The sequence below is a fragment of the Hydractinia symbiolongicarpus genome, chromosome 12 (assembly GCF_029227915.1).
Source record: "Hydractinia symbiolongicarpus strain clone_291-10 chromosome 12, HSymV2.1, whole genome shotgun sequence".
Lineage (NCBI taxonomy): Eukaryota > Metazoa > Cnidaria > Hydrozoa > Anthoathecata > Hydractiniidae > Hydractinia > Hydractinia symbiolongicarpus.
Window position 1 is genome coordinate 5,894,879 of NC_079886.1, and position 68,987 is coordinate 5,963,865.

The 68,987-nt window shown below is 34.2% G+C and overlaps 3 protein-coding genes and 1 long non-coding RNA gene across 9 annotated transcripts; 1 reads left to right on the top strand and 3 right to left on the bottom strand.

Annotated features, from left to right (window-relative positions):
* Nucleotides 1-9,787: 9,787 nt before the first annotated feature.
* On the bottom strand, nucleotides 9,788-14,663 carry LOC130622170 (uncharacterized). The gene is made up of 3 exons (XR_008981014.1): nucleotides 14,390-14,663; nucleotides 13,977-14,215; nucleotides 9,788-12,322 (listed from the first exon to the last, which is right to left on the bottom strand). It is a non-coding gene; the product is annotated as an uncharacterized LOC130622170 (long non-coding RNA).
* A 24,376-nt stretch (nucleotides 14,664-39,039) lies between these two features.
* Nucleotides 39,040-42,355, top strand: LOC130621185 (melanocortin receptor 5-like). The gene is made up of 4 exons (XM_057436503.1): nucleotides 39,040-40,005; nucleotides 40,128-40,160; nucleotides 42,060-42,128; nucleotides 42,335-42,355. Exons 1-4 carry the CDS (start codon nucleotides 39,040-39,042, stop codon nucleotides 42,353-42,355), a joined length of 1,089 nt encoding a protein of 362 aa, XP_057292486.1.
* Nucleotides 42,356-44,963: 2,608 nt separating this feature from the next.
* On the bottom strand, nucleotides 44,964-55,691 carry LOC130621949 (uncharacterized). Of its 6 annotated transcripts, XM_057437320.1 has the most exons (19): nucleotides 55,557-55,691; nucleotides 54,457-54,522; nucleotides 54,116-54,176; nucleotides 53,938-53,988; nucleotides 53,703-53,816; nucleotides 53,471-53,536; nucleotides 52,839-52,889; nucleotides 52,321-52,380; nucleotides 51,877-51,918; nucleotides 51,001-51,063; nucleotides 50,735-50,776; nucleotides 48,985-50,608; nucleotides 48,766-48,828; nucleotides 48,610-48,684; nucleotides 48,444-48,503; nucleotides 48,105-48,134; nucleotides 46,962-47,084; nucleotides 46,280-46,372; nucleotides 44,964-45,632 (listed from the first exon to the last, which is right to left on the bottom strand). In XM_057437320.1, the coding sequence occupies exons 4-19, from the start codon at nucleotides 53,947-53,949 to the stop codon at nucleotides 45,472-45,474; spliced, it is 2,679 nt and encodes an 892-aa protein (XP_057293303.1). In that variant the 5' UTR covers nucleotides 53,950-53,988; nucleotides 54,116-54,176; nucleotides 54,457-54,522; nucleotides 55,557-55,691; the 3' UTR covers nucleotides 44,964-45,471. The 6 variants fall into 6 exon arrangements, with proteins under 6 accessions (XP_057293303.1, XP_057293307.1, XP_057293306.1 ...); XM_057437324.1 differs by lacking the exon at nucleotides 52,321-52,380; XM_057437323.1 differs by lacking the exon at nucleotides 48,444-48,503.
* Nucleotides 55,692-55,729: 38 nt separating this feature from the next.
* LOC130621950 (N-lysine methyltransferase KMT5A-like) lies at nucleotides 55,730-59,609 on the bottom strand. Its single transcript, XM_057437326.1, has 6 exons — nucleotides 58,476-59,609; nucleotides 57,922-57,990; nucleotides 57,060-57,228; nucleotides 56,450-56,642; nucleotides 56,223-56,258; nucleotides 55,730-55,863 (listed from the first exon to the last, which is right to left on the bottom strand). The coding sequence occupies exons 1-6, from the start codon at nucleotides 58,624-58,626 to the stop codon at nucleotides 55,795-55,797; spliced, it is 687 nt and encodes a 228-aa protein (XP_057293309.1). The 5' UTR covers nucleotides 58,627-59,609; the 3' UTR covers nucleotides 55,730-55,794.
* Between the last annotated feature and the right edge of the window lie 9,378 nt (nucleotides 59,610-68,987).

The window sequence follows — 68,987 nt, forward strand, 5'->3', positions numbered from 1 at the left end:
TTTTAATCAGAGTGTGGGAGGGAGGGATTTCCCATGTTTTAATATTGATTCCATTTTATTTTATATATATTCGCTATAACATGCAGAGATGTAGGAGGATAATTACACGTGCATAGTTTATTATTGTATTCATGATTGGTTATTTAATAAAGTACTTTTTCATACTTTAACGTCATTTTATGTTTTCTCGTTTCCTTAACGTACTTCTTTCTCCCATGAAATTAGGTGCAACTTCAGAAAAGGGAAAGGAGAACCAATAAAAGTATTCTTTCCTGATCAACCGAGTGACGGAGGAATCTGTATGCGCTTTGTTAAAATTCTGGAACACATCTTCTTATAATGAATAATGCATAAAATTATATATGGAAGATCCTAAGAGAGGTCATTAACCACCTAAGAAGGGGGTTCTAAATCATGGCTGATACTATGGTATTAGGGATGTGATTCATTCCTGACAAAAATACCAAAACATGAAATTCTTCTAGAATGAATGATTTTTTAGGTGTTTTAAACGTTAACCTGATAAAATTATAACAAAAACACTGTCTGGTGGCGAACCACATGATCAAGCGATTAGTTTTTTGATAGTAGCTACCATTATATGTTTTGACATTTCGTTTCAAATGCTTTTAAACTTCCACGTTCAAATAAAAACGTCATTGACACATTTAAATGATGTATTTACTCTACGTCGAAGTGTTAATCTTCAAGTTAAGTTGTTCAAATAAAGAAACTTCCAAGTAAGTGAGTATTTCAGGAAAAAAGAAAAAATTTTCACCCAATAAGGACCAAAAATTCATTACTTGCGATCTCTAGGAAAAAAAATTATATACTTCTTTCACTTTCCTTAATTTATTTTCTGCGTGCCATTATCTATGATTAAAAATATATATGTTCATTAATTCTATATTTATGTAGTGACTTAAAAAGAAAGACTTATCCCGGAAGTTGATTTTTATGTCATCAAGCCACATATGGATATAGAGGATTATACTCTATGATACAGACAATGTGATTTGAGTTACGTACCAAGTCACTCACTTTGCAGGAAATCGCCTGAAAAATAATTTTTTGTTTGAAATAGTAATGTTTTGACACTCCTAAGCAACAACTAAATTTTCGAATTAAATACTTTGCAAAAATTATGAGTATTAAATGGAATTGAATCGATCTATTATTTTTGTATAGTAATGTGCCAAGATGTGTTTGAAAATAGATTGCAATTTCACCTTCGGGTGGCAATGAAAATTAGCCTAGACATGTGCTTAATAACAAAGGTTAACTAAGCGTGGCCTTTTCTACAATAGAATTTTTCAATTAAACAGCCCATCACGGGGAGGCACGGTTAACATGTTAGTATGTAAGAGTAGTTATATGGTGAGTGAATTACTAAATACAGTATCAGTTTTCAACAATATATTTTAATTGGTAGGTTTGGCCATATAGGTAATGTTAAAGAAAGTGTAGAGGATGTGTTTTTACCACATCCTAAAAGTTAAAATCTTAATACATCGATCGCCCCTCTATCTCACCAAGAAATTCGGTGTCAGCTTCTTCCCTAATTAAATACGATAAAACAGATGAAAATACATTTATTATTTGGAAATGAAGAGCCTTTAGTTTATGTTCACCAAATTAAGGGATATGATTTCTTTTTTCATTCTTATCTTAACTTACTTAAGGTACATTCTCTATCATTAGTCTGTCTATCCGCAAAGACGGGTGACTCCGTGGATTATTCCAGGGGTTAACGAGTAGTATACAATAACATTCACGAAGAAATCACAACTCTTCTATTCTCAATTTCTTAATAAAACCTCCAAGATTTTTTACTCTTATCCCTATATTTTAATATTTTTCTGTCAAATTAAACAACTTCTTTTATTAATTCTTCTTTTTATTATTATTGAGAATGTTCTTGCTTTAAAACATTTTGTTTCGCTTGATATTTGCTAAATGCACGGCAAGACAGATCAATCAATCAATGCACATGAAGCGATGGCTTCGATTGAAAACAAAGAAAAAAATTTGAGCTCAAAAAAATAAAAAATTGAACACGATAATTAGAAATAATGGGATAAAACAAGTACATGTTTTTGTATATAGCTAATACGATTTTCCTATGATCATTAAAAAAGTTAAACGCTAAAAAACACGAAATAAATTTTAATTGCGTCTATATTAAAAATCCTTTTTTAATTATAAATCTGTATCCAGAGGCGGGGAGAAAATAGACAACAAATAGAAAACCCACTTACAGAAGCTTCTTAAAATTAAATGTTCTTCTCATTTCATTAAAAAAGTACCAATAATTAAAACGTTTTAAACAAAATTGACAAGTGTATTATAACAGCTTCAATTTTCCGTACACACACACACACACAAGCAAAGCAGATGTATTGGTGGAATCATAAACAGAAACATAAAGTCCTCGACAGAGCAATTTGCTTACAGGTACCAAAATAAAAGTTAATAAACCTCCACTTTTAAATTAAAATTATCAAATTAAGTAAAAGCATACCTTAAGAGACTTTTGGCAATCAAGCAGTGACCACAAACTCGCTTAGAAAATGGTTCAAGTATTTCTAATAGAAGTAAATCTGGCAGTGATGGTCAGTGTTTAGCTTCTTTCAATGTTTTAAAGGCCATAAGACAAAATAAGAGTTAGCAACTTTTTGTACAACCATCTAGGTTGCAGAAACGGTTTTTAAAGGACTTTATTAAGTGGAATACCCACAAACAATATCATTTCCAGGACTCCTTTTATCTTTCTCGCAATCTCGGACGTCAAGTTGTCAGAAAGAGAGAAGGGCCCTGGGGATGAGGTTTGTTTGAGGGTTTGTTTTTCAGTTCCGAAAGTAAAATACAGGTAATAAATGCAAAATAACTGTCATAAGGCTCGTTTTCATTTAACTGCATTTTTTGCTACAGCGCAAAAAGATTACGTGCTTTTTTGTTAGCGCATGAGCACAATTTTAGAGGCTTTGTCCAACCGCGCACGCGATAACAAAAACACTTGTGAACTTTTTGCGCTTTAGTATATGCAGTCAATGGAAATCAGCTTTTATGCCAAAAGGCTTGAGAATATTAATTATTATTATTAAATTACAGTATGGTTACATACTAGAAAGAGATATTTTATCTGTGTTGGTTGAAACATCTGTATAAGGTTACACGTTTTATGCGACATGATTTCATGCTGGCATGATTTTATGCCTGAGACAGAAATCTTGTGGCGCCTTTGCGGTAACAGACTTGGATGTATTTCTAACTATATGTTTACATACATCCATGCCGGCAGATGTTTGTTATAGTATGTATAGAAGAGATTGTGTTGTAACATCAATGTAACTTTTGTTTGGATTTTTATACACTGAAAATAATTTCATATTCATATTTCATAACTTTATGCCAAACAGAATTTTTTAAAAGTTTACTTCCTGCGTCAAAGCATTTCGATTTCAAATGAAAGAGCTTGAAAATTTGTCTAAGAACCTTTAATTTTGTTTGTCTAGCTCAAAAGAGATTGTGAAAAATTTAACAGAAATCGAAAAAAAGTTTGAAATAGATTGTTATCCAGTCTTATTTCTCGATTGATGAAAAAAAAACAAGAAAAAAAGGAAGGTTTTCGAATTTTACGATTTATGAGTGTCAACACAATGTAATTAAACGTAATTTAAACAGGAAAAACGTGGGAGATAGATACTGTATGTGCGATAAGTTAGTATGTAAATGCTGTTCGACAATTGTAATCCTACCCTAATATAATAAGAATCCTGTTTTACTTATTTGAAGATTTTAAATGGTATAAAAAGATTAACAAAGTCTTAGATAGCGAAGTTACTAATACCAACGACTAACTTGTTAGCGACCATAACAAAAAGATGATAATGTGTAATCTTTAGATAAAGCGAAAATATTCTTAGTATTTTTGGCATGTTTATAAATAGTAGTTGCATCCTTATTCAAATTGGATTTTATGAACAGTTAATTAATATGTTGTTAAAGTTATTTTTTTTTGGATTGGTTTTCCTTAATTTTGTAAACAATAGGTATTTTTGTACCTGGTCTTTGATATATCTACCTTTATTTCTGTTCTTTTTATCATTATTTTTGCGTTACATAGAGTTACGTGTATGCATTAAAACATTGTTGAGAAAAAAATTATTATTCCTTGAAACCCCCCACCCCCCTCCCTTTGGAAACTGACCCTTTTAACGTTGTTATTTTTTTAATCTTATGCTACATATAGAAAAAAGAAACAGTACTTAAAGAGTTTCTTTCATTCAGTTCTCGTGACAACTGAGATTATAGGACAAGCGATTAGTTTGTCAAACAAATCGTTTTAATGATGTAACTCATTCTTATTCATGCATGTGTTTTGTCAGCAAACAAGAACTCCATTTAATAAATTTTGCCGATAAGTAAATGACAGTTCGTTTCTCTTAAAATTGGTTTTAGTTTTCTTTCATGGTGTACCAATTAAAAAAAGTCATTGAAATTTGATTTAATAGTTGTTGAATTTTACGCTGGTTAAATAGTTAATTGATAGAACAAACCAAAATCAAAACGGCTGTGTGACTATTGTTAAAAGTGAGGCTAGTGCCAACGTATTTCATAATTCATCAGAAATTAAAGTTTCTATTTATAGCTGCTATGAGTTTATGATAGCCACTTGTAGGTAAAATTTTAGCACATGCAAGATAGAATATATCTGTAAATAAATTAGACACTTGATTTTATACAGAATAGAGTGTGTACCGTTAGGTTAATGATAAATTAGTAATAGACGAAGAAGTGTTTTCCTTCGCGCACTCCTTGCCTTTGCATTTTTATTTAATTCTTTCTTTCTCCTCCTAAAAATTTTTCTTAAGCTTAACAGATTCAATCTTGTCCCCAGAGCTTTCTAAGATAAACAAATGAGGAATGTTTCGAATAAAGAAACTTGATATTTGAATAAACATGTGCATAACATGCAAATAATTTTTAGTTATCTAATAAGTAGGAGGGAGCGAAAAGGAAGACGAGATCTGCATAGTTTTTCTGCCTAGTCAGGCTAGCATTAGGACACAAATCCTAGCTAACTATTTGAAAATTATGCTAACACTAGAGAGAACCAATTCTCGTTCTTCGCAGGTGTATACATCTCAGGAGTATACTCTCAGGAGAAAAGCGTTAGACTTAAAAGAAGAGCGTAGTGTATCCACCGCCATGTTTGATTATGTTAAAATGCTAAATACAATCTTTTGCGAAAAAAAAATTATTAAAAAATAAACTAATTAGAAGTCATCGCGTGACCAAATGGGTCCAGCATTACTTTCTTGGAGAGAGTCTGGGAATGAGAATGTAACAGATTGTGAGTAATAATAACTGCATGATCTCAAATTGTTGTTAATCAAAATGAAATCAGTCTTTCAAATGTCATTTTAAGTTTACTAACTTCCTGTAATTAGTATCACTTCTGTTTCTTTAATTGAATTAATTTTATTCGTTAATTTTTTGCTTGAATTTGAAATGCTTAAGTATGGCTTTTTTGGCCATTCAAAAGATTGTTATTTTAAGAGAGTAGGAAAAGATGTTGTTTTGTTCATATGTCTATTCTACAAGGAAGTAAATAGCAGAATGTAAAAAAATATATGTAGAAATATAGAAATATGCACATAACAGTAATAAATTCCAGCCACACTCTTCAAACAAAAATATGCATCACGTTAAAAAAAAGATTGGAAAAGAAAAAGATTGGGGAAAAAATGCCATCAATTTTTGTCACATTTGAAATTCCCTGGGATAAAAAGTATAGAAAAGAAAAGATGTGATCTTATGTGAAGCATCTTAAAACATTTACGAATAACTACATATTGAAAGGAGATTTAAATTCCACAGATTTTTAGTTCTACCATCACTACAAAACAATTTTTTTTAATTGTATATTGTGTCGCAAGTTTGAGGTTGCTAAACTACTAAGCAATACATAACCTATGAACAAATTTGAAAATTGTAGAAAATTTTTTTCACTGTGAATCAAAGGGAATTTCTATTTTTTGTTTCATCTCTTTTTGTTTATAACCAATTGAAATTTTGTTTTAAATATATAGGTCAGAATATGTATTGGCTAAGACCTAGGACAGTTGGTATGCACCCTGGTTTGCTAGTCAATTCTTTCTCCTTTTTTACTTTTTTTTTTGGAACAATTAATACTTGTAATGTATTTCTATCTGTGTTTACATAACCAGCAGAGCAGATTACATCTTTGCATAGGTATAGAAAAATTCAATTTTAACAAGGATTCGTATCTTAGCCTTATGCTAGGTTATGCGTTATTACCTCGCATCAAAAAAATTTAGAACATCAAATGTCTGTCCTAACAGACCAATTATTAGAATAAATTGTGAAACAACGAAACACAAGCTTTGCACTCAACATTATTACTCATAATTCCAATAGAAACTTCACGTGATATGTTTTTACATGTTATATCTCACTTATAGTGAGTTTGTAAGGTAGTAGGAAAGATATAAGTTATCAGGAAGAATATAAAGAAGCATCAGTGATAGTAGGAAATAGAATTTGATGTCTCAAATTTTGTTACATTGACAAGAAAGTAATATATATAGTAGAAAGTCAAATTTAATTTGCATCCGCGTTTTAATTCCAAAAGGCAATTGATTGAATCACAATCCACGACTATCCTATTTATTGAAATTTCGCTGAATGTAACTAAATTTTTATTGTGTATTAATTTTTGAACCGCAAAAGTATCACTCTCAAATTAAAGATTCGCTGCAATAAAAACACGAAGAATTAAAGACGATATTATTTTTTCCGCGTTTTCAAAATTGGGCGGTTAGCTACCACCTACAAATAATTTGACTAATTTTGTGATTATAACAATTTAAGACGAATTATTTTCATCTTAACTATTCGCAAGCTTTTATACACACGAAATTTGAAAAGTGTTTCCCACATGTTTTTATTTTGATCGAATTAGTAAACTTGGGTAGCTATGTCATTGCTTCAATTTACCGTCTTTATTTCACTTTAAAACAAAATAAAGGAATTTTAGTTAAGTCTTGTTAGCATGAACAAATGTTTTCTGATTGCTTCTTTAATTTGCTTTTTTACTGATAACAATCTAACTTTAAATGACATCCATTTAACTCATAGTTCACATGTCAATGATATACCTCAATACCTCCGATAAAAGGCAACGATAGCAATTTGTAATTCGGAAGTGCACAATGACGCAAGCAAATAAGTACGACAAACAACTCACATAAATAAAACACATCCTGCATTGTTCAGCACACCAACTTGAGATGCAATTATAATTAAAAAAATTAATTCCCCCATACAGATTTCTAGTCAGCACAGTTTTAGTCAAACCCATTTACCTGACACAAAATTCCTTCAATCCGTTTACGCCATATCTAATTTTTATTCTTTTCTCCCTTTTTTTCTACCCTTCATTAAGGGCTTCTGATAAATTCACATGGGGAATTTGGTAATGTTATGGAATTTCGATAACGACTGACATCCATGGAAGAGTGTGGTATCTGATCATAGTTTCTTTGTACGTTTTTATGTAATGTGTGTGTTGTTCACAGGGTGCTCACCAAGGAATAACAAAGACCATATGAGAATTATAAGGATTAAAATACAGATTGATTTAGAGAAATAGCATTATTTATACTTTCAATTATATCAATATACTATTCTCTCTACATCTGTGTCATCTCTCGATTTAATACTCTATAATTCCATAAAGTTTAATAACATATGTGTAAATATTTCAGCTAAAAATGGTTCTTTAATTTTTAACGATAAAATAAGAAATAATTTTGCACGTCTTTGTTTATTCTAATGACGTCATTCTCCGGTTAAAACGTTTTTATGAATTCATAAATTCTGACAAGAACCAGCTATTGCGTACGAAGCACACGAGAAACTAGATATATAGTGACATGGATAAAATGGTCCTTTATTTCATATATTTCAATCTCAATGACGTCGTTAAATATAAGAAAATATACAAACGTTTTTTACGATATTCTACAATTGTGTGAAGGTTTATAACTTAAGTGCTTGTCTTTTCATGATTTCCGTGGCGGCGAAGAAAGTTAAAACATAAAAAACGAGGTTAATTTAGTTAACATTAAGGACGCCAAACTGTTTATTTCCTGTTTTGTCTTTAGTAATCGTGTTAATTTTATAATTTTCAACTGGCACATTGGAAGAATCGCAGTGAATATAAGTATACAGACAGGGGCGGATCTAGGATTTTTTTTGACTTGTGTAAAAAAGCCTCGAAGAGGCTTCACCGCCCGCCAGGGCGGTAATCTTACAACTGGGGGTTTGGGGGGCGTTGTGAGCCCCCCAAACTATAAGTCACTATCGTCTATAAAGTTTGAGACTTTATAGACGATAGTTAGCTACAAAGCTGTCTGCAAAAACACAATGTTAAAATAAAAATATGAAGCAAACAAATAAACTATAATAACTAAGTTTATATATATTATAGATTAGATGCATTTATCGAGAATAAAAGTTCAAATATAAACAAACCACACTGTTTATAAAAATTCTGCTGAAAATTTTACCTGCTGGTATTTGAACTTATCATGTGAGTAGCTAGGCAGCTAGTAACTATTTCTGTATTTAAAATTTATATTAAAAAATACACAAGTAAACAAATAAAATTTCTTACCTGCTTTATCATCAACAAATAGACTGTGTAGGAAATTTTGCCAAGTGTGCATTCAGTAGCTAATGTCTGTGACATTCAGTCCAACTTTCTTTCCAACCCTTGTATCCAAATCTGATACTTCCCCAATACATGTCAAAATATGGTGCTTTACCTCTCGCCCCAAATCTTCGATTAACTTCAGTTGTTTATCTGATATCGAATCCGCCACTTCAACACTCTTAAAGACATAAATCAAGTAAAAAAAACACTGACCTGTTTCACAGCGGTCGTAAAAGAGAAAGTTCGCAGATCACTCACCTGAATATGTGTCCTGGATCGTCATGCCGCATAATTTTCATTTCGCACCAGTTGGCTACACCAGAGAAATACACCAGGATATTTATTGCCCAGAAGAATGCGCAGCTTACACCAGTTGAACTGGTGTAAATAGTGAATCCGGTGCCGATCAGGATATCCAAAATTTCGCAGGATGAAACAGCCGCATGCGGCTAAATTGACACAAAAACAGGACCACAAAACCCAAACGGCGAGGGTGGTCGGGGCGTAAAAATCAAAGAGCAAAAGGCTCACAGAGATACACCTAAATTTTTTAGCTGAATTTTTGCTGGTGTATTTACACCAGTACACCATAGCTAAATCGTCCCTGACAGAGGCTATTTAGTAGTGGTAGTGTGACAAAAATATTTATTGATATGATGTGTGCATTTATGGCAAATGCAGCGCTGGCTAGCTGGCCCGTGCAAGCTTTTGTCCTATTTCTCAAAAAAACAAAACAAGCAAACTTTAAAATCAAGTACATGTGTTTCACTAAAACTATACTGGTTCATGGTGCTTAGTTTATAATTCTTGCTAAATAGTTAGTCAGTTTGTCATTATATATTATATGTTCAAGAAATATGTGCTGTTTTAAGTTTTGCATCGTTATTATTATCACACTCCCCTGCTATTTGTTTTTTTCTTCCTGTTTAGTTTATATTTATAAGCATTTTTGTAACTCAGTGCTTGGTAATCAAAATGGTTTTGGGGGCCACGCACTTACCAAACTTACCACGCGTATCAACTATATGTTGGCAGTATGTATGTTTGTTAATCTTCAAGCTGATTAGACGTACTTGTTTTATGAAAAAAGAAATTCAAATGTTACGATATTGCTCTTATTAATTATAATAATTATATTATATTTATAGAAATTTATAGAATTGACTTAAAAGTGCCGAGTTCATTGGAATAAAATTAGGTCTTTTACAATGCTATGTTGATATGGCAGTGGTAAACATGAATCTTTTTATAGGTGAATATTTGTCATAGCACATCCGTATTTCATTCTCATCAGAGAATGCTTCACCCCGATCAGACCTCTGATCATGACGGTCGAGTATAATGCGTGTAAGTCATAATGAAGAATAACTACTTGAATCTTTTTGTTTGGCTTGCCAGGTCAGAGAACATACAAATTTGTGTTTTTAGCTTGAATGACCAAAATGTTATTAGGCAGAAACAACATGTGGTTTTAAAAGTCATGTCAGATTCATATAGTTTCTCAAATAATCATTTGCCGAGAAACTGCCTTTTTGTTGATTGGTTAAATTTCACAATTTCCTTTAAATACCGCACTCATTTAGAATGCATAACTTCTAAAACTCATGAAGTAAGTTAAATACAAAAAAGTTTAATTTTACTTTTATCAGATTTTGTTTAAGAGCACGCCACAACAATTTTTATTGCTACGCACGCACCCAAATTGGACATCCATTAATTTAAAAACAATCTTAGTAGTCCTATATGAAGCGTGATTTAAAATGTAGCTAGCTAGCTAGCAGTAAATTACTTCAATTTTTTGATACATAATTACTTATAATACTTTTTACTAAAGTAAAAGGGGATTTTTACCCGAATTTAAAAGTATAGCCCACTACCTCGACCACCATACCCAAATCCAACAACATACTCAGGGCAGCCCAGTCATAATGTTATTTACAGATGTTCCAAAAAATGAAAATATCCAATAACACCAGATGCGGTATATATGTCAACAAATACAAAATTGTGTTTTAATAATGCCTCAACTAGCTAGCTAGGTAGAAGGCAATAATTCCAGTGTAAAATATGAAATCTAAAACAAATAACTATAGCTAGCTAAGCATTAGAAAAAAATGCAATCTAGCAAATTGAATAAGCCCAATGGGTAGGAAACAAATGCCATGTTTTATTTCTTTTACCAAACGTTAATGATTAGCTCATTTGAGTGCTTAGTTTGAGAAATAATAACGGTAAACAAACTACGAAGTGTGCATCACTTTCGGTGGAAAATTATTTCTCTAAACTAACCTTGTTTTCAGGTTAGTTGTATATTTCAGCTGGGTTTTTTTTGTAGAATGAGAATGGGTAATGAAATAATAAATTATATAATAATATATTAGCAACAACATGTTTGTGTGCTTGGAAAGGAATCCAATTTTAGGGCAATGTTGGCTTTTTTCAATAGGTTTACCCTATTTGGTCCGCGGTTTTTCGAACATAATATAACGGTGGGCGGAATCTACCCCCTTAATAACTTCTCATACGCTTGTCCAAATTGAATCAAAGTTAGCACACTTATAGTACGTCACAAAAGGAACAAAATGGCCACAATAAATTTTTGCTTGCGGCAGCACATTCTCTGTGACGTCATCAAAAGCTTTTGTTTAAAATGTCACTATCTGCTTAAAATTCAATGACTTTAGTTCTAGAGCGAATTTTTACATTCTTTTTGAAGTTTCTGGAAGCTAATTAAACATTGTTTAACATATTTTCCGATTTTTACATAGATTGCATGATAAATTGCCCAAAATTGCCCAAAAAACCGTTTAAGTACGACTTTCGGGTAAAATCTGCAAAAATCGGGAAATCAGATTAATCACGTGTCCAAAAGATGGGGATAGATTCTTCTTGATGAAACAAAGTTGTGTCTTAAGTTTCATGTTCTAAGGATAATCTTGATAAGAGTTATTGTACTTTCCTCATTATAAAGGTTTCATAGAGATTTTTAGGGGTAGTTTCGAGTAATAGCAAATATCAAAGCCTCTGAAGGGTAACATAGCATTAAGGAGTTATTATAAAAAAACGTTACTTGGGGGCGTCACAGGAAAAGTGCTGACATAAGCGATGTACGAATCTACCAAAATGTAATTAGAGAAGGATTTAATAAATCGGTTGACAAAAGGGCCCCTATATGCCCTGTTTTAAATATTGTACGAATATTTTCTCATGACATGTATACAGAAACATTGGCTTTGTCCTAATCAAAGCATAATCTGTATAACACAAAAGATAAGGACGTTGAAATGTTATTAAAAACAGTAATATTCTGTTATATTTCCATATGGTCTAGAGAAGGTTGGTTCTAACTTTCGATAGCGATCTGATGAGATTAAATCAAAAATTTTGCCTGGTGACAAAAACCACATATTCAGGCGATCAGTTAATTGATAGTAATTACCATTATCTTAACAAAAAATTCGGCTTTTAATTAACTGGTCTTTTTAATTACAAGTTTAAATGAAAATTAACCATTAGTAACCAATATTAAAAGATGTGAATCCAGCTGATTGCAGAGATGTCAACGTGAAAATTGTGTACCTAAAAACGAAAGGAATATGCCAGACAAATACACAATTGCGCACCCAATCAGCAGAATAGCTTATATGCAGTACGTACAATTTTAACTCTTTTACTCAAACGACCTTTCTCAGTTATTTATTATATGCATTTCATAGGATTTATTAATCAATTTTATAAAAGGGAAATACGAGAAATCAAAATTGAATATTAAATCCAACTGTTTTCTTTTCCTTTTTATAAACCATGGTCATGGAATAACAAGACCGAATCCAAGTGATCCAAGTCACGCAAGAAGAAGGTCGTGCGTAAAGTATACAGAATTTTCTAGCCAGAGAAAATTGCCTATAAAATAGGAAAAATTCCCTTTAGTTTTGCAATGTCATGTCTAACAACTCCTAAGCCACAACTAAAATTTTATAAATAAAACCTTCGTAGCAGCAGTTGTTACTACTTGATAATTCACTAAATTGATCTATTATCTCTGAGTAATTGTAAACATTTGTTTTTCGAAACTATATTGCTTTCATTCAAGATTATTTGTACCTCCACCTTCATGCGTGTTAACCCAATGATTAATTTTTGTATGACATGGATATCACTTAAGCCACTAGCACTTTAAGAATGAATTCAAACTTCACTAAACTAGTCAGTTACATGCATTTAAATGTATGAAAGCATAAAAATAAAATGTGCAGGTCATGACAGCCATGAGATTACAACTATTTAGAGGTATTAATATATGTTGTAACAAACTTTTAAAGATTTACTGACATCATATTGTGGTTTTTTATAAACAGTTTATTTTAATGCTTGATATCTTTAAACTGAATAATAAAAAAGTTTGGTTCTATTTTTTACATTGAACTCAAAAGGTATCAAATCTCTCATATAAAAGGTAAGAAATGGTCTATTAGCTGTGAACTCTCTATATTTTATTTGACCCTTATGGTTTAAGTAACGTGTGTTAATATATATTAATGTGGAAAAATTGAGAATAATTAGAAAAATCAGGATCCTTTAAATTGAAAGGAGCACCTGCGTTTCTGACCTTTGACAAGATGGCAAAAATGGATTAATGATGTTTACCTATTCTAGTTCAAAACCACTTTCGTTAAAAAACGTACAACATTTTACCTCCTTTATCTCCCAAAAAAACCGAAAACATTGTACTTGAAACTTTCATTTCAGTACTCTGAAATATTTTAATACATCTAAACAAAACATGTCGACGAAAGCCTTCAAGAAAACCCAAGAAGAAATAGAAGAATTCTTTTGAATTGTATTTCGCATTTAATTAGCAACACCGCTTAATTTATGCTTATCCAATCAATAAAATGAAATCTAAGCAAACCAAATTGAGAAGAAACACGATGGCAATACTCTGCGATGTTACTAATACCAACGACTAACTTGTTAGCGACCATAACAATAAGAGGATAATGTTTAATCTTCAGATAAAGCGAAAATATTCTTAGCATTTTTGGCTTGCTTATAAGTAGAAGTTGCATCCTCATGCAAATTGGATTTTATGAACAGTTGATTAATATGTTGTTAAAGTTATTTCTTTTTCAGATCGATTTTTCTTTAATTTCTAAAAAATAGGCATTTTTGTATCTACAATCCTATTAAATGGATTAAAGGACCCGTAAGATCTTTGATATAATTAACCTACCTATTTCAGTTCTTTCTATCATTCTTTTTGTGTTTGTTTTTTTCTAAAAAAAAATGGGATGCAGAAGCATAATTGCCTATTATTTGAAAAATATTTACAAAAATGGTTTTTTCATTACGTGAACATTTAACTTATGATATATATATTATCCAGAATAACTTTACGCCGTGATCTTGTCTTCATGGGCTTTAAGACTTCTTTTATTCTTCTCAGCAAACGCATGCTAAGCAAATCTTTATCTACAAATTAGAAAACTCACAATAAATAAAAATTACCATAGATATGCACCATGACACTCACAGCTTATCTCAAAAATTGTGTCACGACATGAAAGCAATTTTTGGTCCTTTCTACAAGAATTTTTACACCCATATTTTGAATCAAATATGATATTCTCCCATCCTCGTACTTACAATTTTCTAACTGTTTCACATCATATTCTATTTTCTTCAACACATGTCTGGCTTTTTTATTAACAACCCCAGAGCCTGAATCCCATCTTCTTCTTAGAACGCATCTCACAGGTACCCCATGCAGAGTTGGCACGGCAAACCGGTAGAATAACATAAAATATATCAGAATTTAATGCATTATGTTAGCCTACTTAGAGCAACTGTTTCACACGAAATAAAATGTCTCAGTTTTTTATACTCAATTCTATTGAAGGATTTAGCATTATTAGATCGGAACTTGAATGATAAGATCAAACTATTTATGTATTGTACTTGATGATACACGAGGTTTCTATTGACTACTATACTTGTAATTAGCTGCTTTTTAGACTTCCTTTTGCTGAATATATGATTTTTTTAAAGTTTAGCTTTTTAGTTTTTTTCATCGCTAAGCCCTCTACAATGTTTTATTATATATCATCAGTCACTTAAAAGCTTTAGAAATACTAGATATATTTGTGTTTAACACAATCCTTTTCTACCCCGCATCATTTTAAAAAATCATACGCATGACATATTTCACATATTATTCAGGGTTTATTAAAATTATAAAAATCGGTAAAAAACCGTCATCATTTGTAAAACTGAACTTCTCAAAACAAGATTTATTTACGTTGCTAATTTTTACCTTGTGATATCTACACACAGACCATAGAACAGTTACTCAACTTTATGACAACTAAGATTGCATAACAAAGTATGTAGCTTATCGGCAAAGGACTTAATATAAAAACTTTTTTCAATCAGAAATTATCCAAGTTCGATTTGGCAATAGCCGAAATTTACGCTGGTTAAATGGTTAATCGATAAAGAAAACTAAAAAAAGCGACTGTGTGACTATTGTTAAATGTTAGATTAGCGCCAACTGTTATCGTATTACTGACATTAAAGTGAACCTGAAATAAGTAGCAAAAAATTTTAACTGAGATTAATAAACCATTGAATTTTGTCTAGATAGCTAATGCTTTTTCTAATATTCCTCATGTTTTTGTCACCTGTAATTTATAAGACTTTGAAGCTTTTGTTTGAGAATTAGATTTGCCTACAAAACCTTTATAGCTGACCAGGTGACATTTTCGTAAGGGTTGGCTTAATCGGTTTTTTATTGACGTTTAACCACACTGCAATGTTTGATAGCCAATTTCTATATAATTAGCTGGATCTGTAATTTCCTCACCAGGTTTTGACTTTCCACCTAGCTAGCTTAATTTCAGTCTCGTCCTTTAATAGTTCCTCTAGCTAGTTATAGCAAAAAGTTAGCTTCATCATAAATGTAGCTTCAAGCTCCCTCTTGAAAAACAACATGAAGCAACGTCTTTGTTGACCTTTTTTGCATAAGTACCAAATTTTAGAAATACAATCTTTGCACGTACAGCGCACGTGCATGCAATCAAAGTACCCTCTGCATAAATTCCATAAAAAATTGTATCATTCGCTCAGTCCTCCCGAATGACACCACTAAGAAAGGAAACCACTGTTGATATATCCCGTAACCTATACCGAGATCTGGTTGTGATATACTGGAATTAATTGTACTAAGACTGTGATTTCAAGTGTAAATAGAATTTACATTTACATAAAATCTTTCGAAAACTATTTGTAAATATACCAGAGTTAGAGTAATTATAACAGTCTGACTCTCAGTTGCTGCTAACCAACAAACAAATCAGTTTTACAAAACGTTAAAGGGTATACCATAGGTTTTGTGAAAACTTTAATAACTTCTTGTAATTAGTATCACTTTTTTTTTCATGAGTTATGTGTCAAAACTTTTACAAAATATTTTCCTTTGATAAAATAGAGTTATATTGAAGTTTCAAAATCTGAACATAAAACTAACAGAAGTTATTATATTTTACCGATTACAAGGATTCTTAGAAATTTAAGGGATAATTTCGAACAACAGCCAATGTCTAGAACTCTGGAAAGTATGGGACCTATGGGTGCATTTAGGGTTAAAATTTATTAGAAAATATGTAGCATCAATTATTGTTACATTTGAAAGTTCCCTGTGATGGAAAATATAGAAAAGAAAAGATGTGATCCTATGTTAAGCATTTCAAAACACTTAGGAGTAACTAGTTATTGAAAGGAGATTTATATCTTAGTGATCCAAAACAAATTTTGACTGGTTTTAGGCCTTTTAAAAGAAGGATGGGCATTAAGCCGTCTGAGAATTCTATGGTAATTTACACCTCTTAACCCCGATGTACCATTTTGGCTCACAGACAGCGCGTATTATAATATAGCTAACAATTTAACAATTTAATATCTCATGTAATTCTAATTACAGTGTGGTTTGAAGGGAATTTCTGTTTTGTGTTCTATTTTCTTTGTTATAGCCAAGTTGATATTTTGTTTTCTATGTTTCAATTATATCATGATGAGACATATGACAGTTGCTATAGAAAGTTATATACGCATTACATACATGGAATATTTGTCTATAATATCTACGCCCTCTTCAAAAGACATGTCTACGCTTAGAATAATCTTTTTGGCTGTGCTTACAAATTTAACATAAAGTACATCTTAGAATTATAACAATCAGTAACATTCCATTGGTACAAGCATTCATATTCTCTCAGCTGATAAATGGGTCGTTGTCAGGTGGCGTCGGTCCTTGTACGCACTATTTGTCGTGCGTCTGCAAACGTATTTGCATGGATGGGCAGTTGAAATTTATCGTTTGCATCTTGCATCGTTAAAAACTCAGCGCTAGTTATAATCTACTAATAAATAATGTCAAATTAAATTGTTAAATAATCAAACACGAAACATTAAGGTAAATTTCAAAGAAAAATTTCACTTCATATCTTTATTGTGTTTATCTCCTTAACCGCGAGGTTAAATACAGTAGGAAAGATAAGAGATAAGGAAGAGTACAAGAAAGTATCGGTAATAGTAGGAAACAGAATTTAATGCCCTAAAAATTTGCTTTATTGACAAGGAAATACTGTATATTAGAATGATCAAAATTAATTCTCTCGCCATTCGATCTGTGTTTTAATTACATTCGTACAGCTTTCTATCAATGGAATTAACAACTGAAATTTTGCATGACTTTTCATGTATTCACTTAACGCATTGTCGACAACGTCAAACTCCTTTGGCAATTCTTCCAGCCTGTTATCGTCTATGGAAAATCCCATCTTTAGGAGTTGCGCACGTATTTTCCTATTTGGTTGGCCTCAACGTTTTTTCACTGAGTTCATACAGTCTATTCTTTTTAATGAGGCTCGATAACCTGACTGTACTATCTAGCTGTGTGTATGACTTTTTCTTTTTTTAACAATAACTGCTATAACGTAACATATAGTGGATTGCAGTTTGATAACTTTTTCTTATGTTATTAAAACATTAAGATTGTCAAATTATTTGGTATGAAAAAGTTTTTTAAGCTTTCGCGAACGTGTACACAGCTAAAAATTAGTAAGCTTAGGCATGACGATGCTTAGTCTCTACCGTCATCTCAAAATGCATTCAATGTTTGGACACATTGAAAAAACATTTTGTCATCTTAACATTAAAAAGAATGTTCTTAGTTTGCTTATTTAATTTCCTTGTCAACAGTTCAGTTTTAAATGATGTAAATTAACTAATTATGGATAGGTTAATGATATAGCTTATTCCTGGTAGACCATAATACAGAACGCGTGTACTAAAAGTTTGAGTTAACCATCTTCACTAACATGTATTAAATTTTTTTTTCAAAAACAGTAATATGTTTGAAAATTATTTGATGTAGTCGCAATTTGCTCCTGTCTCATCGTCACACTGTCACACCCTCATGCATCCACACCAATTACACTTACGTGCAAGTTGTAACCCGCTGTCAACCCATGAGGCATCAATTAAAGATATTATATTGTGCGGTTGCAAAACCACTTAAATTGGAGCTTGCTGCGGTTACTATCCAAGATGGAGGAAAAGCTTATAGTATATTTTACTTAGAAGTAAGAGCTTAAATACTAATAGAGGAGTAACTATTAATAGAGGAGAAGCGACGCATTTACGGCCTACAGCATGACATAACTAATTTTGGAAATTTTCTTTGGTGCTACAAATTTGCAACTTTTCTAACTTCTTTTGGAAGCTATAATGCGAAAATAAATATTTTTTAGATTTAGGTAGCTTTTTTTCATCCTCGCCCCCAGGGTTTTTTGCCTATGTCAAATCCGCTAAACTAGACCTAAACAAAACAGGCTGCTATTTATAACTAATATATTGATTTCTATAAATAATTCTCGCTGTTGCAACTTTTGCGGCTGGCAAACGCAACTTGATCGAGTCCTCGTTCCTAACTTGCGCATGACGAGGACGATTGATCTTGGTTTCTTACGTTTTAGAAAGTTTTTGTTTCAAACCAAGTTATTATTTGCTCACCCTGAGACTATATTTTTAGTGATTAAATTTTCTAAGAAGCATTTTTTATCAACAAAATGTGGTAACGTTTGATTAGATAAATAGGATTTTGTTGGGATATACTGACACAAGACAACCCAATTTACCTGGCTACACTTTAAATTTTGCAAGTCGAGTATATTTTTGGGAAAAAGTGTAAGTCTTTGATTGTGGCATCTAGTTAGTTATATGTTCAATAAGGAATGAAAACCGATTTTCAGCTTTGATAGCTGGCTAGCTAAGTATAAAATATGTTTTCAGTTTCTTTTCGGATTCTGCACTACAATGTAACCCGACTTCTTGGATTATGAGCATGCGCATCAGAATAGTGTTACAATGTGATACTTCATCAGACACTGTACATAACGTGAATGAAAGCTGTAAAATAGCACAGTAATGTAACAACAGGACGCTAATCGCTTGAACGAACTCGTTAGCATCATTCAGTATTTTGTAATTAGTATATGTTAGATTAGATTTAGTTTGATACAGAACGAGCTATAATGCGAACTGATAGTTCGAGCCCTCAGGCTCGGCCGATGTCAGCAGTGAGTCGTACGCTCTGGAGGCACTGCATAGTTATTTCGGAAAGAGCAAGGATTTGTCGCAATGAATATGGTGTTTTCCTGTATCTAAAATCATTTAACTACAAAATGCCGCCGTTAACAACAGTATAAATAATGAAGCGATAAATTATAACTTTGTCGACCTTCACTGATCGTTAAAAAACACGTTTTGGGTAATATTGAATAGTTAATACTTTTAGCCATCCCGAGGCAGATATTGGAGAACTAGCCGTCCCGAGGCAGAAATCGGAGAATTAACCGTTCCGAGGCAGATATCGGAGAATCAATTAACTATTCTATATTGCTCGGAAATTAATTATTTACTTGATGTTAAGTAATAATAATGACAAGAATCAAATATTGTAGAAACATTTTTTTGATATGAAGCTGGAAGTAAAAATCCTGATGACAGAAAAGCTGATGATAAACGACATTGAAACATTTTTGTTAAAAAGAAAAAAATGAATCCATGAGACATGAAGATATGAACTCGTAATGTGGTTAATGAAAAAAAAATTTTGTTTATAGACTTCAGATTTTGCGTCATGTAGATGTTTTCTATTGGAGTCTGGGGACAGACTCTTTTAACAGGGAGGGTAAGGATACAAAGCGGTGCTTCATCAGAAATTGTACATAACGTAAGTGAATGCTGTACAATGGCACAGTAATAAGAAACTGGACGCTAATTGCTTAACGGACTCGTAAGCATCATTTGGTATGCTGTAAATAGTATGTGATAGATTAGAAATAGTGAGATACAGAATGAGCTCTACCGCGAACTGCTTGGTCGAGCCTGCAGGCTTGGCTGGTCAGCAGTTATTTTGGAAAGAACAAGGATTTGTCGCAATGAATATGGTGTTTTTCCTGTATCTATAATCATTTAACTACAAAATGCCGCCGTTAACAACAGGATAAATGCACGTGTCGTATCCTGGGGCAAGCCTCGGTCTTTGGTCGCGTGGTAAGAATGGAGATAGGGAAATTTTCCTTCTGGCGCAGTCGCGCACGTGCACGCACACACGTCACAACCAACCACAACAAACCCATACCATGCCATGCTTAGCTATGGAATTCAGGGTAAGTCCCTATCATGCAGTGTTGAGTCATAGAATTCAAGGGTATGTCCCTATAGAGTGCTGACGTCATCAATGCTGCAAATGAGTCAAAAAAGTTCTAGCACACCTAGTAGGGGGAATTCCCTTATATAATGCTAATAATCAACGCATGCGCTGTCAAGACGTGAACTTGTTATAAAAATACTTCTAATAAATGTGCATTAGCTGTCAGGGAAAATTTAATATGTTTGGAAGTGCAGTAGTCATGACCTTCATAGCCGGCATCGGTCTCTACATACGACTAATGGCCCTGGCATTATTACAAGAATCAGAGAAGAATGAACGGATGGAACATTTGAGGCTTTTGAAGATTCAGGATCTAGAGGATCGTCTTAATGCCTTAGAATCATAATATAAATGGTGAAACAATGCAAGGACTGCGAACGTGTTTTGGATGTGTACGACAGATGTAGCTGTAGATGTAGGTTTTCGGTAAAGGGTAAATTGTTGTGTTAGTGCTGTTATCAGGAATATATCACATATAACGGGGGTAGTTGCGCATGTAAGACGAGCAGCAATCCTCGGAACCTGTTTGAATTACAATAAAACAAGATGCCACAATTTGAGGAAGAGATTGTCAACCCTAACTACTCATTTTCTGCTACCTGTACGGACATCAACGATTTCAACGTGGATTATCTGACAGTTTTAGATGCCATTCCTGCCAATGGAGGTAAGGATAATCGGTATATTATAGGCTACCATACAGGAGACCTTGTAGTAGGCCCCAGTGAAAAAACTCCAAAAATCTGTTCCCACATGGGGCCACCCGATACAACGCCAATGCAGTATCGGCAATGAGTCTTGATTTTGAAGAGTACCTTGACTGGGTTGTGAAGTATCGTCAAATCTGGTCCAAGATCGAAGAGTTGATATCCGAGCAATTGACGACAGAGCCTGTAAAAAAAGACCGTTACGTGAACTCTAAACTCAAATACTACAAGGATACAATCAGGACAAAATTCCACGGTATGCCAGTACCCTACGACGAACCCTGCCAAGCCAGTGCCTTCCTGGCTATTTCATCGGTGCATGTGCAAGGTATAAGGTACTACTTTACAAGGTACAAGGTACTACCCTCAGGTACATAATACGGAATGTCGGTATAAGGACTTTAAAAAAGAATGGTTGCTAAGTGAGGATTAAAAAACCATACATTTTATATGCTTTATATGGCATATAAAATATATAAAATTCAGGTTTATACTCAGGTGGGGACTCTAGGTACCGCTTACATACTGCACAGGTCGAACGTTTTTTAAAATCTCATTCTTCATCTCTTGCCTCCCCTCTTGTTTTTCCTTAGCAAATAGGTGAGCACGCTCCTGTGCATTGATGGAGTCAACAATACGGTTAAACCGTTGCCTCATCTGTTCTTTCAATAGCATATACTTTTCCTTCTCTCGAGAGACCAGGCTATACTCGTAGTCACTAATCATCCCATTTTCTACTGCCTTTGAGATGGGATCAACACCGGAATTCAATTATGATATAGCCTTATACATTCAGGTTTCTTGGATTTGAAACCAAGCCTTTTTGAAGCGTTTCTAAGGCCCGCCTACCCTATTCCGCCGGCAATCGTTAATCCCTCCATCGCTATAGCAAGGGGGACTCCTAGGCCAGAGGCCATGGCTCCTATACCAAGTCCAGACGTAATGACGCTCATGCCAAGCAGACCATGGTTGCAGAAGTGTACCCACGTATTATGCATTTCAAATTTCTTTGCAAGCCTGGTCCGCTCCTTGATTTCATTTCGCAGATATTGCTCTATTCCATCAATGTTTTTGAGTCTGTAGAACTGGCTCTCCTCCTGCATATTGGTGCTTTGTGCAGGTGCACTCGGCAAGTTCGGGTACAGCTTAGTCATATCGCTCATTTATTCTACCAACAAATGCATGGTTAATCCGGTGAACGAAACGTTCTTCTCATGATGGTACTCGTCTGTTAACATGAACTCGGGGCGGCCCGCAGAGCCCTTCAGGAAAAGGTATAGATTGGAGTATCAAAACTCCAGGTTAACATGTCTCCCAAGCGTTTAGCTCCCTGGTGGCAAGCAAGGCCGGAATTTTACACTTTTTACCGTCAAGTAGGCAGTCGTCCTCATCAAACTGAGGGCAAAAGAGTCTCAATCTATGGTAAAATCAGTCCTATAGTATGCGTCGTATTCACCCTTCTTATGGTACTTTTTTGCGGGATCATAGGGTAGCCCTAAGAGCTCTTGCAGTTGTCGATTCATCACCACCGTATAGCCGTCACTGACACGGAGCCTACAGAGTCCATTTTTCAGGACAAAAAGCTTAATCTTGACCCCTGCCTGGGAGTTGACGATAGTTGCCAGATCTTCGATTCTATACAGACCGTTCATGATTTCGATTCGGACTTCCACCTGCATGAACATTTCCTTACGTATGGCAAACTCGTTGTTACTGTACAGGTTCAGCCATACAGGCCTGATACTGATGGATTTCAAGGCTATCCTACTATCCTCTCCCAGATAGTCTTCAAATATCGTAGGCTTTTCTATATCGTTGATGTAGAGTTGCTTCATCTTTGTTTTAGAACAAAGATGAACATGTACTCATACAACCCCAAGGCAAAATACAAATCCAACAGAGGGGAATGACCACTTGGTGTAACCAACTTGAAGCATTAGGGCTTGTACGTGTCTACAGACTCGCATTTCCCGAGTTTACCAAGTATGCCATTAAGATACTAACCAATTTGCTCAATGACCCTGTTAGGGTGGGTTGGACGGGACAAGCCCTGGACTACTGGAACTTTCAGGTGAATTTTGCCACCTATTGCGCAACCACGGCATTAGGCATCTCTCCCAAGCACATGACGGGTTCTGTACCCCTTGTAAACTCAATCTTTAAATTCCTTGTCTATTACCAAATTCGTCGTATCCTGGCAAGAATGAAGGTCCCCATGCCTTATGACGATGGGTTTTCTCAGTACAAAAACCCTTATTCAACCTCCGGATACGCCCAAGTCTGTCGCGAATACGGTGCTAACCATAATGATTTGTACAAGTTCAAGGCTGTCATGTTGTCATTGACAAATGGTAGACGGTGGCCACAAGTTGGTGGGGATTGGGCCAAGTTCATCATCCCCAAAAGTCAGGTTCTGACATCAGAGGGTCTAACTCAGGATTAACGTGGTCTTGTTGTTTGGATCGCAGGCAGGTGCCAAGGCATCTCTAATTGGATCCGATGCTAACAACTACACAGCAAGGCAAATCCTATTGCAAAAATTTTAAGGCCATGGTACAACGCCAAGAGAATGTAGGGCATAATATTACGTAATTCCAGAAGGTGTTGCCATATGCCTGAACCGCGGTCAATTTTCCTATTATGCCCAGCGTGTATATGCTTCCCTCCGATATGAATGTGCGCATAGGCAAAATTGTGAGGTATAACAACAATATTCTCATAGCGCCTGCCAAGGTAAATGTTGGTGTCCACGTTGACGTCAATAACAAGGCTATTGTGAGGCGAGCGGCAGCCGAACCCTTAAGCATACTATCAAAATACCTATACACACCACACCTCCTAAGCACACCACGCGACCTCCCAAGCATACCATACCCCCCAAACATGCCATACCAGCCACACCTCCTATACATGCTCTAGATCACACCGTACAGGCTATACCATATACACCCCAAGCATGCCATACCACCTACACCTCCTGATCATAAAATACCTCCTAGGTCTACCACACCACCTAAACGGCCGACACAAAACAAGCAGAAGGATATCAAAACGGTGTTGATCACAACAGGGGTAGGCCTCATCATTGCCTATAAATGGCTTAAATAACCTACTTCCTCTTTCCAACATAGAGCACGACAAAACCAGCAACAGCTGCAATGGCCAGGTACAGATGTTTTGCTGCATACCCGACGATAGTTGCCGTTACCCTAAAAAAAGAACGAGACCACAAAACCAATAATACCTGGCAATGCAGCACCTGCTTTACCTGCCAAATATTTAAGGAAGTTTCCGAGCCTTTCAAGCTGATTTTCTACGAAGTCTTTTCCTCCATCTTCCACGAGACTTCCTCCTGCAGCACCTACCGCGGTAGAACTGTGACAGATATTACAATGGTGGAAAAAAAGCAGTCCAATGGCAGACGCTATACTCGATATAGTTATACCCTGCTCCCTGAAGAGGATTTTAAGCTTTTCAAGCAAGGGCATGTCATCTCCGGCGATTTTCATTAACTCATCCTTGATATTTTTCAGATGCTTAAAATCCCAGAGGAAAGTAGACCGTGCCTATCCAGTGCAACCTTTCTATTCTTTTTCAATTCATCAATATCTTTCCCAAGCTTGGCAATATCCTTATCCTTTGCTTCCCGGCTTTCTGTTTCTTGAGTTCTTTCACACTAGCCTCCGTTGTTTTGATTTCGGTATGATATGAAATAATCCTACCCTTCAATTCTTTAATGTTATTCCTTAAGGCTACAATTTTGAGCTTGATTCCCCCTATATTTATGTCTTCGACGTCATCGTTGTCAACAACTAAGTATCGACAAAAATGTGCAGATTGTACGTAAGATTCTATAAGGGCTCTATTGTTTCCATCTCGATGATCTCACCCCCTCCTTCTCTTTACCTGAAGCCTTCCCCTTGCCCTCCTTCTCCTCACCCTTGTTTAGCAAAAGGACACCAATCCTATTTATGAGGGGCTGGGCCGTTGCCCTACCACATCTATTGGGTGTTTGATATTTGTCAAAACATAGGGCATTATTACGCGTAGGACCTAGCAATATTTCTATAGTGCTAGGAGCCTTTAACTCACCATCATCATTCGTAAGCACTATCTATTTAAGGACTTTAGTTCCCTTTGTTACATTTCTAAAAATAAGCCGTTTGCTCTCACCTGCCCTAAAATAATCATAGTTTTTACCGGTTGGCGTCATATTCAAATGATTGCTAAGCTTATCGTAAAGGACGTCGACATCGTCCTTTAAATTATGTTCCCCCAACCCTACCCCCAATTGCTTACGCGCACTGTTGTCCTGGTGTTGAGGTCCCCGCTGTTCCAGGGAGTTGTTGCGTCTATGGCGTATCTTCATGTTCATTCCCGCCACCATCTTTATCCCCAATACCATCCTCATGTGTAAAAATTGGATTATAAGTGGTTTATTAAAAGATTTCCCATTATAAAAATAATATGAGTGAATTCGGAACGACTCTAGACCCATATGCAGAAACGAAGCAGCTTTTTGGTATCAAAGGCCGAAAACAGAGGGTCCAGGTAAGCCACATACCTTTGACAATTAATCAGAACGAAGACCGCTATGTTGATATCCCAAATATGTCCCAGAATGATGTCATTTTTCCAGGCAGTCTCAAGCTCTTATTTGACCTGATATTGACGGGAACCAATACGAAAAGTACCATTGTCAGCAACATTGGCAAATGTGTGGTGAAGAATCTACGTACCACCTTGAACGGCAACAAGGTATATAATATTAGGGACGACAATACTCTGTTGTACTGGGACTTGTGGTTACCCAAGTTCGATTCTGACAACAACCTTATCCTCGCAGGCATCAATCCCAATGATGGGACTATCAGAGCCTTACAAGTCAAGGCTAGTGACCATGTCGGGACTGATGAAGAAAAGGCGATCGCTACAGCATATGCTAAAACATTCTCAATACCCTTGGGCAAGATGTTTGAATTGACTAGAGACTTACCTTTTTACCAGCCAGGCCTCCATGACAGGCTGCAGGATCAAAGATGCAGGGACATCAGCCTCGGGAAGCACGGCAGCCAAGGCAGCCGATGCTGTGTACAAGATTACCAACATCAAGCTGGAGTTTGACAAGATCACCCATAAAGGTCTCGCGAGCGCTATGATGTCAAGGTATGCAAGATTGGCCCTGCCCTACGAACGCATACTCCGTAGTAAGGTTGTCACCATGAAAAAGGAAAATACCTCATACAACCTCCAAATTGACACCCCCGCAAAGAGCCTCAAGGGTGTTTTGCTGCTTTTTATACACCCCGGGAAAGTGCAGGCCTATGCTGGTGTGAGTGAGGTCTTTTACAATCCAAAGATTGAGAAGATTAGCGTCACTGTGGAAGGGGAACCTAATGAACTGTATAGCCATACCATGCTTCCCAAGGACCACCTTGAGAAGATCGTGATTTGGTTGCCCAAGATAGCAATGTCACCATTGGACAATTCTTCAATGAACGGTACGCGTTGTTCCTCGATTTCAAGGCCTTTCCCGATGACAGTCTGCACGGTAGCGGAAGGCCCCTACAAAAGTTTAGTGATGGCATTACCCTCCATATGACTAAAAAGGCTGATGGAACTGGGGATTTCAAGTGCTATGTTCACATCCTGCAGGACGCCCAGTTGAACATCCTCGATGGTAGGTTTCATTCGGTTGTAAATTTAATGACCAAAAACTCGTGTTTGTCCGTAAGGGCAAGAACGAGTCAATATGGAGGGAACCAAGAGATGCCAAAAATGTAAACACTTTCTTTCTTTACTCAACTTTAGGATCAACCGTAACTGCCAACTGACAAAATGGTGCATCAAATGCCTCGATGTTAACAAAGCGTCACGGAAATGCAATAGGTGCCCACATCAAAAACGGATAACAGAGTGCAAGGACTGTGGGGGTGGTTGTATCTGCAGTGAGCATGGTAGGCGAAAATCAATATACAGGGACTGTGGGGATGGAAGCGTCTGCAAGCATAAAAAGGTAAGATTAAGGTGCAAAGACTGCGGCGGTGAAAGCTTCTGCGACCATGAAAAAAGAAGAGCAATATGCCCCATATGCGACCTCCCTTGACATCTCGCTTATAATGTAAGCTGCCAAACACGCCAAGCCCTGAAGGGAAACAAAGAGTTCAGCTCACAGGAGTACCTAGGTTGCGATATGGCTACACTGCCCATGTCCAGGGAGGACCTGGGACAATTATGGTGAGTGGCACATTGAACACAAGGTACCGTTAAAGTATCGAGAAAATGGCGATGCCCCGTCGCTTAATGAGATAGCAAAAAGGCTGCACTACACCAACACCCAACCTATGTGGGCGAGCGAGAACATATCAAAGGGCAACCGTTTTGTCTCAGAATAAAATGGCTGCTCTTATGATCATGGCGAGAGGGGCGCTAATCAACGCCCTAACATTCTCCCGTACAAACTTCTTATTTTCTATATTCGCGAGATACGGCGAGGCCGAACGGAAGAGAAACGACGAGGCCATGGAAAAATTGCAAGCAGCCCAGGCACAGTGGATACAAGCCAGAAAAGCCAAGCTTGACTGGTTTGCTGAACAACGGGAACTGCAACTAAAGGCCGGTAAAAGCTTTCAGGAGCTGGATGACGAGATGTATAAATACTATATAGCTTCAAGCAAGATGGTGCCGCAATTGTCTGACTATTATACACCCTCGAAGCAACAACAAGATGGCGAATTGGTCTTCGTTGCTGGATCCTTATCCCTGCTAGGGTTCGTAGCATATAAGTATCTGTAAGTTTTTGACATATATAATGAACATGTCAAAAGCATCATCACATGTCGTTCCGGAAGAAAAGGCTCTAAAAATTAAGCAATATCTACTACACACCGGAACATGTATGGACTGGGCGCAAGGCCATTAAATTTCTCGCTGCAGAAGCTGGCTTATCCAAAAAGAAAGTCACCCACTGGTTGTCTCGTCAAATCTTATTTTTCCGCCATATCAAAGGCCCTAAAAAGATCGATTATCCACGCTTCACTATTACGAGGCCCAACGAGATGCATCAATTTGACGTACTCTGCATGCCACACGATAGGATATATGGCAATACGTATAATTACATTCTCACGGGGATTGACATGACTTCAAGGTACAAGGTAGCTAGACCTCTACGTACCAAAGGGGCCACCAAGGTCGCGGACATGATCAAAGATATCTACAAAGCAGGATCTTTACACTACCCAAACACCTTCCAATGTGAGAATGGTTCCGAATTCAAGTCAGATGTAACGAAGTTGCTAGAAGGCAAGGGGGTCGAAATTAAAAGGGTCACCACCAAATACCACCACACGTTTACGGCCCTTGTAGAGTCGTAAAACAAGGTACTTTCCGAAAGACTCTTTAAGCCTCAAGATGCGTAGGAATTGATTTCTGGGAAGCCTAGTACCATTTGGGTTAAGCATTTGTATACCATTTTAAAAAATCTAAAAATCAGCAAGACTGCCATGATTGGCATGAAACCTAACAAGGCGATCAAGCTGGATGAGATACCGCTTGCAAAAGCGAAAAATATCCCGAGGAAAAGCCCTTACTTGACGATGGCCTATATCTCTACCTGCTACAGCCAGGAGAAGAACATAGCGACTGCACAACGGATGCTTTCTGGAGTAGGAAAATGTATAGGTTGGATCGTATATAAGACAGGTAGCCGTGTTTTATACTATGTAAAGGACGGTCCCGAAAGGAGCTTTGTTTCGGAGGAACTCATGCAGCTACCAGATGTTCAGGTACCGCTGGATGTTATCAAGGAATGGTAATAGTTCTTTAGGAGTTCACCTAGGTCATCCAGATCTATTTTGTCATCCTCGTCATTATCTTCATTTGGATCCCTTACATAGTCCAAAGGATGTTGGGTGTAGAACGGGTATCCATAGACGATGTCGTTGATGACATTAGGTTCATTTTCCAAATCAATATCGACTAGACGTCTATCCGGTATCGGAAAGTTGAGTACATCGCCTATTGTTGCAATATGAGCCAAATCCTATAGCTTCAAGTCCTTATCCTTGATGACCTGGTAAGAGAGTGCGCCATAGTTGTTCTCTTTAACCGCAACGATATGCAGTCCTAGACGTTCAATGTCACCCTCAAGATGATCGTCGATATCGCTTCTTGCAAATGTACCCCATGCTTTTTTGCCTGACGCCCGTCTGTATAAAAGATCTTCTTCTGTGGGATATTCAAAACCATCGTGGTATACTCCACCTCGATACCTAAAATTGTCCAGGCAGGTAGGGCAATATCCGGTCACTGACCCTGCCTTGATACAGCAATGTAGCACAGTTACCTGGATATCGCAGTTGATTGTAAATTGATTCCTTTGTACATTTCATCTTTTTGATATTTCAATGCCTTTTACCATACAGCCAAAATGGTCAAAAATAATATCCCACAGGGAGGGGTTGGGAACCAACCACTAAATGAGGCCTTTGATGTTATATGATGTGGGTAGTCATGCGGATTTTTCCCTATAATTTTAATACCCTTGTGAGTATTAAAATTAGCGCCCGCTTACGACATGTCACTATTAAACATCCCCTCGAATAGATCCCTCGTAACATCGTCAGGTAACGTGAAGTGATTTAGGTAACAATTCTCAATGCCCAGGGTATCGTCCCGAAATCGGCACCAGGCATGTACAGCATTCGGGTCGTCGCATTCAGGTTTCCTCACGGTCATATCAGGGTACATCTATCCTAACGTGCTTATTCTTGCACCGAGCTGCCTACGCTGAAATCGGATCATATAGTGCTTAAGTATGCCTTCATTCCATGCTCGTGAGGATCACTTTTATCAACAACGCATAGCACCGTATCATATTGATATCGTTGTGGGAAATTCCTATGCCGTAGTTCCGAATTGTCTTGTTTAAGAGCACTGAGTTGTTCATCCCTATCCTCGAGCTCATCCCCGAGTGCCACGAGTTGGTTGTCCCTATCCTCAATTTCATCACTGATGAAGCCCACGGCCCTATCCCTGTCTTCGATGGTCTGACGCTACTTCTCAAGTTCGTCTTGTAGTTTTTGGCCACCTGCCCTGGTCAATCATTTGATGACCCCACAGCCTTTGGTTACCTGGAACGGCAAACAATCTCCAATGCTCCTTCAAGTGAGACAAAAACGTCATTCCCATTTCTTGCCTTACCAAGGGGGCACCTCGGAGATGCACCCTTGGATCCTACTATTTCGGACCTGGTAGATAGGAACGTTGAAGGTATTGTCATATTTTTAATATTTTCATTACCCAAGAACCGTCCCAAATCAGCCTTTTTGAACATAGGTTGATTCTGGTTATTAGACAGGGTTTCGATGGCTCCTACGTTGAAATTAACTTGCGACGACATCTTTTTAATATATCAACGTAAGCCAGAGGTTTTCAGCGCGGTCACTCGAGAATCTTCCAAGTCCTAGGATGTTCCAGTCTCACGTACAAGCATGTATGCTTTGACTTTTTCAGTTCAATTTTGATGTTATCCCAATCGGAGATCATGTTGGTCTCCTCATCAATTAGCCTCATGTCACTGCGTTCATGAGGATACCACAAGAACAGGGCCTTCTTCTGCCTTCTCTGATTTTTAAAGAGAGCTGTATATGACTGCGTGAGTACCCAAAGGTTGTGCCTCCTATGCCCACCTGAAATAGCCAATTCAAGTAACGACTGCCTTTTCTTGTGGAAGCCTTCATCAGCTATCATATCGTCGACTATAAAAAGGCTCTCCTCACCTGCCAATAACGACGACAACTTCGCTGTCCATTCAAACAGCTCATTTCCAGCGTCTATAAGGAACACGTAATCATCCTTCCAGAGTGATGCTCTCTCAAAGTATGTCTCATTCTATTTCAGGGTAGGGCATAGTATCACAATATTGTGATTGTGTGCCCTACACTCATTTTCAAGAAGGTCCAAGACGCGTTGCGTTTTCCCGCAGCTTGTGGGTCCTGTGAAGATTGCTGTGTGGGGGTCCTTCGCAACATCCATTTATTAATAGTAGCTCCACTTCCGGTTATGAACTTTAGGGTACAGGGTGACACAGCTTGAGCAAATCAGCACGCCGCCGTGATTGTTCACCAAAGACCCCCGGCAGGCAGGGCAGAGCTTGCCAATATTGCCAATATGGCCAGCGTACCGACACCATAGCTGTGAACTGACTGTACGGAACTTGTCCCAGAAGAGGCTTTGACTGTAGGCTCTACAGTACCCTCTTGTTGACTCATTTCTTCCTTCCTTTTCTTCATCATTGCAGCCAACTTGTGTCCCTGTGCAACCCTTCCTGGATGCTTTGGTGGCTTTGTGATGATCTCTCGTCTTGTTTCTCAACTCCACTCATTTATTTTATAGCAACATCCGAGACTCTTCCTCGTTAGTCCCAGCATCCACTTTTTTCTTAGACATATGCCGGGTGGTATGCCCTGCAACCAGAACTAGGGCCAGACATCAGGCGATGGTGCAGTGCACTAGAACACCGAGATCTGTCATAGAGCCTCGGATTATAGGGTTCTCTTCGATATCTTGATGTAATTCATCTACATTGTCGATGTCGACAAACTCCCCATCAAATGTGCATACAGGCTAATCACGTGAGTAGTCAACGCTTTGACCGTCTTCTCACCTTTTTCCCGGAGCCCACGTTGAACGTACTCGGCATGTACCTTCTCAATTGCTTCCTCTGGCGCCTTGTCAACAAACCCTTCTGTGCATTTCTTGGGTAGAAGGTGCCCCTTGCCTTTCCTCAGGGCATCTTTCAAAGCCTGGCGTTCATCGATGGGTTTCTCTACTTGTTCAAATTCTGCAGAGGCATTTTCGAATACTCGTGCAATATCAGACATCTTTATTAGCAGTCGTTTATAACGACAAAGAACATAAACAATCAGGACGTAGGGTAGAATTATAGCGATATACAAACATACCTCCATTTCTTCCCGCGTAGATACCAGGCGGGAATGGTCACGGCAAGTGTCGTAATTCGATCAGGTTGCACAAGTCTGTCCTGTTTAATGCTAATTTGTTTACCTCCTGGGTGTAGATTTCATGCCTCTTGTTTTGAATCAACACTTAACTCTTGTAGATATCAATGCCCTCCTCCAGACATCGCCTATAGATGTCAAAGGTGATGGAATTCTTCGTAACACATCTCTTTAGCCCTTTGCTTTGCGATCACGGCCCTCTTTTGTGAGGCTTTCATAGGCGTATAGCTTGACCCTTAGGTTGATGAATTCGGTTATAACCTTCCCATTTAACTCATACTTCATCAAACCGACGACTTTCTTGTTCTTCCCCAGAGGAAGAGGCCTGTTATCATCTGGATTATAGGCACTCTTCTCGAAGCGTGTCTCAACGTCTTTTGCAATGTCCCTGTAAATGTCTTCTGTTCGGATATAGTATATAAAAAAGTCGGTATCCATGTAACAGAGCTGCAATTTGCTACCATATTTGGGCTGCATATAGTCGTAGTGGAACTCTTACATTACCATTTTTGACAGGTCCAATATGGCCTGTCCTATATACAACGGTTTGTTCATCTTCACCTCCGTCTTGCCCATTTCAACACCTAAGAGGTGCTTACTAAACCGGCTTCTGTCCCTAAAATTTTGCTTCATTACAAGCTTCATATGCTTGTCCTCGTTTGTGGCCAGCTGAATGCGATAATTCTGGATGTTCTCCATGGTCTTGCCAAACAACGAGAGGTTCATCAACTTGTGAAAGTCTTTCTCGAAGTCGTTTTTGGCAGCCGTTCTCAGCCTCGTGTTGTGATCGATGTACCCCTTGAGCCATGCCTTCTGGTTAAACTAAATGACCCTGCGCACCCTCTGCAATTCAAGCCCATGTTTTAAGGCCTCATGGAAGGCCCCAATATGTACCACGTAACTCCACTTGTTTTCCAAATTCGGCACCAGTTTCTCGACCTTGTGGACCGTCGTGCGTTCCGACAAGAACGACAGGTCGTTATGTCTATCGTGTAGTCTCCTCAGTTAGTCTATATCTACCTCTAAAATGTACCCATGTTTATTTTCCATAACGAGCTTCTCGATTCGCCTTTCTGTCAATGCTCCAGTATTTGACACCCATTTGAAGCCATCCGTTGGAACGTCTTGATGCATCGCCCAGCCGTACAGGTTATTGCTATCGAGATATTGGAGGTAGGATGATTCAACCTTCGGTTCGTACTGATCTCCTATGTACTTGTTGTTAGCTTTAGCATACCGGTGTACGGCTTGGGTTATACCTCCCCGGATACCCTTCTGGAACATCAACAGCATGTTGGGATCCGTAAGGAGCTCTAACCTAATCCCGGTATACTTTAGTGCTCCTTCATATTCAGCTTGCTGTAAAATGCCTCCTTGGGAGGCAGCTCTGACTCTTCAAACCGACTCCAATCGTCTGTATACTTGTAAGGATACACGCCCTTTCGTCGATGAACTTTGCCATGGATGGTACGTTTGCCTTTAGTTTCTCCTTGTCTAATTGCTTCGTAGAATTTGAGTTGCAATTTTTACAGAAGAATTTTGCCATGTATTCGACGTCTATGCTTTGGAATTTCAGATAAGTATCTGCACACTGGTGGCATTTTATGGCGCCTGTTCCAATGATGTTGCTGGCCAATTTGTCTAGTCTCGATGCAATGAATCTACAGCTATCGATAAACCTAATCTCTACCAAATCTTTATACGTCTCAACATTCCCGTATGCCATGCCTGCAAGGGGTACCTTGATTTTAACATTAAAACTGATAAATTTTTCAGTATTCTCTGCTATGCACTCAATGTTCTTGGTGTCGTACTTTTCGCCTAATTCTCGGATAAAAAGGTGTGCGTCGTACCCGGAAAGATTATGCAAGATAATGGGTATATGGCTAGGTATCTTGTATTTAAGGTTGCAGATCCCGTGCGCCGCGCCCCTATACAATCCCGTATAGTGAAAGTGTTACCTGATCTTACGGTTATTCTTGCAGTCGTTAAAGGCCTTCGTGCAGATATTTCAGTGCGTGGCCGCGTCATGTTCCCTTTTTAGCACCTTTGTCAGTTCCAGCATGGGTTGTTGCGGGTAGGTATAGTATAGCCTTTTAACTTCATCCTCTAGGTGGTTAACGAAGCGGTTTACACAGTCTTTACCCCTCTATACTGTTAGCGGGTTCGGTACATCCCCATAGGCAAATGTGCTATACGTACACCATCCACATAGTACGTGCTTACTCAGCTTTTTCGTCTTTATACCCCTTGTATCTTCTACCCGGATGAGCAGGCTCTCAAAGTCCGCATATATGGCAAAAGGTACCTTGAATTCTTGTTGGCCATCCCTGTAGTATAACCATTTAAGATCTTGACTACCTTGTGTTCATTGCAGTAGCCATAGTGCTTGTCCCTCGATTCAACTGTAGGAAAGGCCTGTAAGCAGTTCAGGCAGAAGTGCATCGCATTCCTATTCTTCGTAGTCTCCTTGCCTAGGAGTCTAGATAGACTTTTGACGGCTGTGTAGTGGGTGTTTTATCATCGGTGATAAGCAACAGATTCACCTGCTTGTTACGTCCGTTGTGCTCCAATCGCCTCAGGATATTGATCTTCTTCTTCCCCGTTATGTATAGGACGCTTACCGCAGTGTTCTTGTTATTCTTCTTGAACTAGTATATGCTCTTGATGCTTGTAGGGAACTCTATACCTTCCCAATTGTAGAGGTCTACGTAGGGTCTCTACGGAGGTTCTATGTACGATGAACCGTTAAAGGCTTTTTTCATCTCAATGTATTCATCGTTAGCCTCCTCTGAATTTGTTTTCTTCTTCCACATAAACCATAGTGATAGCTGTAGCTTTGCCGCCCCCATTTTCACCACCTGGTCCTCAATCAAGGTTTTCACGTTGGGTCTTATCATTCCTATATACCCGTCTACGTCTGCCCCTCCTATGCCAGGAACGCTAAAACTTCAAAAGGTCCTGCGGAGAGCATGCTTTTGTTCTTGAGGGGTATAGTCTTGCCCCGGCTGATCATATAGATTTTTAATATCTGGAAGATAGTCTTCTTCGGCCTCCCGTTCGACCTTAGTTTGAAGTATAGGTATCGCGTTAGCTATCCTATTATAGAACCCCATAAACTTACGCTTGAAGGCCGCATCTGTTCTCTTGACTTCCTCTTTTATAGGCTTTGGACCAGCGTCCACAAGCCAGTTGTACCACCCTTTCATCTTATCCCCGACAATCGAACGATTTTTAGACAGTTCCTGTTTCTCGAAGAGATCCACCTCGGATGGAGGTAATACCCAGTTATGCCATTCCCTGATTACACCCCTATAGTTGGACGCGTTCTGGCCATCTCCTGCGTCTCAAATAAGTCCATATCATCTGATGTTATAAGTCTGACTGGTTTCTGTGGTATATTCTCCAATAGAGCAATCAATTCAGCCTTGAGTAGCCCGTAATACCCCTTAATTCCACGACCTTTTGCAATATCGCGTAATTTTTTCGCGTAATGTGTGTTCATTCTTTATTGTATGGAAATAATTTTGTCCAAGGATTTCACTTTAGTCAAACCAGCGCAGTTGTTCACCTCTTGATTGCGCATGCGTTGATTTTTGATGACGTCATCATTATCCAGAAGGAATACCCCCTACATAGTGCGCTAGAATTTATTTGAATCATTTGCAGCATTGATGACGTCAGCACTATATAGTGACTTACTCTTGCATGACTCAACACGGTATATTAGGGACTTACCCTTGAATTCTATAGCTCAACATGGCATGGTACTGGATTTGTTGTGGTTGACTGTGACGTGTGTGCGTGCAAGTGGGCGACTGCGCCAGAAGGAACACTTCCCTATCTTTAGAATGGCAAACTTTATTAATTGGTCCCATCCGTTTTATGTATGCCGACGCATATAGACGCGTGTAGAAGAACAGACGGACATCGACAACTACAAAGTGACCAGCTACACTGTTTTCTTTCTTGAAAAATATGCACAAAAGATGCAATCCAAATTTGGCAGTGGATACTAAAGTAGTTTTTAATCCAGTTGCTGGTCACAAGTTGGTCGATGTCAAGTACAAAGATCTGTGATAAATATAAAATGTTTCATAAAATATATTATGCGATGTAACACCATACCAATACCCCGATACCAATATACCAAGTTGCTGCAATGCTGTTTTTTTTTTATGTTCTTATTTATTGTTAGGAAGATGTGAAAAGAAAAATCGTTAATCACAACAAAATTTGAACTTCTTGAAGGTGATATTTAATAAAGTGGAAATTTACAGAATTTATTTTATTTATTTTGATGCAATGCAATGTGATTGGTGTATATACACAAGATGTATGCTATATTCATATTTCTACCCAAAAAACGATTGTAATTTTTATCTTATTCTTTAATTATGCAGGGAAAAAGTTAGCATCTTTTCTCTGATTGGCTAAAATAGCTTGCAAATAGCTTGTATTTTGAATTTATTCACGGTCCACTGATTAGTCTATATTAAAATACTTGCTTCCTGTCCATTAGCTAAGTCCAAAATCCAGAGAGGGGACATCAGAAACCTTATTTTAATCGCAAGTTGTACAAATAGTTCCGGTAAAACTACATTTTAGTTATGATAATAATTGAGATTCAAATATTTTAAAATTGAGCATATTTAGTAACTTTTTTCTCTCCATATTCTTAGGTATGACCTGCTTAAAATTTTAAGACTTTTAAAGCTAATGGAAAACCTGGGTTTGTAATGGCGGAAACTTTTATACTATAGGGTTTTTGCTCGCTAATTCAAGAGGATGTTTTATCTGAAATAGAAACATGACGAATCTGTTTAAGTTTAAAAAGTATCTATAAAATATTTAACGTAGTGAATACAGAAATTTTCACATGGTACTTTTTTTCAATTCGGCTTTCATTCAGGTTGTATTTCAAATACAAAAATCTTCAAAATGTGTTTCGTTTCAAGAGCTTTATTACTATTTTATTATTAACCACAGATGAACTTTTCTTTTTCAGTTCCTTATAGATTTGCAGAGGCGATTCAATTTTATTGCTACCAGTTCCCTGAAGATAATCGACTCAACAGTATCTAATATTTAATTTAACTCCCTTTTTTTACAGTAAAAGGAGAAACAGAAAATTAATTTTCGCAAAGACAGACTTGCACATACCCTGATTATCCTTTATAAGTATTGTATTATTCTCTTCATTGTATTAAATTTTAGGTCTCAATAGGTCACATTAAAAAAAGAGCAGAAACAATAGACCCTTAAGGCGGGAGTCTCTTTCGGTCGCAAATAATGCGCGCACAAATTCAAAATGGCGGCAATTCAAGCGAATCCATTGGTCGAAATCATGAACTTACATAAATATGTTGCAACGCTCACAGCGCTTGAAACAAGGATAAATTTTTGAAGCTTCACCCGTTGAGTGAGTCTAAATGGTTGTCTAGGAAACTTTATTTATTCTTTATTACCATTTCTTAGAAAATATTTTATTGGTTTCAGAGATATGGAAATGAAAGCGTTACAAATTATGCGAAATTATGACATCACAAATTATATGCTGAGAAACAATTGTTGGTATAAATCATAAATAGAATAATTAAGTTTCAATATCTATATGTAAATAAAAAATGAAAATGTGAAAACATATTTACTTCAATACAGCTTGCTAAACTATTTCATACAGCACCTAGTTCATATGGAATATATTATTTCATGCATAGTTAGCATAAATACTAAAACGTCTGAGCCATAAATTTTTAGAGCCGTCTAACATTTTTTAGAAAGATACAAAAAATAACTAGAGATAAATTTTTTCGTTTTCCCAAGAGGTACCGTAAATCCCGATTAAGTCCAGAGACACTTAATTTACAAAGTAAGGTTTTTAATGGGGCGTTTAATTGAAGGCGGCGATTATTTAAAAAACAAAATGTCATGCAGGTTATGATTAAATAAAAGTCATGCGAACGCGTTAGATAAGACGTGTCAGCTTTATGTTGGTCAACTAAACTAAAATGTTTCCTCAAAAAACTAACTTCAAGACGTGCCTCGATTAGCCTTGAGTGTAAACAATGAAGGTTTTAGCAGATATGATCACATATTCACGATATTTCAACATATCGCGACATTTTAGGCCCTGATCTTCTTGTTGTTATATTACTTTGTCCTTATGGTATCTTCTTATAAACATATACGAAATATAATAAAAACACTTTAAGGGTGTTGCTAAATCTGGAATTACTGTCATCACACCAGCATTCTTCTTTCGTTCCCTTTTTGCAAACATTGGATTGACATAGAGTGCAAATTATTCGAACTGACATGACACCTTTCGTGCAAACCGAAACTACAGCAATGGATTAGAGGGGATTTTTTGCAGGCGTTTTAATAACTTTGTATCTGTTAATAACTAAAGTTTTTATTTTGAGCAAATAGAAGTTTTCATCATTGTGTTTTATTCGGAAAATAGTTTATGATAAACAAAACATGTTAACAAACAAATAACAAACATGAAAATCGTTGTTATCTGTGTACAAAATCGAACGTATTATCCAACACATAAGGGATGCGAAATTCATTTAAATTTTGAAATAATCGGACAAGATAGAGAACAATGTATTAAGAAAAAAAAAAGAATTAGCTCTATTCTTCAATGAATCAGTGCTTCACTTATTTATAGTCAGCTGCAAACATATGTGTGTAAGAACATGCACCATATATAAGTATTAATAAAAGATGTTTTTTTCATATGCACGAACGTAACGAACGTTTCATATTCAGAGTGGTCTCAAAATGTTACTAACTGATTATTTCGTGCCTGCTCTGATTTTCATGGGGTTGTGTTTACACGTTTTAGCAGTATTTTCTTTGTGTAAATACAAAAAACAAAATAAAAATCAGAAAGCATTACTGATAAACTTGAGTGTAACAGAAATACTTCTTTTGATGCTTGGAGCTGTTGATTACATAGCACATATCTATCCAGATGCCAATATATACAGTATGTGGAAGTTATGGCAAGTATTGACTTATATAGAAATAGCAGGAAATTCTTCGTTGCTTTTTGCTATGTTTTTCATCATAACAGATCGTTTTCTTTGCGTTTCTTTGCACATAAAATATAGTTATATTGTCACAAAACAACGCTTGGTGAAAGTTATAATTGCAGCTTGGATTATAAGTGGACTTGCAGCATTACCAGCAATTATTGTTGAAGATATTGACTTAAGTCCATATCACATTGCTATGTCAATTACAAATGTAGTTTATGTTTTGATAGCTGTGGTGGTCTATTCGATAATTGGTTTGCATTTGAAGCGAAGAGGAAGAAAATTCCAACAGAATGTGAAGAATGGGGAGTCAATAACAAACGCTAAGCAATTCATCGTACCGTTTTTACTTGTTTTTACTTTTATTATATTTTCATCCATCCCGAACTTTATAATTACATGGTGGAAACCGTGTTATGACATTCACAAGGAGATTATATGCCTCCAAGCTGTATATATGTTTATGATCTGTGGATTTCTTGTTGATCCATTAATTTACGTTTTTCTTAACAAAAAATTGAGGGATGTGGCACTGTATTACCTGTGTTGTAAACGATTTCATTCAACGACATTACATAAACCAACAGCGTTGCGAAACATTGTCGTTGTTAATAGCGATACCGTAGAAGTCGTGGCAGCACCGGTCGATGACGGATTGGAACAATCGACCGACAACCGAAGGTCGTATGTTCAAGTTCCATGTGATCTCGTGAGCAACATTTAGAAATCTAGCTACTGTACAGTTTTATCGAGTCAAAAGTTCGGAAAGTCTTTATACATAAAAGAATTAGCTTAGATTACTATTTCTGAAAATATAATCTCGTTCTCTAGACTCTCACACATGATTGTTGTACCAACGATCCTGTATATATCTATACAACTTTTACAGGGGGTTTATAATTCTCTAAAACAACATTATCTTCGTGTATTAAATTCAAGAAAGTTAGATCGCCTTATATTTGCTTTATAAGGCCGTATTTCAAGTTTAGCCAGATAAATGTGCATTTAATGGCTATAGGTTAACCTATTTTTAGTTCAAGTGTTTATGGTAACTTGTAAACTGACTGAAATATATAAAGTAATATATATGCCTACTAACCACTACCTGATATGAATAAGTTAAACCATGTCAGAGACAGTTTAAAAAATTTTTGTTTTACAAAGTGACCAGCACAATTCAATTGACATGTACTGTTACACCCGGGGCAACGCTGGGTTTCTCAGCTAGTAATTTAATGCAATGTCATTCTCTGCAAAAAGTCGAAAATTAAATCTTATCTCCTACTTGTAAAAAAGATCTAAATAAGTGGGACATTTTAAGCTTTTTTGAAAAAGTTCCAGTTAGAGAAAGAATAAGTTAAGTGAGATATTCGCTAATTTTCTCAAACAATTCTCACAGTGTTCCACATAACACGAATGTACTGTAATGCTATCTCAAAAACATGTATAACTTATCCACACCAAAGAAAATTGTTTCAATATATAATCTCAGTTCAAGACTCCCTGCTAAAAGAATTATAGATAAATCATTTTCTACTGTGGACTTTGTTAACAGCTAGTATATCCAAACAGTAATTTAAACTAGTAGTTTCTAGTATAACAAATCTCAAAAAGCTTTAATTAAATAGTTTTCAAAATGGTCTGATTGCAAAATACGCTTGAGCTGGTCTATCTAACCAAAGAAGTGAATTATGTCCCAGGATGAAGTTGAGGACTTGTAATATTTTTGGATTTTGTGTTCGTTGTCTTATTAAGCTTTCAAAATTTTGTGTTGCACATTAATTCAAGGTAACTGAATTATGCAAGACATGTATAATTTCTCCTGCCTGATTGCATAAATGTTGGTGGGGAAAATAATTTATATTATAATGACATTTTCTCGCATATGTTTTTTATTATCTCTGGGACCGAAAACTGTGTTTTAATTCTTCTTGAATTTGCATCACACAGGGGCAGATCTAGGGTTAGGCAGCTTAGGCAATTGCCTAAGTCTAATTTTGTGCCCTAGCAAAAGAATTCAATGGATAGAATAATCTATAAATAAAAAAATTAATTGGTTTTGGCATCCTACGATTTTGACTTAATGACAATGCAGATTCTATTCCACGGTGAAAGTCTTACGGGTTAAACCTAGAGCCTAGATTGGCTGACTTCATATTTTCTGACTATAAATAGGTCGGGCCCACATAGGTTGATTCTAGTCAACGGTGAAAGCCTCACGGGATGACATAGGGCCAAGACTGGCTATTACCGGTCAGGTCAACATAGGCTGATCCAATTGGCGTTATGAGATAGTCAATAACGAAAAGTAGCGAAAAAAGGCGGAGTTTCGATCTTCAGATTCCGGGTAAATTCGACAGAATTCGAATTCGATCCTCGGCGTTTTTTGACTAGGTCGCGTGACACGGTTGATTTATACTAAATCCGCACTTCAGAACTACTTCAAATTTTCCCTAAGTTGGTAATGGCAGAAATCTTCAAACTTCAGGTTAGGGTTTCTTGTTAGCTATTTGAAGAACATGTCCGATTAAAATGGAAACATGACGAATCTATTTAAAAACTTTATAAAGTATCCATAAAATATTAAAAGTAGTGAAAACAGAAATTATCATATGGTACTTTTTATTCAATTCGGTTCTTATCCAAATTTGATTTCAAGTACAAACATCTTTAAAAGATGGTGCGTCTTTCAAGAGTTTTGTGTCTTTTTAAAGAACATTCCTTTAAAGGGAATGCGTTATTAACACATTGTTAACATTTCAGTTCCTTGTAAAGTTGTACAGACGATTGAAGTTTTCTGCTACCGACTTCCTAAAAATAATTAACTCAACAGTATGTCTAATTTAACTACTTTTTGTTAAAGTAAGAGGAAAAACAGAAAATTAATTTTTGCCAGGCCAGAATTGCACGAAAGCCCACTCCCTGATTATCCTTTAATAGTAATGTATTATTTTTTTCACTGTATTAAATTGAGGTCTCAACATGTCACCTTAAATAAAGAACAGAAACAATAAACCCTTTTTGCAACATCTGTGCAGGTTTATGCTGTCGTTGATTGATTAAAATCGCCGTCAGTGTTTACAAAAACAATACGGAAAGATCAAAGAAATTAGAAACCATTGCGCATTTATTTTATACAGATAAAATAGGACAGAAATATGAGTCTTTGTTCAATAACAAAAGCTTCACCTCCTGCGAAAAAAATGCGAAATATAAATATGTTCCAAATATCAAAAAAGATGAATGTGTCAAAACATATTTACATCAATACAGCTTGCTATACTATTACATACAGAACCTAGTCTATATTGAATATATGATTCAAACATAAATAGCATTAATACCAAAAGGTCTAAGGCATTAATTGAAATATCGAGTTCATATAAATCAATTTATTTTTTCGCAGGAGGTATTTAATTCCGATTAAGGTCCAAGACGCTTACTCGACAACGCGTAAGGTTTTTAGTGCCTAACCGAGGGCGGCGATGATTCAGAAAACAAAATGCCATGAAAGCTGATTATTTAAATAAAAAGTATGCGAACGCGTTGGATTAGATCTGCCAGAAAAGTTATCTTCTGTCTCCGACGGCTGTGTGTTAGTCAACTTTAGCTAAAGACTTTCCTCCAATAACTTCAAGTTGTGCTCGATTAAACATCGCCTATCTTCGAATATACTTTGTATTGCAGTGTAAGATGCGGCGTTTAACCGAAGACAGTGATTAGTTAAGAGAGAAATTACGATATTTCAGCATGCTGCGACGTGACACGAACACATCACAAGTCTGTCGTCGGGATTGCTGTTATTTTTAAATTCGCATGGTTGTGACGTATCGATTTGAACATGATCGGACAGAAAATTTCACCAGGCTTTACCAAGTTTCTTGGTCTCGCAACAAGATATCACCCTTTTGGGAAACTTCGTGCACGGATGTTTGCGTTGAAGGTGCAATATCTATTTGCTGAACCTTATTGTTAACCAGCTAAATTCTCGATAGCAGTGTTACAACCAGAATTAAGTAATCGTACTGGAGTACCAGCCTTGTGAGCAATAATTCTAAAACAAGAGTTATCTTCTCCACAAAGTTCAACCCTAGAGGACCCGACATCAAAACCATTGTCCAGACCCACATGCCCATTATTAGTAATCATCCAGACTTGTCGCGGCTGTTTCCAGAAAACAGTATATTGGTTGCATATAAAAGAGAGAATAACTTAAGGGATTTAATATTACGTGCTGATCCTTACAACATCATGTCCGATTTATCAAACGACAATGCAGCAGGTTATGTGAAATGTAAAAATAAAAAATGCGACTCCTGCAAGAATTATGTAATTTAAAATTCGTCGCGAAAGCAGTTGCAGTTCAAAAAACGTTATATACGTTGCTTTTTGTAAATTATGTGGTAAGCAGCGTTGCTTGGAAGCCTCGACTTTCGAATTACAAATCCCACATTAAAAAGAAGATACCATCTTGCAAAGTTGTGAAACATTTTATTGATGAATGCCCTAATGCCTCCGTGCAAAATATTGGGTTTATTATAGTTGATGTTGTGAACAATGGAGAGAATTTAACAAGCAGGCAAATTGATAGTTTGCTATTAGATAAAGAAAAATTCTGGATAGGGACACTCGTCACACATTATCAGGGACTTAATGGTTCTCATGACTGGAATAGAACTAAAAGAACAGAAAAATGCAAGTTGTAGAAATCATGTGTTAAGTTGATAGTAGGATGATGGTGATGGAAACCAGTTTTAAACCCTTGTGTATTTAATTGTTTATAATTTATTTTTATTACTATATAAGATATTTTAATTGTTAATACTGTATTGTAAGCGATACTGAAGAAGTCAGTCGATGAACTGACGAAAATTTTAAATAATAAAATCTTTTTACTTAATTCTTGATGTATATATATATATATATATATATATATATATATATATATATATATATATATATATATATATATATATATATATATATATATATATATATATATATATATATATATATATATATATATATATATATATATATATATATATATATATATATATATATATATATATATATATATATATATATATATATATATATATATATATATATATATATATATATATATATATATATATATATATATATATATATATATATATATATATATATATATATATATATATATATATATATATATATATATATATATATATATATATATATATATATATATATATATATACTACTAAAGCGACACTTACGGGGACTTTAACTTTCATTGGATAACAGGGCACAAAATCTTAACGCAAATTGCCAGTAAAATTGAAATCTTTAGCGCCCGACTTGTATACCATTTTGACAAGCGCAATTGTGGCAAGCCCTTACACCATGTGTTAGTTAGATATACAAAATATACAAAAATTTTGTCCCCGGAAATTTTTACAACCTAAATTTTTGATTTAGGGGGACATAACTATAATATCGCCATAGGGGGACAAAATATAATTCAGGTCTTATGGGGACAAAAATTGTATATATTATTCCAACCTATTCAAGGAATTGGGAATCGGTCGACAATGATAGACAACGCTCATACATTCGCCCTAGCAACCGTTAAACATAGAACAAATATCCTTATTGATTAGAGAAAGTAAGTAAACAGTGTGGATTGTATCAAATATATTTAGATCGTATTCGGCAACATAATGCATACATGATACCAACAACATAATGCAAGTCGTGCGTAAACATGAAACAAAAATATAAAAAACAAGCTTGTTTGAGGAATTATTGCTACTTGGATTGTCACCAACCAGGGCGCAAACAGTACATAAAGATTAAAAAGATAAAACGGCTATTGTAGCAACATAAACATAATATATACACATTACAAGTCGTGCGTAAACATGACACAGAAATATAAAACATAAGCTTGTTGGAGGCAGTATGGCTACTTGGATTGTCACCAACCAGGGCGCAAACAGAAGAAAAAGATAAAATGGCTATTGTCGCAACATAAGCATAATATATATACATTACAACTCGTGAGTAAACATGACACAAAAATATAAAAAAAACAAGCTTGTTAGAGGCTCGTCTAATCCAGATCACAACCAGGGCGGAAACAAAGAAATTAGAAAGATAAAAGTTTAAAGCTTAACGAACTAAAAAATTAATGAAGGTTCAGTTCTTTTAATCTTTGCTTCGTTTTAGTACTTTTTGCTTTATGTAGCCTGTCCCATTTCACTCGCTCGTTTGTCAGCTTCGTTCGCACATTGTAATAACTTAACTCCAGCTCATTCTCCTTTATGAATTTGTTTATCTCCTCTCTTCCTGTTGTGGAAACAAATAAAATTATGGATAAGTTGTTAAAAAAAAGGGAAGTAATATAGCCTAACCCAAACTATTTACTTGCCAATGTACGAATATTTTCATGACAGATATAAAAAAAATTATGCTTGTATTTTCATTAAAAAAACATGTCATAGCTATTATCAAAGTACCTTCGCCACACCATAAAAATACGTTTTTTTTATAAAAAACACACTTTTGTTGTCAGCCTGGATATTTCTTAAATTTAAGGGTAGGTTTATGTAGTCACACTCCTGCACTCCCTTGAAAATACGAAATCCCTGTCAATCTACCAATTTGCTTTCTAAATTTTGTCAATGTTTTGCGAGTCAGAATTTGAAAGTAAATATAATTTAAGCTTAAGTTAAACAATAAGAACTTTTACTCCTTAATGGGAATTATCCAAAATGGTTTCTTACTTTTAACAAAAAAAAAACAAATGCGAAAAAGCACATGTCAGAGCAGAACTATTTGATTTCATTACTTCTTATTGCTCAAGGTGGACTGCTTTTTGAGCAGTTCATTTACCACAGCAATGTGAAATGTAGCAGATGGAAGAACCAGATTGAAATTTCGTGTACCAAAAGTACCTAGTATTAGAGATTTTGCGTCGAAACCTTTTACCATACCTGGCCAGGAACTTTCCTTTCTTTTAATAAAGTTACCAAAGGAAACAAACAACTTGTTTCCTATTTCTTTGTTCCACTGGCGGTAATTGCGTCCTAAATGAATAATCAGTGCTTTCGAATACCACTAAAAATATTGACCACGGTTCAAACTTTCTCTAACATAAGAAATATTTTCCTGGGTAACATCAGCAGTAGAAAAGCGATAACAAGAACATCAATTAATAAAAAAAATTGTGTTTATACTCGAAGTATTTAATAGAAATTATAAAATACATTTTCTGTGGTTATCTAACGGATTTTTTATCTTAATCGCAGTTAAGAAACTGCTACAGAAAGTTTCATGGTTATCAAGTTATTAACAGACATTTCTGCTCCCTCCCCATTTTCCCAGGCATAAAAAGGGTTAACAAAAGGACAGTTTTTTAATTTTTGTTTTTAAACAACCGTCTAGTATCTAGCAGCGCAAAGATTTGCACAAAAAAGTGGACAAATCTTGCTAGAAAAAAAAAGATTTACCTTGAATTCTCCATCCATTTTAAAAAGACCCTCCCCTCGCTTTGCAGTCCTACGCCCTTAGTAATTACATCGCCTCTTAATAGTTTAAATAATCAATAAGTACGGTTGTGAATCATAAGACATTATAAGACGTTTAAATTAAAATGCAAAAAATTAAAACACAAACCTTTGCTTTCTTTCAGCGTGTGCCAATCATTGCCAACATCATAAGCGATCCCATTATCTTCTTGAGACACAACATAATCGGTGTCACTATCAGAATTTAAAACATTGTTTGTTAACACCTTTTCTAAAACACAAAAAAAAATAATCTCACAAAACAAATGGTCACACCTTGATTCCATATAATTATTTTATATATACATTTACATAAATTTATATAACGGAAAAAGTTAACGCTTTGGCAACAATAAAAGATGGGGTTAAAGCACAACTGAGCATACACGATATTTTTATGTAAGCAATTAGTTTATAAGCAACTAAGTCTGATTTATTATAAAAATTGTTATTAAACTTTTGGAAAAAAATCTGGCTACTTTTTTTTTGTTTTTTTACATAAATAATAAAAATTACTTAAATAAAATTAAGCAACCATTAAGCAACTTTAGATCTACAATCAGTAACTTCAAATTTGACAAAACAGCATTTTTACAAGGACTTATCGATGGCAAACGCAATCAACTTGCCAATACTCTGCAGCCAAGAGGTTGCAAAAAACAAACATAATATGCATGTTAAACAGCGTTCATAACACGGTAGCCACACTTTCTAACATGCCATAATTACGGAACAGCCCACATCGGGTACCAATGCGAAATATTGAGGAGGGGCATGTTGACATCAGCAACAATTAGCACAGCTTAAGAGCTTAAGATTCAAGTCCTAAGTCTGCTCTGTACAGTAACAAGTTCAAATTGCATAAATCCAATATAGAAACAATCGAGATTACTATTTATAGTGACGGACTTTAAAACTCACGCTCATCAAAATTTTAAATTGCTTATAAAAAGAATCCTGTAAAATATTTAACATTTTAAATTATTTTATTTCGTCATATTTGTTTTCAATATACAATTAGGGCAATTAGCATTTTTTTGTGCAAAAACTGACTCGTTGTTTTGTTTATATCAGCACTATTGGATGCACTTCAATCGCTTAAAGCATGAACTTAGCAAACTTTAAAACAATTCTAGGATATTATAAAAATGTGCTAATTTTATAGAGACGCCTTATTCTTATTTCTTCGGGGAATTGAAGCCTCTCTAAATGTCATGATAAATATTGAAATAAAGAATGGCTAATAGAATACCTGCTTTCTTACGAAGCCCATAAGATTTCCCTATAAAATAAAACAAAATATGTTACAATTTAAAATAAAAATCTAACCAACATTAGAGTTATTTTTTGATGCATTTAAATATTATCAAACAATCCTCAAAAATCCAAAACAGCCATCAGCTGTTACTTAATTATCAAAAATAATGTCCTCATATATGACGTAACTATAATAAAGGATGCGGGACCTTTTCTGAAAATAGAATTGTTACGTTTGGATAAGCCATACTTGTTAAACTGCAACAATCAGCAAATCTCAAGTTATAAAGTTATAAACATACTTTGTACAAGCACAAAGTGTGTTTCGTTTTACCTTTATAATTCTTTGAATTATTCGGCAGCTGATCATTACATAAAGAAATACGTTGTTCTTCTACAAAGAAAAAAGTTTTACCATTGAAAATCGATTTTTTATGGCTTCAAACGTTACACGAAGAGGAATGTTTACTAAGAAGGGGTTTACTAAAATAATTGTTTACCGTTAGGAAGTTCACCGTTAGAATTCTTCGGCTTATTTAGCAGCTGATCATTGCATTGAGTAAGAGTTTGTTCTCCTGCAAGGCAGAAAGGTTAAATTATCAACATGAAAACAATTAGAAAAGAATTAAGGGATTTAAAGAAGTGTAGTGTTTTACCTTTATGGCTTTTTGAATCTTCCGGTAGTTGGTCATTACATTGAGGAGCAACTTGCTGTTCTCCTAAGAGTAAAGAACAGCTTAATATACTGAAAAACCTATCAAGGATTTAATGAGTTTTAGTTCGCACAAGAAGCAGCCTTAAAACATAAAGTAGATGAAAATAGATTAAAAATTAGCAGTCCCTAAAAAACATCTAAAACTAATTATCATAAATACCTGAGTCTATTTGAAGCAAATGTTTTCCAACCTTGGTAATAGTGTGAATAGCTAAAGGTGCTTGATATGTGTCCTGATTGATCTTCTCACTATGGCCCATATGAGAAAAAAATAGTTCCCTATCTTGTCGTGGTAAGTCTAAACTAGCAAATAAGGTGCTAATTCTATGTCTGTTATTCGTTGCTATCAACTGGTCTGTTGATGAGAGTGATAACTTTCTGCATAGCTTATTCATTGCATGCCATCCTGATACATGACTACTAGAATTTTGTGAGCTAGCAAAGAGAAATTTGTTGGTTTGCATCACCCCGGCAGCCTTTCTAAACGGACTTGATGCAAGCTTTGTAATTGCAGGAACAGTGTCTGGAGGTATTAGGACAGGAACCAAATGGTTATTGCCCTTTCCGGTCATATAACTGATTTTCATGGACTTAACCAGCTGTTGATCAGCGTTGTCAAGACTCTTTAATCGCTGTTGGTCGATCCATGCGTTGCTTTCGGCATCTTGCCAGTCTTTTAACATAAGACGAGCTGGTTCGCCACCCCGTCTTCCGTTAAGCAGGGTAAGTCTTGTGCACGCTGCATCCCTTAATTCAACGTAAGCATGCTTGTCATTGAATTCAAATTCGCTACATAGTTCCTCTATCCTAGATATTAAGTGTGTTCTTAACTTTGAAAGATCTTCTTCTAATGGGAGCTTTGCTGGCTTCCGCAAGTTCACTTGTCTTTGCTTATTGATTTGGTATGTAGCGTCTCCAAATAAATGCTTTTCCCACGCTTTGAAGGTCGCTATAAATTTATTCATTTCTTTGCCTTCGTCATCTTTCGCGCAAGCATAAAAGTGATTTTTCAAATCCTCTGTGGCACGTTTTATCAGAAAACACAAGTTTAGTTTTAGACCAGCTTTAATGTCTTCGCTATTGTCTTTTGCAACATACTTCTCAATTGCTTTTGCAAGTAGCTCATAATTACGTCGATTAAACATGTCTAGGGAATTGCCATGGTGATAAACTATACCCTCCTCTTCTCTAAATATGACATACAAATAAGCTAACCGTCTCATATCTCCTCTTATACCTTTGCAAATTTCATTTAATTTGTCTTTCTTTTGCTTGACTTTCCAGAAAAACTTGGACGCAATTTGTAAAATGTTTTCGTCAGTGCGGCAAATTTCACCAATTTTATCAATTCTCAATTTTGCGAGCACATTTGTTTGAAACTCCTTATCATAATTACTTAAATGAGGGACTTGAAACAAGGAATTTGGTATTGATGCAACAGGCTCATTAGTTTTTAAGCTGCACCTTAACTTATGCCTACTGAAATTGCTCTTAACTACAGTAATATTGCAAAAACTGCAACGTGTCAATGGGCTTGAATTTTTCCCTTTCTTTTCGCTTTGGTAAGTGGGTTCATCTAATGTCGCTTGATGCTTATTAAATTCAATTATTCCGTCCCATCTCATCTCTGCAAACAACTTGTCTTTTTCCTTTTTACTTTTTTCCAATGCAGCTTTAACCCTTTCTTCTTTACCGTGTTTTAATTTTATGTGTCGTGTTAACTTTTGCCGTATTTTACCACAGAAGATACAATATCTACCAGGTCTTTTATGCTTGTCACCGTCCTGAAAACAAAGATAATTGTTTTTAACATATAGAGATAGAAGAGCTGAGTACGTAGAACATTAAGGTCATAACAAAGTTAGAAGCAATAATAGCTAAAAATAAAACATAATAAAAACTTTCCTTACCTCAGTATCAGAAATTGGATCGGCGATGTCACTAGATACTGACTAAAAGTTAATAAAATAAGATAAACAAATTAATAAAAAATGTTAATGCAACAACAATTTTTTACAGTTGCATTCCCTATTTAAATAAATATGCAAATATTTTTTGTCTAAGTTTACGTTGTAGTTAATGACAAAAAATTTAAAAATTTAATCACTCATGTTAAAAAAAATTTAATGCTAACAATTTCTAAGCTCAGTCAGCACAGAAAATAATGGGTACCTACGTTGTTTGGTGTGTTTTCAATGTCAGGTAGATCACCATGTATTCCTGAGTCATCAGTCAATGACTACAACAGGAACAAATACAACAATTATGCTCCCTTACATAAAGTTTTGCCTTTGCACAATTCTTTCACATTTCACAACAACAATTCTTTCATTATGGTGTTAAAGATAACGAACCGAAAGGATTGTCAGCGGTAGCAAAAAAATAAATGCTAAACTAAGGAGCCGTAGCTATGTACAGGACGCCTTGAGATTGACTGAAATTTTATCAAGCCAAATTTTGTTGGAAGAATTATTTTTTTTTAATTTTCTTGTTTCTGTTGTATTTGAAAAAATAAAAATCTGGTTCTGTTTATATTAGCAACCTATATTTTAGCTATATTATAAGCTTTTAAGATTCTGTGAAATAAAACATATTTGTTTGCATCAGATTTGTTGCCACAACCCCATGTACAACAAATTATAATCGTAGTACTTAAGATCTCGAGGCTATAACTTATTATTTTTCCTCTCGCCTACAACTGATCTTTTCTAAGAAAAAAGTGATTCAAGTACAGGAACTATTTCTGTTGAAACAAAAGAACAAAAAGCTCTGAGTTTATGAGTTACACACAGGCCCAGGACTTATGTTATGTCATGTCAACAACAAGGTCTGGTATTAAGTGAATTAATTTTTAGGAACAAGGAGCAACATAATGGTGGTGTTGCGTTGCAGGCTAATAAATGATTAAAAATGCAGTAATGCAATATCATGCAGTTAACCTTTGTTTTTTTACCAACTTTATTATTTATTTCACAATTAAATCCAGGTGAGACATAATTCTTTGAAAAAACCCATGACCATTAGCACATAACTACAGAATTTAAAGACTTACATTATTGGAAGCAAATGGAAGTGCACCAACACTGTCACATGACTTAAAAATAAAGTGACAGTAGTTAGTTAAGTAATAAATACATAAGCAATTATAATTAAATTATCATGATATCTTAAGATAAAAACGCTTTTATACAATGCAAAAACATTTTGGTAATTTTTCAGAATTTTTATAATTTCGGTTTTATAAAAGGCAAGATAAAATAATGCTTTGATATTTTATAAAAAAATTATTCTTTAATCACAGGGAAAATATGAAAAAGCTTCTAAACACTACACTGAACACTGAAAGACAAAAAGACAGTCAGACAATATTAGTTAAAAATGCTCTAGAAACTACACTTTTCTTTGAAAACTACAAACTATAACACAAGCTTTTGCGTAAACTGTTCAAATTTGCCAACGTTATTAACTTGCTGGAAAAAAAATGAAATAAACTAACCTCATTCAAGGACAAAAGCAACTTTTTGTCCCGAACAGGATTTTCCCCTTCTTCACATGGCTTAAAGAGTAGCAAAACATTATGTATAACCTTCCAACTTTTCTTATTTTTAAGAAATTCACCTTATTTTTATACAGATATCAACAAATATGAAAAGTTGATTTTTCAAAATGGTTCAAATTGTTTAATTCAAGGCAATTTTTCTGAATTTTACATTTATACAAAGTCTACGTAATAACAAAAACCATAAATATATATAAAATCTATTTACTCTGTTATTCCCACTACATGATTAGCGTTGCCTCATAGACGATAAAGGGTCTACTTCAAAATTGTTAGAAAATTACTATATACCCACAAACATTTTTACTTAAAACATAAAGCATTTTCATTATATTGTCATACAAATTCCCATGAAAATAGACTTTAGGCCAGTTGCAAGAAAATTAATAAACACTAAAAATTACCAAAATAGATTCATAACGATTCTATTACAAAGATCAATTAGCAGGTAGTACCTCTTCCAAAAAGTTTTTCACTGACCACTTTACTTTTCTTTGCCTGCATGGCTAAAGAAGAAAGTATTATTTAAAAGGATATAGCAATGTTCTAGAATGGATGTATTATATATGTAAAAGGTTAATCATGCTAGTTATTATTTTGAAACTGTCCGTGAAATTTCTTTTCAGTTTCAGCATATTTAAAGAAAATATAAAGATCATTGACACAACAAGCCATATTGAGAAAGCATTTAAAATAACTAAACAGGAATATTTACTTTTTTCAGGTGTTTTAGAAATATCAAATATTGTTAATATTTAAATATTGTTATTAGCAATCCTTATTTTAAGGGTTTTCCAGGTTTCTGAAGGCACTTTTGAAGGTTTAAAAACTTTTTGTACGTGTTTTAGAAATTTTAATTAACAGTTTCCAAGATATTATTTTCCACAATACATAATTTAACAAGTAATTAACTTCAACCCTTGAAATATTTCTAGTAAATTTTCTTTTTTCGTGTTATTTTTCCCTTTTTAGTTTTATTGTCCTATTTCTTTTAAACAATAGCAAAACTATTATCCTTAACGTGTTTTACCGTACATATAATAATCCATAACTTTATATAAAAACAGCATGTTTAACACATATTTACCTTCTTCACAAAATCGCCAATGTTCCATTTTCTTCTCTTTGTTTTCTCTTTTTTTGCAGTGGAAGTCTGAAATCATTTTAACATTCTTCATAATCCTTTTCAGCATTTATAAATTGTACAAAATTTAGGTGTGGTGATTACAGAGTATTTTATGATTAAAATATTTTGAGAATTAATGTTTGTTCTAAGTTAAAAAACGACAAACATAGTGGTTAATATCACATTGGCATACCAGAAAAGGTAGATCGGTCAATTTGTTTGGTTCTTCATTATCTTGAAGAAGAGTTGAGACAACAGCTTTCATTTCTTTTAAGCAGGTCTTCTCTGACAAACAAAAATCCACTTCCTAAACACCAAATAGATGTTATATGCAGTAACACCTTAGAAAAGAAGAGAAGTTATTTTTAATCAGCTCAAATAAAAAGTTAAAGACCTAAAAGTTATATCTAAAAAAGCTATCAGCTAACCGTGTCAGACATCAAAGGTAAGCATGTCTTTCCTTAATTTTATTACTTCATCTAAAAACATAAAAAAGAAGCACTTAATGTTATACATGATAAACATATTTCGTGACGAATAAATAGAGTCAATATCTTAATGCAATTTCTTACAAATTCTGTTCTCAATTGTGTAATAAAACAATACCTTCTTTTGGATACTTCTTAACATTAGATTCCTCTTTATCCGCTTCTGTTCTTAAAACATTCTGAAAATATATACAAAAAAGTATCTAACTGGATGAACTATGTAGAAAGGTGTATTTGTTGGTATGCTTTCTAACTCACAATTGGAGTACACCATAATATTTGTAGAATAAGTTTTAAATATGATATGCATATTGCATAATACAATGGTTTTTACACAATGCCTAGATAACTGTGCAAGAAACAGAAATTAGAAAGCACCAAAAGTCAATCTATCGGTTTAATAAAGTGTTTGTAATATAATCAAGTGCAAATCTTCCCAAAGCATATACTAAATCCTACCTTGTCCAACAATCCTTGCAAAACAACATCAGCAATCTTTTCATCATGGTCACTCTCTGCAATAACCTAAAGTACAAAGAATTAGGTAATTATCATTGCATTACAAATTGAAAATTATGCCTCACTGACTCTTATTAATGTATTTAAGTGTTCGATATCATTACAATTAATTTCAAGTCTTCTTGCATCGCTAGATACTTAGCAGGTTCAAAAATATTTGATTAATTATAAGTTATTATTAGTTAAGTTTTGCCTAGTTACAGTGCTGTTGGCGATCACTTATGGGTTTGTAAAAATCGTCAATTATCGTTCAATGATTTCACTGTTTTAGCTCATGGCATTAAATCTTTTGACCTCAAATTAAAAAAGAGCCTACTTATTATGCGTGATATAGCTATTTTAAATAAAAACATGCGTTCTATGCCGCTATTGTTATTCGACAAAACGCAATTTAGTAATTAATACATTCTTAATGCTTTATTGCAGTTCATACATATATAACTATTTAACTTGTAAATCATTAGTTATGTTTTGATAATGGGTTTAGATACCTGAAACACGTCCAAACCAATGTTATTTTTGTATTTAGCTATTTTTAAAAAGCTAAGTTTCTTTATTTTATATAATATACAAAGTCTATGTCTCATTTGTTAAGTGCTAAGACATTACAGCACACTTCAATGTACCAAATGGACCAAATTGGGTAAGTTCCCTGGTCATACCACTCGTTTCAAAACATACAAGTTGACGATGTTATTGAAATCTCTTCAAAAGTTCATGAAAATACTTGATCCTATACATCAGCGTTTCAAGCTCTATATATTGGAAGTAACAGTCAAATAAATTTCTGAACTTTTTTGTGTATGGATAGGTCATTGCTTACGTCATTAAAAATCAAATGATATATTTAAATTTTATTGTTCTCCTTTAGTGGATTTTATGCATCGCAATAACTGTTTCAATTTTTGTGCAGCTTTTTTAATAACAAATGCATTGCAAAAAGTGGATTCATAATTTTTTACGACAAAAAAATTCTACAAATAAATTTATATAGAATATGATTTAAACGAAAGGACTTTAAAATCAGGAACTAAACCCACCTCATCCAACATTCCTTGCAAAACAACATCATCAATCCTTTCTTCATGGTCACTCTTAGCAATAACCTAAATTATCACCTTACAATTTAAAAGTCTCACTGCCTTAAACATTAGCATGAATTGCATTTTTTTTCTCCGTACTACCAATGCAGAAAAACACAGAACAGACGCTTCTTTTTTTCAGGTGCATCCCTCAAGTGACATTTTTTTCTCCGTTAATAATAAATACCCTATATTTTCAAACACATACCTCCTTGTCATGGTCATCCTTACTTGATTCTTCCATTGGTAGAATTTCTGATTGAATCTATAGGTAAAAATACATTTAATTATCAGAGCAGTGACCACAGGTTATTTTCTTAGAAGAGTAAGATTTTAATTAAGAGTAACAATTTTATTACGTTGTATTAAACTTGAAGAGAAAAAAACTGGTGGCTTTAGAAAACTTGTGACTTTAGAATGGCAGCCACATTATCAGTAGAAATTTATTAACATCCACTTAACAAATTTAATTAATGCAGTACTGGCTTGTGTAAAAAAGTAAAAAATAAACTGCAACATTTCACTGATTTCATTTAATGTCATGCAAAATAAATTCTGGTATACATTAATTGATTTTTTATTGAAAGAATTTCATATTTAATTTTTTATAGAAAATAATCTTACTTTTTTGGATTCTTTATTCCTCACCACTTTCCGCTCCTGCATATAAAATTTATCCTAATTAAGGTTTCTAATTTGATGTATATACTGTTCACACCCAATTAGATGAAAAGTTTATTAACCAATAGACAAAGGCTAAAAAACAATAATTTAATTTTACAAAAATGTTTTTCAAAAGTAACAATTTGTCTGAGAACTAAAAATGCTGGTGTAAATACTTAATTACAAACCTCCTTATACCATGGCATTTCCAACTCTCCATAAAAATACAAAATTTCTTCACCAGGATTGATATCACGAAGAGCAAATAAACATAAATGCGGTTCATTGTAAGACACAATTTTTTTCATTGCAGAGTTAGGAAAGTATCTTGAGTCGTTTACCAGTCTGCCAAGAGAGTTTTTTATTGTAGTAGCATCTATCCTATAATATTAAAGTAATGCTCGGAGGAATCACATTTGTTAGATTTGATCTGTATAATAATTTTGTCTGTGTTTTCAATAACCAAAGTTGATTACATTTTCTAAAACTTCCATAACAATGTCTATAAAAAAACCTTAAAACTATATTCTGTATTTTAAAAAAAATTTTAGTTTACATTTAACAGGAAAATATTATATGATAACCAAAGCAATTTGATTAGCTGGTAATTGTATTGCATGCTAATTTACAATGGCAGGTTTTAAACCATTGGAAATATATATATATAAAAATACTTTGCTATAAATTATCGAACATATACAGACATGGTCAATTAGCATTGTCATTCCAAAGTGGATTTTTCACTAGTTTTAACAACTAGTTAACAACATCAAAACCAACAAAATTACAGTAACTTACCACATGCTTTTTTCTCTGTGTTTAAATTCATAGATGTAGGAACCCATATTGCTGTCATTATAGAGTTTTTCAAGCTGAAGTTTTACTTCTTTTGATTTGATTAAGGTACCCTGATAATTCAGAATAAATGAACCTTTAGGGATAATGGAGGTTGCAAAGACTCCCCAACCTAAAATAATCAAACTTTATATAAGAAAGTTTTTTATTATATGGAAACATGTATATACATAAAATTCACTGACTTTACATTACAATATTTTATATAAGGCCTTGATTAATAATTTGATCAAAAACAATGTAAACAATAACTGTAAAATTCACACATCTGTCTGAAGAATCTTTTGGGAAGGGCGAAATAGTGTTAGAAGATTTGATATATACCAAAGCGAGCTACAGCGTAAAATATACACAAAAAAATTCTTTCATCTTTACAACATGGTATTATATATATATGCTCATGAAACCATTTAGTTTTACGTCTTCATAATACATCATGTAAATAAATATATTCTTATAAAACATAAGTATTTTCCAAATATTATTTTTCAACAACAACTTTTTCTGACTCCTACAACCATCTTTATACAACAGAACAGCTTAATTATCCTTGTTTTTATATTAAGTTTGTTGATATGTTATGCCTAATTATGCTCACATCTTATTATGCCTTTTATCCCAAAGTGTTAATATGCTGAATTATATATTCAAGTTCTTCACAAAAATGTTTAAATTTGCATAACCACCAGTAGTCTAGCTAACAATAAACAATTGAAATGCTTATATATTATGTATATAGCTATATATTATTATACAAATAAATTTTAGTTTGGTTTTCTAGTACAGAAATAACTTTATAACCCACCTTTGTATTCATCAATATATCTTTTTGTTATATGACATGGGTCACTTCTGTTGCTTGAGGTGATAGAAACTAAAAATAAAGTTGAAATGTTTTCTTGCGGTGACAAAATTTCAAAGACAGGGCCCATGTGCTTTATACAAGCTAGCTTAACCACAATGACCTCCTTCAGGCTGCCTGAAAGACATGTTATGTTTGTGTCCTGAAGTCCCTGCAAAAAATGTTGGTCAGTCAAACTTTTGCCCAGGATTTCTAGGTTAAAGAAAGAGAGTAGTGTCACATAACATCACATTTAGGACCTTTCACATTGATTAGTGCCTTAATTATTTGCCTTTTTGTAGTCATATCTGCTTTAATTTAATTTGAACTGGATAGCTAGCTAGCTAAAAGCGTATAGCTACCGTCCTTTTTACGTGATAATATAAAGAAAAAATAACGTCAGTTCCACCTGAGTTTACCAAATAATTTTTGATAGTTAAGAAACTATTTCCAAATAGATTGAATGATATTTAGGATCTTAACTAAGTATTAATGTGGCTTTACTAACTATTACAAACCTGCTGTTTCGATCGAGTATTCCTGGCGACCGCCATTTTGTCTGATTCCCAGTGCAGCATTTACGGTAGCTTTGGCCCGGTTTTTCTCTGGCTTCAGGAGACCCGGTTTCCATGTTTTGATAAAAATGATTGGTTCACAATTCCAGCCCATTGAAGTTGAAAGAATTTTATTATTTTCAGAAGAATTATTTCTGGCAACAAAGAATACAAATGGAAACCAATAGTGTCGCTTTTACCGCCTATTCTCAAGCAGCAATCCGAGGTCTTTAATGTCCCCGAAAATTCTAGTTTTTACTTTCTCCGCTGGGTCAGCTGTTTATATATCCCAAATGCTTAAAAGCCATATTATATGGTAAAATTTTTTACATATCTTTGTCTGTGCGGTACTTCACTCAACGTAAATCATGCGTATCTAATCGATTTTCTGAAATATATGTATTATTCGGACTCACGCGCCAATATCCCCATAAGTCAATTTAATCAATTTTCTATAATACACACACACAAGTCAATGTATTTGGTTTTCTGCAAGATATGTAATTTTCGGACTAACGCGCTAGTGCCCTCACAAGTTAATATAATTGATTTTCTCTCATATATGTAATATTCGAACTCACACGCTAATTTCGTCATAAGTCAGTCCAATCGTTTTTCTATAATACACGTAATATTTGCACTAACGCGCTAGTTTCTTACAAGTGAAATTAATTGCTTTTCCCAAACGTATGTGATATTCATACAGTAACTTCCTCACAAGTCAAATTCATCGATTTTCTCTCATATATATATTATTTAAACTCACGGACTAATGTCCTTACAAGTCAACCTAAAAGGTTTTCTATAATAAAAGTGATATTTAGATCAATACAGTAATGTCCTCACAACTCAAATTAAATGATTTTCTCTCATATATGTAATTTTCGAACTCACGCGCTAATGTTCTCATAAGTACTATTAATTGATTCTCTCCGATATATGTCATACTTAGACTCGCGCGCTAGTGTCCTCCCAAGTCAATCTAATGGATTTTCTACAATAAATGTGATATACAGATTCACGCGCCAATGTCCTCACAAGCCAAATTAATGGATTTTCCTAAATATATGTAACTTTCGGACTAACGCGCTACTGTCCTCACAAGACAGTTTTATTGATTTAAAATGATATATTTTGTATTCAGAGTCACGTGCTAATGTCCGCACAAGTCAATCTAATGGATTTTTTTATAATAATTGCGATATTCAGATTCATGCAGTAATATCTTCGCAAGCCAAATTTAATGATTTTCTCTCAGATATGTAATAATTGAACTCACGCGGTAATGTCTTACAAGTCAATCTAATCGTTCTTCTATAATACACGTAATATTTAAACTGACGCTCTATTGTCCTCACAAGTACTCAAACGCACCCGCTAATGTCAATCTAATTGTTTCTCTGCAAGATATGTAGTTTTCGGGCTTACGCGCTAATGTCCTCACAAGTCAATCTAATCGTTTTTCTATAATACATAATTTATTTCTATAATATAATACGTAATATTCGGACTAACGCGCTAATAATTATGTCTTTACAAGTCAAAAGAATTGATTTTCTATAATATACGTAATATTTGGACCAATGCGCTAATAACAATGTCCCCATAAGTCAAATTTATTGATTTTCTATAATATACGTAATATTTGGACCAATGCGCTAATAACAATGTCCCCATAAGTCAAATTTATTGATTTTTTATAATATATGTAATTTTGAGACTAACGCGCTAATAACAATGTCCTCGCAAGTCAAAATAATTGATATTTTATAATATACGTATTGTTTCTCAAATGTATGTGATATTCAGATTGATGCAGTAATATCTTCGCAAGCCAAATTCAATTCAAACAAGTCAATTTGATTGAGTTTAAAGTATGTCATATTCGGACTCACGCGCTAATGTACTCACGAGTCAATTTAATGGATTTTCTATAATAAATGTGATATTTATATTTATGCAGTAATGTCTTCACAAGTCAAATTAATTGATTATAAAATAATATATGAAATTTTTGGAGTAACGAGCAATTACCCTCCCAAGTCAATCTAATGGATTTTCTATGATAAATGTGATATACAGATTCACGCGCCAATGTCCTCACAAGTCAAAATAATTGATTTTCTATAATATGTGTAACATTTGGACTAACGCGCTAATAACAATGTCCTCGCAAGTCAAAATAATTGATTTTTTATAATATACGTATTGTTTCTCAAATGTATGTGATATTCAGATTGATGCAGTAATATCTTCGCAAGCCAAATTTAATGATTTTCTCTCAGATATGTAATAATTGAACTCACGCGGTAATGTCTTACAAGTCAATCTAATCGTTCTTCTATAATACACGTAATATTTAAACTGACGCTCTATTGTCCTCACAAGTACTCAAACGCACCCGCTAATGTCAATCTAATTGTTTCTCTCCAAGATATGTAGTTTTCGGGCTTACGCGCTAATGTCCTCACAAGTCAATCTAATCGTTTTTCTATAATACATAATTTATTTCTATAATATAATACGTAATATTCGGACTAACGCGCTAATAATTATGTCTTTACAAGTCAAAAGAATTGATTTTCTATAATATACGTAATATTTGGACCAATGCGCTAATAACAATGTCCCCATAAGTCAAATTTATTGATTTTCTATAATATACGTAATATTTGGACCAATGCGCTAATAACAATGTCCCCATAAGTCAAATTTATTGATTTTCTATGATATACGTAATATTTGGACCAATGCGCTAATAACAATATCCCCATAAGTCAAATTTATTGATTTTCTATAATATACGTAATATTTGGACCAATGCGCTAATAACAATGTCCCCATAAGTCAAATTTATTGATTTTCTATAATATGCGTAATATTTGGACCAATGCGCTAATAACAATGTCCCCATAAGTCAAATTTATTGATTTTCTATAATATACGTAATATTTGGACCAATGCGCTAATAACAATGTCCCCATAAGTCAAATTTATTGATTTTTTATAATATATGTAATTTTGAGACTAACGCGCTAATAACAATGTCCTCGCAAGTCAAAATAATTGATATTTTATAATATACGTATTGTTTCTCAAATGTATGTGATATTCAGATTGATGCAGTAATATCTTCGCAAGCCAAATTCAATTCAAACAAGTCAATTTGATTGAGTTTAAAATATGTCATATTCGGACTCACGCGCTAATGTACTCACGAGTCAATTTAATGGATTTTCTATAATAAATGTGATATTTATATTTATGCAGTAATGTCTGCACAAGTCAAATTAATTGATTATAAAATAATATATATAATTTTTGGAGTAACGAGCAATTACCCTCCCAAGTCAATCTAATGGATTTTCTATGATAAATGTGATATACAGATTCACGCGCCAATGTCCTCACAAGTCAAAATAATTGATTTTCTATAATATATGTAACATTTGGACTAACGCGCTAATAACAATGTCCTCGCAAGTCAAAATAATTGATATTTTATAATATACGTATTGTTTCTCAAATGTATGTGATATTCAGATTTATGCAGTAATATCTTCGCAAGCCAAATTCATTATTAATGTGATATTTGAACTCGCGCGCTAATGACCTCACAAGTCAATTTAATTGAGTTCAAAATAATATATGTCATATTCGGACTCACGCGCTAATGTCCTCGCAAGTCAATCTAATTAATTTTTTATAATAAACGTGATATTTAGTTTCATGCAGTAATAGGCTCACAAGTCAAATTAATTGATTTTTTCTCATATATGAAATATTTGAACTCACGCGCTAATGTCCTCATAAGTTAATCTAATCGTTTTTTCTATAATACACGTATTATTCGGACTCACGTTCTAATGCCGTCACAAGTCAAATTAAAAGATTTTCTACAATATATGTAATACTCAAATTCACGCGTTAATATCCTCACAAGTCATTCTAATGTAACCTCCATTTGCTGTGGTATCTTCTTCTTCATACGGAGGGGGCGGTTCACCCGGAAAGAAAAGATGAAACTCTAATAGGGTGAGAGGCGCAGACACTGTGACAACTAAAAGAAAAAAGTATTATTAGCTCAATTAAATAGTCAAATTAATTGACTTTCTATAATAGAATTTCTATAATAAAAGTGATATTTAGATTCATACAGTAATTTCCTCACAAGTCAAATTCATCGATTCTCTCTCATATATATATTATTTAAACTCCCGGACTAATGTCCTTGCAAGTCAACCTAAAGGATTTTCTATAATAAAAGTGATATTTAGATCAATACAGTAATGTCCTCACAACTCAAATTAAATGATTTTCTCTCATATATGTAATTTTCGAACTCACGCGCTAATGTACTCATAAGTACTATTAATTGATTTTCTCCGATATATGTCATACTTGACTCGCGCGCTAGTGTCCTCACAATTCAATCAAATTGTTTTTGTGCAAGATATATAATTTTCGGATAAACGCGTTAGTGTCCTCACAAGTGAATTTAATTGAGTTTAAAATAGTATATGTCATATTCGGACTCACGCGCTAATGTACTCACGAGTCAATTTAATGGATTTTTTTATAATAAATGTGATATTTAGATTTATGCAGTAATATCTCTCCAGTCAAATTTAATGATTTTCTCTCAGATATGTAATAATTGAACTCACGTGGTAATCTCTTGTCGTTGTCGATCTCTAATCGTTCTTCTATAATACACGTAATATTTAAACTGACGCTCTATTGTCCTCACAAGTACTCAAACGCACCCGCTAATGTCAATCTAATTGTTTCTCTCCAAGATATGTAGTTTTCGGGCTTACGCGCTAATGTCCTCACAAGTCAATCTAATCGTTTTTCTATAATACATAATTTATTTCTATAATATAATACGTAATATTCGGACTAACGCGCTAATAATTATGTCTTTACAAGTCAAAAGAATTGATTTTCTATACGTAATATTTGGACCAATGCGCTAATAACAATGTCCCCATAAGTCAAATTTATTGATTTTTTATAATATATGTAATTTTGAGACTAAGGCGCTAATAAAAATGTCCTAGCAAGTCAAAATAATTGATTTTCTATACTATACGTAATATTCAAACTCTTGCAGTAATGTACTTACAAGTCATTATTAACTGATTTTCTATACGTAATATTGAGACTCAAGCGCTAATGTCCCCAGAAGTCAAAATAATTGATTTTGTATAATATATGTAATATTGGAACTCACGCGCTAAAAATAATATCCCTACAAATCAAAAAAAATGATTTTCTATAATATATGTAATGTTGGGACTAACGTGTTTATAATAATGTCCCTACAAGTCAAATTTTTGATTTTCTATAATATACGTAATACTTGGACTAACACGCTAATAATATTATACCCACAAATCAAAAAAAGTGATATTTTATATTATACGTAATGTTGGGACTAACGCGCTAATAATTATGTTCTCACAAGTCAAAATGATTGATTTTCTAGAATATACGTAATTTTGGGACTAACGCTCTAATGTCCCGACAAGTCAAAATAATTGATTTTTTATAATATACCTAATATTTGGACCAATGCGCTAATAACAATGTCCCCATAAGTCAAATTTATTGATTTTCTATAATATATGTAATATTTGGACTAACGCGCTAATAATAATGTCCCCATAAGTCAAATTTATTAATTTTCTATAATATACGTAATATTTGGACCAATGCGCTAATAACAATGTCCCCATAAGTCAAATTTATTGATTTTCTATAATATATGTAATATTTGGACTAACGCGCTAATAATAATGTCCCCATAAGTCAAATTTATTAATTTTCTATAATATACGTAATATTTGGACCAATGCGCTAATAACAATGTCCCCATAAGTCAAATTTATTGATTTTCTATAATATATGTAATATTTGGACTAACGCGCTAATAATAATGTCCCCATAAGTCAAATTTATTAATTTTCTATAATATACGTAATATTCGGACTCGCTCAGTAATGTCCTCAGAAGTCAATCTTGACGATTATTCTGTGATATATGTAATATTCGAAATCACGCCGTAATGTCCCGATAAGCCGGTTAAATTGATTTTTCGATAATATAAATATAACTTATATATTTAGGTTAAAACCTTGCCATTTTTCAGCTACTTCCGCTTTCGTAATAAAAATTTGTTGGAGAATGTCTTAAAACAGACTCATTCTAGGTAAAGAATTAATCTGATGACATTACAAGGATCAACAACGACGGCACGTGTTTTTGAAATTCTTGCAACATAAGGTAATTTCTCCCTCGTTTTAATTCTACCGCCTTAATTAGACTGAGTTCTTTACCAACAAATCAACTTCTTATAAATGTAATATAAATGACGTCATTATGACCGAAAATAAACGTTATGTCTGCGCAAAGAGTTTTGTTATTTTAACGATAAAAACAACAAGACTTATTTTTCCAGAAATATTGATGGTTTTGTCATTAAAATTGATTAGAAAGTGCGTTTAAGAATAATCGAAGTAAGAAGCGCAACAAAATTACGTCTTTGGCACTTGAAATTGATCCGTATTTGATCTAAATCTGGTATGTATTACATTCTTAGCGTCCATGCGTCCATCTTAGCAAAACTTTAGTAACCTCCTGCTGTAACCAAATACATGTAATCTAAATATACAAAAAAAACACTATCTTCCAACACCCTTCTTTAAATGTAGGCATATTTAAAAGATTTAAAATAATACACAGATCTGAAAAATGCAATAGCGTTTAAAAAATGTCAAAATTACTTTTGTCATGACAAGCCTAGAGAAAGTCATGCCTGGCCGAAAAAGGTACGGGTTCTTTACTCCGTAACCCACCGTTAATGTAAATAAATCGATTTAAAGTTTTTCGAATTATATGTTATTGTTGAAATTCTTTCGCGCTGATGTTTTCGAAATTCCAAGTAACTGTTTTTTTCCGTAATGCATGTTATTGATAAACCTAAATTAATGTTCACACGATCACTTTGTGTGTTATTAGAATATTCCCAAATGATGTGCTTACGTTAATGTCTTCATAAATCAATATAATCGTTTTTTCTGGAATATACATAAACGATATATTTACCTTTATGTCTTCATAAGTCGATATTATCGTGTTTTTTTTAGGAAGATAAGTATATCATATGCTTACTTTAACGTCATTAAAAATCGATCTAAACGTTTTTTTCTTGAAAATATACGTGAATGATATATTTATTTAATGTCCTCATAAGTCGTAATTGTATTTTTTTTGGAATAGACGTAAATCAAATATTTACTTTAATGTCCTCACAAGTCACTTTAATACAAAGAAAAAGTTAAGTGAAAAATTATTCGCACAAATTTGGGATCGACCAAGAATTAATCACACCAAAATTTTTTTAAAGAATTAATTTTTCTAACTTTGTTTTTTGTGTTGTTATAAAACGCAGGATTGTGTTTATTTAGGAAATTATAAAAGCCGACGACTCGTTTACAAGTTTTTGCTCCTATCCTATTCTCCTTTGTAGTTTTCTAACAGGCATTACATTGTTAAAATACCTTGAATATTCTTTTAACTTGTAGGCAGCTATTGTCTCACAGACAAGTTGGATCTTATATTTTTTATATTTTTTTTTTAATTATTGACATCTTATTCCATTACATGAAAACATAATTATCTCTTTGTAAACAATTGCAGCTTTTTACAAAAATACTTGATAACCTATCGTAATGCAAAAAGATTTCGTGTAGTAACATACATTATGAACAACTTTGTAATCACCAAAAGAAATTTCTTATCACAATGGGTAGTTCTAGTCAAGTACGTTGCACTATGTTTGCGTAAGACTGTTGTAGCAATTCGTGATTTGTAGTTTATTTTAACCAATAGAGACTTGACGAAATTTTAATCAGTTCGGATTCACAGAATACCTCCCTTTTAATAGACTTCATAAACTTATTTGCTGAAGAAAAAATGTTATTCCTGTTGCTTTTGATGACGACCTTCCACAGTCGAAATATGTGGCCAGGACACACAGCAATTATTGATCCATAAAACAGATTTTAGGACTAACAAAAAATTCACCCTGAGACAAAGATTCTGTTTATAATGTTTTTAATGTTCTAATTTCTTTTTTGTTTGAGGCAACATACTCTACAGGAATAACCTAGTTAGTTGTAAGTCGATTGGAAAAATGCACGCGAACTCAGCCGTCAATAAAATGAGCGGAAATTCTCCCGTTACCGCTTGCAGTTACCCTTTCTGGCTAATAGATTGACAGCGAGAATTTTAATTTCCCTCCTATGCCTTATCTGGGACACAATATATAAAAACTTACATTTTTGGTAACTCTGTTCACATTTAACTATATGAAAAACATTATTTTATATTTCCAAATTTCACGTCAAAGCAATTGTATTATGTAATTTGAAACTCTTAAGTTCCATTTTACAAGTTCATATTTTACATTAACAATGTTTCCAAGTAAGTGATAAAATCGGGAGTAAGTCTGTAACAGAACATCCACATCATCCATGTAGTACTGCTACCCCACCGTTTTGTGTAGGGTTGTTATTACTGAACTTTGCATAATTCTGCTATAGCTTTTCAGGTAATATATCATAACTTGTTTTAGAGGTCAAGATATAAGATATATAAAATTATGATATCGCATGACTTACGGGGACAATATAGTATCATTGGTATTTGTTCCTAATCATAACACGCAACATTATTTTCATTGTCCAGCGTAACCAACAAAGTATGTTCGGTGATATCCAAGACGCCAAATTACTTTTTTTTAACTTTTTAAAAAAAATGTCTTTTAAAATTTGTATATTTCCCAAAAAATATATTATATACATTACATCGATCGAAGCACATAACAGATGCAAAACTTTAACTGAGAAACTACATTACAAATAAAAAAAACAAAGATATACACGCTTTTGGCGAAATGCCGCGTAAAATACTTTTGTCCCCGCAAGGTAAATTTTTATTGCATTATCAGAATTTCGGGAATATACATAGCAAATTTTTAGATTGATGTAATTCGAAATCTAAATAAAACTTAATGATAATACTTACGATGGTTCAAGTGTGTTTCCTACTTGTTACTTAGACAAAAGGATAACAAGTAAAAATGCATGCAACATTTTAAAAATTTTCACCAAACTTTCCGGGGACACAAATATGTCCCCTTAAATCAAATGTCCCCGCCACGACATAAAATTTCCTATGAAATGTCCCCATAAGAACAATGTATATATATATATATATATATATATATATATATATATATATATATATATATATATATATATATATATATATATATATATATATATATATATATATATATATATATATATATATATATATATATATATATATATATATATATATATATATATATATATATATATATATATATATATATATATATATATATATATATATATATATATATATATATATATATATATATATATAATCACCGGCGAGATGCGTTAGTGAAAGGAATCACAATTTGTAATTGTTGAAAGAGACACATCGCAAATAAAAGCTTCTTCACTGCGCAAACAATCCAAACAGATGTATTTCAAAGATACTAAAAAAAAACAATGTTGGAAATCTTAGCATGTTCAGTTACCTTTAATATTTCATTTTTGTCTTTATATTCATGACATTTGTACCTTTAAGCCTAAAACTTTGAGGTGTATTGAGCACAGATTGCTTTTGAGCTACCGAGACTAAAACCTTTTTGAGAAAATTAGTGAAAGTAGGTTAGAAAAAGAATGTTTGAATGTTATATTTTTCCATCATTTCCTATTCAAAAAATATTATTTTTATATTTAAAATAAACATCCTATGAATTATAAACTTCCAATGATGTGTTTCATATGTCTTTAACTTAATAATTAAACATTTCATTTCGATTTTCCAGTATGTTACTATAAATTTCGGTATTTTTAAGCTAATTAGCTAAAACTCTGGATTTACCTAAGTATCTTTTCTTCATCAGAGAATCTTTAACATCTGGCTTTCTTGTTGTTATATTACTTTGTCCTTTTGGATTTTACTTATAGTACTTTTTACAAACATAGACGAAATATATTGCACTGTTTTAAAAGTGTTGCTAAATTATCTCAAATTACTTACATCACATCAGCATTCTTTTCTCCTTTTGACAAAGAGTGCAAATTATTCGAACTGACGTGAGATATTTCGTTCAGTCCGAAACTACAGCAATGGAATAGAGGGGATTTTTTGCAGGCCTTTTATTAACTTTGTATCTGTTAATAACTAAAGTTTTTATTTTGAGTAAATAGTAGTTTTCATCATTGTGTTTTATTTGCAGAATAGTTTCTGATAAACAGAACATGTTAATAAACAAATAACAAACATGAAAATCGTTGTTATCTGTGTACAAAATCGAACGTATTATCCAACACATAAGGGATGCGAAAT

Excerpts from the sequence above, each read along its gene's own strand:
- LOC130621185 (XM_057436503.1), top strand. The coding sequence starts at position 39,040 with ATGTTACTAACTGATTATTTCGTGCCTGCTCTGATTTTCATGGGGTTG. Across the intron at positions 40,161-42,059 it reads ATTGTTGTACCAACGATCCT|TTCCTTGTAAAGTTGTACAG; the intron begins GTATATATCTAT and ends TTAACATTTCAG. Across the intron at positions 42,129-42,334 it reads TAAAAATAATTAACTCAACA|GTTTATGCTGTCGTTGATTG; the intron begins GTATGTCTAATT and ends ACATCTGTGCAG.
- LOC130621949 (XM_057437320.1), bottom strand. Across the intron at positions 52,381-52,838 it reads TGAAAAACTTTTTGGAAGAG|CCATGTGAAGAAGGGGAAAA; the intron begins GTACTACCTGCT and ends CTACTCTTTAAG. Across the intron at positions 51,064-51,876 it reads TTCCATTTGCTTCCAATAAT|TCATTGACTGATGACTCAGG; the intron begins GTAAGTCTTTAA and ends TTCCTGTTGTAG.
- LOC130621950 (XM_057437326.1), bottom strand. The coding sequence starts at position 58,626 with ATGGGCTGGAATTGTGAACCAATCATTTTTATCAAAACATGGAAACCG. Across the intron at positions 57,991-58,475 it reads ATACTCGATCGAAACAGCAG|TTTCTATCACCTCAAGCAAC; the intron begins GTTTGTAATAGT and ends CTTTATTTTTAG. Across the intron at positions 57,229-57,921 it reads ATATATTGATGAATACAAAG|GTTGGGGAGTCTTTGCAACC; the intron begins GTGGGTTATAAA and ends TGATTATTTTAG.